A 59,533-nucleotide genomic window follows, 5' to 3' on the forward strand; every position below is an offset into this window, starting at 1 on the left:
TGCCATTAATTATAAATGCATTGTAACTACCTTTGTTCTTGTAATTTTTTTTATTGTAAAAAAAATTGTATTTATTTTATTGTTAAACAGTAAACAACATTTATGTCTTTTTGTTCTAATTTCTCTAGTGATAAATAAATAAAATCTATTGATGGAAACTTCTAGCCAAAGGTCCTATAAGAAGAAGTATGGTCAAACTCTTACAAAAAGAATCATCTTTAGAAGGAAAAACAAAGTTTTGCTTCACTTGGACCATCTTGGAAGATGAAGAAGTAGTGTAGGATTTTAGGTCATGTATTTGGCCATTTAGTGTAGGGTTTCCTTAGGCTTGTATTAAGGCCTAATTAGTGTAGGGTTTTCTTTAAGTTAGTGTACATCTAAACCAAGTGAAAAGTGTGTGTCATGTATCATGCTTCCATTGGAGATTATTTGCCTTTTATAGTGGTCAAATGACACTCTAGGATTGGAGAGGTTTTGCTTTATAAGTATCCACATGTCCTTCCACCATTGGAGAAGATTTGGACACTTGTCTCAACCCTGGAGGGCCTCCAAATTCTCGACCACACCTTATTCCTTAGGGTTAGTTTTTTTTTAGGGTTGTAAGAGACACTCTTGCGTGTATAAAGAGGTGTTTTCACTCTTGTAATCATATTGGAATTTAAGTAAGGTTATGTTATCCAAATTTGGCCACATTACTTCTCCTTGATCGAGACTAAAGCAATCGTAGAGGTTCCTCTAGTCACCTCACCTTCCTCATTGAGTTGGCCTAACCTCTTTTTGAGCATCCAAACATCACACCACCACCAACCTTTCAACTAAGGTCGTGAGCCTACCTATTGTCCACCACCATTTGCACAACCTTGGACCTTCATTCTCACTATATTTTGCACCATAACACTCAAAGGGATCGTCCTCATTTGTTTCCTTTTAATTTTAGTCCAATCTAGTTATTCAAGAGGTCGTTATCACTTACTAAGATGTGTGTAAACAAATTATTTAATACTATACACAATGTTGAACAAAAAAATATTATACAAAATGAAGCAAATAATGAAACTATTAATTATGATATAACCTTAGGTCGTTATGAGAAAAAAAAAGATAAGACTAAATACATGTAAAAAAAATGCATTAAAATTGCAAAATCGATAAAAAAAAATAATTCGCAAAAGTTAGTTTGGCTTGTATTTTTTTTTTAATTTTTATGTTCAAAGCGAATCAAATTGCATGTAAGTTTTATATTTGGTTTGAATGAAATCTTTTTAAAGAAAAACAAATAAATTACACCATAGTAAATACCCCTGTATAATTGTAACTTTGTTAAAAAAGAAACACGTTAAAAAGGTTTGTAACTACTTAAAAGGTTAATTTCAAATACATGTTAATAACATAAAAAAAAATTCAATGAAAGATAATATGATGAATATAGTCATATATAAGAAATCTTAAGTAATTACTTGATGTTTACATAGAGATAAATTGTCTAAGTTCTTATACATTTTTAATGTTGTTTTCACTTTCTTGGAAAACTTGGAAAGATGTTATTGGTGTGATCATAACTATCATAATAATTATTTAATAAATGTAGTTTGTTTAATATTGGTAGGAACTAGGCCAAATAGAAAAAATAGACAATTTCTTCTTTCACCGTGTCAAAGTTCTACCAACCCTCCATAATTTCTTATTTTATTATTCGGAATTCACTAAATCAATTTCAGAAATATTTTTTCAGAGTAAAAGTGGTGAGTGTCTGCTAAAAAAAAAGTTCCCGAAATTAATTTAATGTTTCCGAAAAATAAAATCAAAAAATAGAATACAGGAAGAAATTGTAAAAAGAATGATAGTGTTAGATTTCTATTTTCTAAAAGTGTTTCTAGTTTTAAGAAAATAGTTCACATATGTCACGACATGCCACGTACTAAACTTAAACAAAAAAAAAACAGACATGGTTGATTGATTTGGATAAATGTGTATTTTTTTTATTATTGGACTTTCTTCTTGTATTTCCAATGTTTCTTTCTACACCAAATTTTTCTGTGATATTAATATGTGTTAAATATATATATATATATATATATATATATATATATTAAATAAATTAGATAAGCAGTAATTATTGTTTATCAAACATATTCACTGCACGAAGTAATATATGTACTGAGATTTTGCATTCCCAAGCCATTTTTGAACCAAAGATGCTTTCTCTCTTTTTGAGTTTTCTTCTCTTTTTATGGGTTCAACTTCTTCTGCTTTCAAATTTTTTTTATTTTCATTCATCTCGTTTGAAACTCACTCATTTTTGTTTATATCTGTTCAAGTATACGTATTTTATTAATTTTTGTTAGTTATAATTTTCGTTCATCTTCATTTCAAATTGGTTTTTGTTTTTATTATATTTTGAAATTCAGTTCGTAATATTTACCGAATTTTGAAAGTCATAGAGTGAATAGTTTCAATTTTAATTAAATTTTGGAATCCAGTTTAGAGACACACAAGATTTTGAAATCCAATTTACAGATCATTAAATTTCAAAATCTGATTGATAAACTCAACATATATAAAAACTCATCATATTTTAAAGTCTAATTTAAAAACTCATCATATTTTAAGATTTGGTTTAGAAACTTATCGTATTTCAAAATTCAATTTTTAAATTTATAGTATTTTGAAATTCAAATTAGAAAATTCATCGAATTTCAAAATTTTATTTAAGAACTCGTTAAATTACAAAATCTTCTTTAAAAACTCATTAAATTTTAAAATTTGATTAAACTTTCTGATTAAACTTTCTTTTAAATTTTAAAAAATTTCAAAATCCCGTTAAACTTCCTCTCAGATAAGTTAATTTAACAAGTTTAATCATGATAATATTTATACTATTAATAGATATTCTTTCATTAAGAATCTAAATAGCAATCTACAAGTGAAATCTAATTTTTTTTTAACTAAAATCTAATTTTTTGACTAATATGTTTTTCATGATATCACTCCTATCATGAATAATTTGTAGAGTTTATAACATTTAAATTCAACTCATAGTGTTTCTAATATTTTTAACATTTACATAGACTTTCTTTAAAAAATAAATAAAATTAGCTTTTAATTAAAGTAATATGTTTGATTTGAGAAAATATTCTAACACCAATAAAATAAGTCAGTTCAAATAATAATAAAAAAAATCTAATATAAATAGACCAGAGAAAGCATATACAAAAAATTAAAAATATTTTTTGAAAGGTGAATTGAATAATTTTTTTAATATGATGAAATTTTTTATCTTATGTAATGATTTTCAAGATAAAAATCATGCATTTTTTTCATAAGTTTTTTTTTTATGATTATGATATAATTTTATGTCGTGATCTTCGTGTTTTAAATGACAATTATGTTTAACGTGAACTTATTTATTATTTAAAAATTAACGAACAAACAGTTTAAGTTCTTATTTCCAGCATTATTTTACTTGTTTATTTACAGTGAAATATTTTATACACTTTTTCCTTTACTAATAATATATACAGGTCAATGTCATTTTACCCTTCAATTAATTTGAAGCCAGATACTAGATTTTAACAACTGAAAAAATATCAAGCAGACCAAAATGGCAATCAAACTGTTAAGAAACGAAAGTTGCAATTTAATCTTAAAATTATAATAATGATACATTGCATTAATCTTATTTTTGGATGCTGGCAAACAACCCATAAGTAACATTATTTTTTTTACTCTGGGTAGAACACAACGTCCTCATTTACAACAAGGAAGAATGAATTTACCAAATTAAATGTCATATCCATATAACACATGCATATATACAAAAGGATGTTATGGAGAGAGATATATTATAATTCACCGATGAAATTTGGTAGCTACTTGTGTTGTTCTAGATCCTTTAGTTGTTTTTTTAAAAGTGAATGTTCATACCGCATCCTTTCAAGCCTACTCTCAACCATGTACATCTCATCTTTAAGGTGATGGATTCTTTTCTCCATCCATGCTATGTCTGAAGGATTTCTAGTCATGTCATTGTTCATAGTATTCATGAAGTCTACAGGAGTGTTCATATGTATGTGTTGAGGTCTTGCCAATAGCAAAAGTATGCTAAACTGCTGCAGAGAATAAAAGGTTATCAGTATTAGTTGACTTGGAATTATGCTGAAAGATAAATCTTTATAGACACCATACCATTAAATCTCAGATATTAGAAAATCAAAATTAAAAAAAAAAAAAAAGAACTGGTAACCAAAGCATTACAGCCCAACAAAGATGCTTCCAGAGAAAACATGAGAATTGAGGGCTTGGATGATTCTATTATATCAATGTTACTCAACAGCTAAAATACGAATTTTAGATTCTTGAAATTTAGCTGTCATGTGAAAAATATAGTCACAAACTGAAGTGACAGAATGTGATCTCAAGCATTTTGATGCTAGCAAGTGCAATTTTTTTAACACTTTAAGTTTGAAGAAAACACACAAGCACTGCTAGTCTAAGAATCCTGACAGAATTTTATTTATATAAAGAGAAAAAACATAAATGTGTCAAAGTTCATGTTTAAAGTACACACCTGAATGAAGAAAATCAGGGCGATAATAGTAACAAGAAGCAGAGAAAGATTGCTTTGACTTTTCAAGGATGATCTGAACTTTGTCATAAGCTGTATGAACAATGGAACAGATGATGGTTCAGCTAAATGCCCTTGCAAGTGAGAGCCAACATTGTGGGTAGTAGTAGTAGCATCCAAGGCATTGCATGTAGGTAGTATCTTTGTAGGGTTACTTTGTTCCTGTGATCCTTCTGAAGATTCTCCCGTCTTCACTTCTCTATCTAAATTTATTTCACCGTTTTGATCTACAACAGCAGAACCACTTTCAGAATCACGAAAGTAAACCATAACTCATAAAAAATTAGACATTTTACTGGACACAGTGTTGTATGGAACCCAGAAGGAACTTCAAATTTTTTGGAGATATAGAAATTTTAAAAACCAAACCTTGTTTTTCAAGGTTCTTCTCCTTCAACCTTTCATGTGCCTGAAATATCAAACAGTTTCAAATAAACATCCAAAAGAAAGCTTGCACAGGCAGCAAAACAAAATTTGTATGATAAAAGAAACAGCACAAACACAAGATTACCATGTTCATCCATGTCGCATAAGCATCTCGACATTCTTCAATTGTTGATTGTACAATTTTGCCTGTGATTGTATTGACATGGAATTAAAGAAATTTCAAGCTCATGATGACAAGACAAAATAGAAAACAAATAATATTAAAGAAATTAAAATTGTTTAGGGGGAGACAGATGATTTTTATTGAAAAAATTCCTATGATTCAGTTATGTTAATGTCTATAACTAGGAATAAACTAGAAGATCAAAATAAAATAAAAAAGAAGAAGAAAAATATAAGGAATTATATTATCAATATTGAATATCTTTTATTACAGACATCAGAATTCCACCCACACCTTTCCAAATAGTTTTTTTAGAAAATGCCACATTCACATATACGCGCATGATGCAGCATTCTTTGGATTCATCCTTGTCTCTATCTACACTCCACAGCCCCTAATAATTCACAAAGAAACCATGCATAAGTAAAAACTCTTAATTCAAGGGAAACATAATTAACAATGAAATTACTAAACAGAGAACTAAAAGAAGACTGCTTCATAAATAAAATAAAGTTCAATAATAACAACATCATGGAGTCCCAAAATTGGGTAATGAAATAGTAATCTTTTAACTACGTAGATTGATTTACTCAAAATTGATACAAGCAATTCATTTATAACTTGTGTAACTAATTAAGTGAAAACAATGCATGCTGAGGTACCCTGATGTCAAGAGTATATAATCCAACATTAAATACAATACCAGAGATTATACTGCAACAGTAACAGCAAACATTAATCAAACTCATTAATCAGTTAGACATCCAGAAATGGAAAACAGTCCAAATGTTTGAAGCCTAATTCCTTAAGGGACCACTATATTTAAAAATGACACAATAACAGCCCCCTGAGTACCACTATCAGTAAAATGTGCAAATGATTTTCCAAAAGCAGCCCCAAAAAAGTAGTTGTATCTAGCAATATAAAGTAGGTGGGGCCCATGCAATATAAACCGTTAATTTGTCTTCCCCTAAATTAACCTTGAGAGATAATTGGTTTATGATTGAAACATTTTGTGTTGATGATATTATTCAGTTCCTTTTTTTCTTTTTGTTCCTCTGCTGAAGAGATATTTCGTCCTTAATCTCAATAAATTTGCCCCTCTAACAAACTTTACTTTTCTTCAAACAATATAACCCAAGAAATATTTAATTAAAAATGTATAAGTCAAAAATTAAATTACTTAAAAGCCAATGTGCATTAGAGAATTATTGTTTCAAGAAAATCCGTACCTCAACACGGAAATAATCTGCATAAGGTACATCACTGACTTCTTGAGATGTCTCTATAACCAAATGACTGGATGAAATAACAAAAACATGTCAAGATAAGAACATATTATAAACACCTTAAAAACACTACATTTCAATTTCATGTACTCAATGCAGTAACTTTTAGACAAATAAATCACAAAGAACACAAGAAAATAGATAAAGGGAATAATAAAATTCACAAAGCAAAAGCAATTATTTACTCTTCCACATAACATAACAAAAGTATCAAAACTCCCAAGTCCTACACAGTTTATATCATCCGAGACTAGAAAAGTAAAAACAAAGTAAACAAGCCACCAACAAGCTTCTACTTGTATGCTGCGTTCCAAACTTAGTTCACGGTTTGAAACAGTGAAGGAATAATAAAAATGCACAAGAGAAGAAAAACCAACCATTTTTACTCTTAAACATAACATAATAAGTATCAACAATGCCAAGTCCCACCCAGTTTTTATCATCCAACATTAAAAAAATAAAAACAAAGTAAACAAGCCACCAAAAAGCTTCTACTTGTATGCTACTTACACCATTCCAAACTTATAATACTTGATTTGAAACAATTAAATTGGTTAATTAAATAAAAATACCCCTTCTCTCCAATATACCCCACCTCCCAATCACAAGTTCTTAAAAAGCAAGCAACTAGCAGGACCCAAAAATTCCATTTCTATCAACTGTGTAAACTCTGGCACCACACAGCTTTATCCAGGCTACAATGCAAATAAAACAGGACGATATGCTATTGCTACACTTCATTACGTTATCCAACCCACCCCACAACCCACAACATCCATCCCCGTAATTATCCTCTAGCTAGCTTATTTTTTGTTAGAAGCTCCCTAAAAACTTTACCTTAAAAGATTGCAGTGAGAGCGGAAGATGAATACATGTAAAACATAAATAGACTGAGATAAAAGTCATTGAAAAAACCTGTTCTTATAAATACGAAATTTCTGGACCTCATTGCAGCCACCAAATTTCGCTCCTGAAAAAGAAACCTAGTCATGTCCACTGGCACATAGGTAGGATGCCAACATTTTTAGCTAGCATTAAACATTTAGTTCCAATGTTCTTCAATTAGTCACACAGAACACTCATCTGCGTCCCATTAACTATCATTAGGTCTACTTTTCCACCATTTTATAAAAATGTGACCTTGTGGACATATTAGCTTTTCCTTCTCATAGCTTTACTTAAACATATTCAGTCAATAATAACTATGTTAATAGCTGGTTGCAAAATTTAGATTCCATCCTTAAACTTATTCCTATAAAATTGAAGAGCTCCATAACTCATGAACACGTATGTCAATGTAAATTAGTTTATATGACTTTTGGGTAATCAACAACCTATAAATACGATGGGCTACACGTATGTGAAAAGTAAGTTGGAAAAATTATACAATGTACGTCAAAATTAAAACAGCAGAAGCATACCAAGATAAATTTTTATTGGATGTTGAAATGACAGTTCACGAGCATACCCAAATTTCTCCTGAGGATGCCACGAACCACACTTAAAGTCTGAAAGCAAAACAAGTAAAAAGTAAAAAAATAAAAAGATAAAGAAACTCATCAAACAATGATGTATGGAGAAATACATCAGTTAATTCTACTCCTTGCCTAAAATAATATTAAATGACAATGAGAATGGTAAGGAATACTAGAAAATGAAAATTGTCAATTGAAATGTATAGGTTTAGAAGTTTCATGCAGGTTACCTTTATCACCACATTTTTTGTGAAAAGACTCAAGAAAATTTACAGCATCATCTGAGAAAAAGTACCTAAAGAAGTCTTCAACCTTTATCTGCAATGTGTAAAACCAAAACTTTGAGAAAATCTCTAAATTTTAAAATTAAGATTTATCAATATAACAACGGAAACCTTAAAAATGTAAAAAACAGATCTAATGATTTACAAGTAAGATTATACCGGAAACACTGCTTCTGCAACGCATGTAAATGCTTCATCAACTGCATATTAGAAAATAAGTTCAAAATCCCATCAGATTAGTTGCACGTATAAGGTGAACCAATAGCAGAGTATGCCACAAAATAAATGTGGTGGACATCTACACATGTGATGTTTCTCCTTTTCACATGCATACAATGGTTATCAAACCCTAATAGCAGCACATAGAGGCCTAAAGAATGTATAGCAAGATGACCACTATTCTGAATAAAATAAATCAAGCTAAATAATTCATATTACATATTTATAAATTCTCAAATAAAAGGATACACAAGAAAAATGTATATCTATAATTACTAAAAGAAGATAAATTCTTAAACATAGAAATCAATAACACCAAAGACACATTCTTAATAGTCCAGCTGCTTCAAGGACTGTGAAGTTTTTCAAAATAGAACATAACACAAGAAATACAGGGTAAGTGGTAAAGCAGAATACAGATTTGGGATTAGGCCCCAAAAAAAGTATAAACAAAAGCAGAAGGATGAGCAACAAAACAGAGGCAGAGGAAGGGCAAAGATTTTTCATTAGATTTTTCTTTACATTCTTTAAATTTGTTGTGCAATGATCACTTTTGCTCTCTGACACTCATCACACTCTGAGCATTTTCGCTCTCCAGCACCTGCCATGTCCTATTACCATTTTTTTTCTTTCAGCAGCCACCAGATCCTCCGAACATTCGGCAGCTGTGGTGTCATCTACCCAATTTTTCTATACGGGAGACACTATGTCCTCTAACCATGTTTGACAAACTTGAACCGTATGATACATATGTTCCACCTTGAGGGGAGTCTTAAAGATGTGATTTGAAAGGAAAAGGCATATTAAAGATTAATTGTCACTTTGACAAAGAGAAAGTCGTGTTTAGGAAATATCTACTAGATGTCATGATTTACTCTGTCAGCTTCACAACCAACTGGCTGACATATTTACTAAGTCTCTGTTAGGCATGGAAGTAATGAGAGGGTTAGATCTTTGCTTCTTTTAGTCCTGTTCTGTCATTTCCTTTCTCTTGGTTCCTAACAATCTCTCAATGGACCTTGTGTTGATGGCATTTGTAACAAGCACATCTCATATGATAAATATGCTCTAGCTTAAATGGGGAGTGTTAGACATATGATTTGACTATATTAGAAATGTTACTAGATTACACTAAATGGGGAGATAAAACACAGAATTCATTATATTTCTTCTCGGTTCCTCTCTTCTAAACATGGTACCATAAGTTTTTCAACACTCTTTAACAACATCCTAGAAGCACAAGTCAAGTGGCATGTTTGAGGGTTTACACACGCCACTAAACAAATCTAGAGTATGTAATTTACTTCCGTCCAACTCGTAATTCACATATTGATCTTGCATGCCAAATGTCAATAAAATTTTATCTAAGAATAGTTATGTAATCAAACCGTTCACACTTTCCTATATTTTGGTACTTTTGTCTACAAATATTTTAAGGTTCGAGTTTAGGTTCAAACATGCTCTAAATTTTATAAACATGGGACAAAAGAAACTTCACTTCAATGGGTTATATTGTGAGAAATTTGTCCTAAAGAAAATTATATGTTGACATAAGATTGATTCATGTTATGGGTGCATGTGTACACATGTATGTGTATATAGGAGAATAAACTGAAAACGGACTAATAAGGAAACAGAACCATTGTGCACAAATTATGTAAAACGTTGAAAAAACTGGGGTTAGAAAAAGAAACGGGAAGAGAAAAGAGATGTTTATTACAGATACAATCCAGAATAGTGAGGTTCACCATGCCTAGATTTGAAATTATACTGAAGAAGTTACAACGCCAAAGAAGTAAAGTTTGCAATATCTACCTCTTTTGTTCTTTAAAAGTTGCATAGCTTCTTTAAATAGATAATGATATGATATTGTTCGTTCAATTCAAGCCAAGTGTCCACAGGACAATAACAGAGTGGCAGTCTAAATTCTGAATCCGTTCCACAGCAAAGTAAAGGTGTTCCTTTTATCTATAACCCAGTAAAAGTGTTCCTTTTATCTATAACCCAGTAAAAGTGTTCCTTTTATCTATAACCCAAACACCTTTCCCACAATAACTATCACTATATCAGGTATCCCTTGAACAATTTGAAACAAAATTTCCCATTAGAGCAATTTCTAAATAACTTCAAACATTTGATTATTTAACATGAAATCATTATACACGCACATGCACACATAGATATACATATATATATATATATATATATATATATATATATATATATATATATATATATATATATAACATATATTACAAACTCACTTGATGGGGCATCAATATCCTCCTCGTTCCAATTCCAACTCTCACTTGGAGCATCATTATTCAATTCAAGTTCACCAACCTGTTGTTCCATCTCTGAATCCCCCCCCAATACAGGGATGTCTCCTACAATGGATGGAGACCCTGCATCTTTGCTCCTGGTTCACGTATACAAGTAAATGCTAAGTGAGTTGCACACCAAAAATAATCTAATTATATAAGCAACAGACAAAATGGTCATGGACTTACAGGTCAGTGGGGAGTGATGCATTGTCAGGTATATCAGAACTTTTGACATTTTCAACAGCTACAATTCCATTATCTTGGCTGTTGAACTCAGACATTGCCTCCTGCAATAAAATAAATAAATGAGGGTAACAGTACAAGCAATGCAATTTTGACCAACGGATTTGCATTATAAGATCTTATTATGCTCAAAAGATGCAATTTTCCAAAGAAACTGAATGCTGAAAATGATAAGTGAAACAATATTTTTCAACACATAACAGCTAGGCAATGCATTCTGTGAAAGACAGACTCATGTTCCCAGTAGGAAAACAACAATGAAAACAATAGAAAAATTTAATTATCCGTGTTACTACTCTAGTTTGGCAAATATAGGATGCAGAACAATTTTGTTCAATACAAAGTAACAAAAAGACCATAAGCTAAAGACTGATCCAGATAATGTAGAAAACCTAAGAGAGATACCTAAAATAAAATTAAAAAAACAGATATTCAACATATAAAATCCTACAAGAAACTTTCCATACAATATCCTGCTGTTGATTAATGACTGAGCATCTCCTTGGCTTCCAAACTAACTCTCAAACTAGTACCTTCTCTCTAACCCATTACCCATCACCAGATTTTACTACAGTAGAGGGGCACCATTCTTTCCTAAAATCGACCTCATTGCCAACATACAAATTTATAATGTTTATATACTAACAAGAGAACAAAAATCAATAAACAACTAGTATCAAGATAGAGTTCTGTAGCAAATACCTTCTGCTCCATGATTATGGCTCCATTGCTGTGTCGTGACCATCCATCATTAATAATCTTAAAAGCTTCATCACGTGATAGGAAGGATGCGAAGAAGTGCTGCGAAATAAATACATGGGTTAAGACATTGCAGCACAGTACAACAGAAAATACAAATAGCAAAGTCATATTAGGGACATAAATTAATTGAAATACAACTTGCATTAATGTACTCCATGTCCAACACACCTTCCTGTTTCCAGCATGAATTTCAATGGCATTGGGAAATATCCCAGCTGTCTTTGCCCTCCTTACACTAGTGACTTCAGGTAATGGGATTACTTTCTGAAAAGCATTGATATTTCCAATAAGCAGAAGAAAATGAAAAACTTGTGATAATAAAAAAAGTCATGAGATGAGATAGTTTTCCCATTAAAATTCATATTTGATTGAATCTACTAAAAATCCAACCCTTCATCCACTAGTTAGTTATTACTTAAATGTAACATAAATGGGTAGTAGAAAGTGAACAACTACCAAAATAACTTAAAGAAGAAAACTAAATTCTGCCACACAATTTAAAAGCAGAAGCCACTTAGGTGAGCATAATTAAGTGTATAACAATTTGAGGTAGTCTCAAGTGTTTTAGATATCCTTCCTATGACTAAAGAGAAAATTACAAAGATCAACACCACAAACACAAATTACGTTAGGGAAAGTAAATACATATATATCAGACTAGCAGAAAGTCGACTTAGTAGAATACGCATATACATTGAACAAGCTTGATACATATCTTATACTTATAAACATATTATAGGTAAATTGAAATTTAATTCCTCCCGTGAAGAGTTAAAAAGAATATTTAAATGCAAAGATTTGCATTAAGCACTTTACCTTTGTCTCATATCCAAATATGTTTGAGTAGAAACAAATGAAGTTGACAAAGAGATACATATGACCCTACAACAAGCAATTAACAAATCATTAGGAAAACAAATGAAAATGCTATTTGTTCAAACCGTGGATGCATTTGAACTTATTTTCAACCAAGCAAAAATAACGTAGAATTCTTCAAATTTAAAGGATAATGCATACTATTTGTGAGTTAATACCAAAAAGTTGTGAGAAAAATATTACCTGAATAAGTAAGTTTTCCTGGATGGCACAGTTAAAATCTTCAATAAGGACCTAAGGAAAATAAGAATGCAAAAGAAGTGTCTTTAATTAAGAAAATTAATTACAATAAAACAAATGGGGAATCAAATCGCAGTACGTTCTCAAGTTTGAACTCCAAAAAACTAAAAAATGACCAAATTCCTAACAACTCTCATTTCATCAATGTGGTTCATCTAAAATTGTTGTAAGAATTAGATATGCATAAATAGTGCAAGGAAAAATTATTTCTTGGTGTGATATTGGCAAAGTAAAATATGATTGATATAGACTTCAGTTTTAGGTAGCATGGAAATGGAGTATTTAAGAGTTTGATTGATAAAACATGGTAATGTGAAAGACATAGAGATTGCCAACTACTTCATTATAGGTGATGACCACTAAACCAACTACAAAGCATAAAATTATACATTAGATATCTATATGAAAGATGGAGCATCACTCACTTCCTCAGGGGGGAGATGGAACAATTGACGATACTCTTCGCTCTTCAATGCGTCCGGAGTCGCCAACTAAAAAATAGATTGATCAATAACATATCGAACTTCAAACAAGAAATATATTTCAGTTAAATGTGATAAATAATAGAAGATTCCAGAGAGCAAAGCCATCTTGTGACATCAAAAGCCAGAATTCATAGTTTCACAGAACCCCCGACACCAAATTGACCTATTTCGAACAATGGCATACTCAGGTTAAACGACAAATCAATTTTAAACAAGTGAAGTGTGTCGAAATTAGGAGATTCCAGATAGAAAATGCATCCTTTAAAATCAAAAGCCAGAATTCATAGGTCTCACCGAAGCCTCAACAATAAATTGAACTATCATTTCAAAAGCTTCACACTCCAGCTAATCGAAACTTCATTTAAGTTTCAATTAAGTGCAATATAATTTCAGGTTAATATGTCAAAAAAATAGAAGATTCCAGAGAACAAAGGCATCCTACAGCACCAAAATCCATAATTCATAGATTTTACTATCTGTTTCGATTAACTCCGCGTTCAAGCCAAACGACATTTCAATTAAGTCTCGATCAAGTCAAAAAGGACACTTCATAGCATCAATTCGAAGAATAGCAAAATGCACCAAGCACGAAATCGAAAGCCACGGTGATTAGCGAAGTACCTGAACTTCGTTATCGGAGAAGTTGTTCGCCGAGGAATTGAACGAATCGCTCCGATCACCGACGTCGGGGGAGGACAACGGCGAAGGATCCACCGACCGCGGCGGCGGTTCGCTCCTCGCGGCGGCGGCAACAACCGGGGAAGCCATCGAAGAGCTAGAGCGAAAGAGAACGGGAGAAAAGAAAAAGGGTAGATCTGAAAATTTAGAAGAAGGAGGCGGTGGTTGGGGGTTTTACACGGTTTTAAGTAACGGGGACGGTACCGCGGAAGCGTCGTTAAATTAAATTACCGTTTTGTTTTTATGATTTGATTTGAGAGTGTTGTGTTGGTTATGGTTTTGGAGAAGGGTTGAACTTTTAGTCAACGTCGGTGAACGGATAAATAAAGGGTCAATCCTCTGTGCAATGGCGATGTTGACCTGCGACACGTGACTTTTCTTCTTTTCGGAATTTGCCATCTGTCATGAGAAATAAGCTGGTTAAAAATGAAACAGTGTTTAGGAAAAAAATAGGAATATTGAATAAGCAAAATAAAAATAAGTCAGATAAAAATATAGAATAATACAGCATAGAATGTCATAATTTAATTGATAAGTAAAGTAAAAATTAGTCATAAAAGTCTACTCGCTTACTGAAATTTATTTAAAAATAAAAATTAAATCTTTTTTCAATAAAAATTGTAATTTAAAAAAATAGACTCTAAGATTAAATTAAAATAAAATTACAATTTATTTATTTTTCAAAATTATATTTTCTTATAACTTTTATGTTTTTTAAAATTTTCTTTCACTAAACATTATAAAATTTAACTATTTAATTTTATATAATTTAAATAATAAATATTTCTCATGTTAGAAATTTTATGTCCATTAAGATTAATTTATAATATATAAGTAAGTGTAAATTTTATTTTATAGGTTAAATTTAATTTTGTAAAATTAAGTTATGTTTAAAATTCACTTCTTCTTCACATAGTATTAGGGTGATAATTATCGAATTATTCTAGAGTGATCGTTATCGAATTATCCATTATAATCTGAAGGCAATTATCTATTATAAAAGTATTAAAAAATAATAAATGCATCATAAATTCATGTTAAAGTTATGAAAAACACATTAACCTTTTAGAAATTATTAATATTTATAGTTTTCATTCGTCAGATTAATTTTTTTCCATAAGTGAATCTCTTATATATATAGCTTTTTAAATTACATGAATAAAAAAAATTTGAATATGTGGGGGTTTTAGGTCTAAACCAAAAGTATTACTAAAATCCATTAAATAAGTTGTTAAATTTTAATGTAATGTTAATTGTATTTGATGATTGAAAATGAATTTCCCACAGCGTGAATGACATAAAAAGAAAATACAAGGAAGAAGTTTTAATTTTTACCCAAAACTGGAAATCCAAAAGAAAACAAAACATAATCAAAGCCACCCCAGAAACGAAACCCCACTTGAGTAAAACTTTTAATTTCAATTAATACTCTCTAACTCAACAAAAGTTAATATGCTTTAATTGAATGCATAAAAACATGCATGCAAATTGATTATTGTCATTAATTTTTAAAAATAAATGAATAGCATTAGAGTAAAATAATTTGATTTAAGAAAGTAATTATAAAACGTAAATGATAAAATAATAAAATAATTTATATGGATAAAGAAGCAACTCATTGTAAAATGTGTATATAAAAAAAATTATTCTATGTCAGCCCCCTGGTACGTAGAAGAGAGGGACAAATGTCTCAAATAAAGAGATTGAGCATTTTATAGAAATTTTCAAACCGTTGGTCATCTCATTTTTCTCAGAATCTGTATCTCTCTAAAACTCAAGCCTCTACTTTTTCTCCTCCTTCTCTCTAGAAATTTTTCATCTCTTTTCATTTTTCCTCAAACAACCACCGTTTAAGCAATCTAAGAGTCAAGATCATTTTCTTCCACCGATCAAAAATCAAGTTTAGAGTCGGTAAGTTCATCCTCTTAGAAATTTTGTTTCCTGGCACATGCAAGCCAAGTTTCTGGTTGCATGTGTTCATCAGCTTCTTCTTCTTAGATTCTGATCACTTTTTCTGGTATTTTGGGTTGGTCCATTACCGCAAATCGGCGAACTGTAAGTTCTTGAGATTTTCTGGTGTTAAGAGCAAATTTCTAAAGTGGTAGAGTTGTTCGGTCCAGTTAAGAGGTAAGGGAAGCGAGCTAATTTAATTACTTGGTTTTGATGTATGAATATGTTGTTTGATGATTATGCATGTGTATGAAATTGAATGATTTGGTATTTGGTGTTGTTGGTATGAAATATTGATTATGCGTTTATGATGATTGTGTTTCTGCTTGATTCTAATTCAGTGACCGAGTGAAATTTGAAGGAAGTGTGTTAGTAAAAATAGAGGGATTTGTGTTTGGTCTGAGTTTGATCTATATGGGAAACCTGGGTCAGTTGTTTAAAGACTTGTTAGAATCCTTAAGACACTCAGAGTTGTACCAAAAACTAGGAAATCTGATTCTCGGTCATTCAGTTCATGATTCTACATAATTGACTCTCAAATCTGTGATGAAACTCTCTTAATGATGTTAGAAAGACTTAGATATTCTTATTAATGTGTAGGGATGTATGTGATATACGTTTGGAGGATTGGAAGTTGGGAGAATGTAGTGAAATTGGTAAGGTTTGGTGTTGATCATAATTCTGCAGTTATTCTGTAGAATTATGTAGTTCGCTGAGGGTCTTTAATTGACCGTTCGGCTTTTTCTGGTGCTCGGTCTTAACTGAGTTCTGCTATTGTGGATTATCAGTTAATGACTGATCGGTCTTGTGTTAATATTCAATTGAACATAGCATTTGGTCGAGTCATGATTTTGGATTTTAACTGTGTTGGGTCTGTTATAGGCCTTAACTGTTAATGACCGCTCGGTCATGTACTGTCTTGGTAGTGCTCGGTCAGATACCAACACTCGGTCTCAGAAGTGCTCGGTCTTGTGCTAGCACTCGGTCTCTTCGTAGTACTCAGTCTTGTACTTGTATTCGATTTTAATAGTGTTCGGCTTAAGCTAATAGTGTTCGGCTTAAGCTAATAGTGTTCGGCCTAAGTCAATAGTGTTCGCCCTAAGCCATTAGTGTTCGGTTTAAGATAATAGTATTCGACATAAGCCAATAGAGTGTGGCCTAAGCTAATAGTGTTCATTCTATTTCAATAGTGTTCGGCCTAAGCCAATAGTGTTCGGCCTAAGCCAATGGCGTTCGGTCTAAGCCAATAGTGTTCGTTCTAAATCATAAGTGTTCGGTATAAGTTCAAGTGTTCGACTCCTGTTTGAGTCTTACTCTTTAAATGACCATTCGGTCATGTTCGTATGTAGGGAGAGTTTCTCCCGTTTGGCCTTGTCTATAGGTGGTGTTGATCTTTTCTATTCGGTTGTGCTCAAGGGTGGGGGTTGTTTTATTGTTTTTGTGTGATTTTTATTTAAGGATGTTATGGAAAAGGAAGTATGATAATTCTAATGTAATGTGAAGGTATGATGAGATATTTATAATATGGATATGAAAGAGAATTCCAAGGAGGAATGTCTCAGTGGTTGATTTCAATGTGATAAAAGTATGAATATGGATAGTTTAAGCTGACGTTCATCCTGACATTCTAATGGTCACCGAGTCTCAAGTAGAGAATGGTGACACAAGTGGTGAGAATAGCAGGAGGCTTGGTCGCGTATAGCTTGGGGTTCCAGCTAATGGACTAAACTCATGTTGTAGCTTGCAGTTTCCAACTACAGTGAGGGATGAAGGGCTAACCTCGTGTGGCTGCTTGGGTTTCCAGCTATGGTATTCGTGAGGTTTCCAGTTTACCTTTCCACGAGTGCAAGGACGGTCATAGCTACATAATCATACAGTCCGAACAGTCAGAGTAAAAGTGGTCGGTTAAAACATGCTTGTATGATTTTTGTATATGTATGATTGTGTTATATGTTTGTTTGAATTGTATGTTAACATATTTAATTAAATTACACTAACTTACCCTTATTTCCTGTCTTGTCATGTTGTCCGTTCGGTCGTCTTTGTCATTGCAATGATCACCCTGTGGGTGTGAGCAGAAGGTGATGAGGGTTCTCTGAAGCAGACGCTGGCAGGAGAGGATGGTTTCCGTTAGAGTAAGATCGTCGGTCTTGTGCTTATTTTTGTATTAGTGTAGGGCCGTTCGGTGTAATACCCTGCTTGTATGACCGTTCGGTTGGTTCTTATGGTTTGTTTTAGTATAAGTTTTTGTAAAGTTTTTAATTTATGGTTATTTTAGGATAACTGTAAGTTAACTTTATTTTCCCTGTAACTGTTCTAGTTTATTGTAAATGTAAAAACTCTTAAGTATAGTTTAAAGTTATATTTTTGGGATGTTACATCCTACATATAAATTTTTTTACATTATTTAATATTATTTTAAAAAGATATAAAAGTTAATATTTTCATAACTATTTTATTGTTATATTAGATGTAAAATAAATATAAAAGTGTGTCATTCTTTTATTTCTTTATTAATAAAACTGTTACAGAAAATAAGAGATACATTTTCTTAAAAAAGTCTAGTTGATAAATGATTAAATAATTTATATGTTTGTATGCAACTGCATATTATTTCTTGATCAATTTAGATTTTGACTACTTCATGTTTAATCATCATTGAATCTTCTACCTCTTTTCCTACATTTTTTTCTCTGTCTTTTTTTTTTCTATATCCCTATTCTATATCAAGCAAGAAATTAATTTTGATAGAGTATTTCTTATATATAAAATATAATAACAAATATTATTTCTAACAAAATTACACCAAAAAGGAATATATGACTTTGCCTTTTCAACATGTTTTTCACACTATGCAAACCTAACAAAAAGGAAAAATAATAATATTTATTTTTATTTTTTGGAATTTAATCTGTTGAAGTTCTGAGTTCAACACTTTCTGAATTTATTTTTAATTTTGGGAAGGGTCACAAGGGATGTGTACTTAATAAAAAGAATATAACAGGGTAACGAGCCCAGTTTCAAAAATGGGGCATTTTAGACTTTTTGGTCAGTCAACTACCTTTTGTACCATCATAATTTCTCTCTGCATCCCCTACTATAGTGGAATCAAATAATTGATATTTTAAATCCCACCAATTTCTAAACCATGTTATTTATAATGTATTAAAAAAATTGGATTATTTCGTAAAAATAATTCCTAAAATTGACCCATATATTTTAAATTATTTTATAAAGTGACTTTGCAATGAAAAATAAAAAAAAGTTTGAAATTAATTTAAAATTTAAAATTGTTTTAGAAAAAGTGATAAAGTTCACGAAGAGACATTCTAAAATGAATAAAGAAACATCAATTCTAAACTATTTATTCCAGAAATATGGGACAATATATTCCAGAATTCCTGTTCCGAAATATACTTTTTTCCTAAATTTCCTTTTCTGAATATTTTTAAATTGTACGAAATTTTAAAGATTAATTTCATCCTTTCAATATAATCAAGGTGCAAGAAGAGTTTCTGGAGGTGCATAAAGCAATAGTCCTTTTCTTTGTTTTCTCATTTGTTTGGAACGAATGCTTTTTGTGTGTGTGATAATGTTCTGGGGCTTCGACGCAATTCTGATTTACCAATAACTGTAACCTTTTCTTCCTGCACCTCCATAATTTCCACCTGCACCCCATTATTTTTAAAATGATAAAGACACCGCCCGTGACTTTCGGACTACTTATGTCGAAAATCATTGGGAACAAGTTCTTTAAAATTTCAAAATTTTCAGAATAGATTTCCTAAAGCACATTAAATTTATTATGAAACAAGTTTTATGAAATAAAATTTCAAGAACACTAATGAAAAATAGAAAATATATAATAATGTAGTAAAATTTGAAAGTCGTATTTGTTAGCCGATAGGCTCACCCAACCTTCTTCAACCAACCTTCCAGAAACTTTATTAAAGAATTTGATCTAATTATCAACTATTGTTCTTTTTGTCTCTTTGACCAAGAAGAGGCCAAAAAACAACAACAAAAGGCAAAACAAAATAAGAAAAAAAAAAAGAAAAAAGAGATTAACCTATGTTGGAAGTTTAATGTGGGATTAATTAAGTGATTAAATGAGGTTGTGGCAACACACAAGAGGTGAGAAAAGGTTCCCTTGTGGACCAAATGCCATCTAAGAAAGGAATCATGAAAGAGGGCACCTTTGAATGTCTTCCCACTTTCCCTCATTTCAATGCCTCAACCACTCACTTTTCAACTCTCCAATTTCCCAACTTTTGCAAAAGCAAGAGTGCAAACCCCACATAAAATGAATCACATGGCCCTATTCCTTTTTGGAAAATGTGGACATTCAAGTCATTAAATATTATGCTAATCATTTTCATCACTATGTGTGTGTTTGTGAGTGCCTTCATGGGATTTGAGTCCCTTGGTTTGAACAAAAACTTTCTTAATTATCTAATTCCTTCCAATGATGCTTAGCATCATTTTCAATTTTGGAATTAATGTTGCAAATATCTCTCACCAATATATATCTTGATCTTGACTAAGTATGCCATAATTATAGGTCATTGGATTCGCATGGTCCAAATCTGTCTTTCTTAGGTGCCAACTAAGGAAAGTTAGGAAAATTTGGATTTGAATTAGCCAAACTTAGCAATATTCTAGTATACATTAACTATGTTATATAAAAAAACTCTAGGTTAGAGATTGATTGTTGAACACCATAAGGGGAATATTCGAATAGAATAAATGAGTTCCTAAATGAGGGTTTTAATAGTGTGATTTGATCCATTTGTATGACTTTTTATTTATATTTCACATTAGTGAAAGTATGTGTGATTTTTTGACCGTAAGTAATTGATTTATTTTAAAAAATAGTTTTCATTAAAAAATGATAATATAATTATTTAAATTTAAAATAAAATTCAATATAAATAAACACCCACTTAAGAAACCGATAAGATACTATTTTAATTTAAAAAACAGTAACTTAAAAGATAAAATTTAAAGAAAGGATTAAATTTAAATTAACAATCACTTAAAAGAATAAAAATAGTTGAATTTTATCCTATTACCATGGTTCCATATGCATTTATATAAATTTTTTTATTTGAAATATTTATTACTATCTTTAAAATAAAAATAATTAAAGACACGTAATTGGTTATACATTCCGTTGTGGCAAGTGAAAAAATATTTTTATGGAGTTTCACCAATTTTATCAACTTCTCTGTACTTAGAAAATGATATTTTAAAATTATAGTGATTTAAAAATAGTAAAATTAAATTATTTTAATATTAAAAAACTTTATATAAAAGAAAGTTTTATAAACGAAATTTATTATTCTAAAACATACTTTAGAAATCATTTTTTAGAGTTTACACTCTTTGTTTGTCAGTAGAAGTTTACACTCTTCATTCGTTTGATTGAAGATATCTAAGATCGTAGTAAAAATAAAGCTCAATCTATTTTCTTTTACATGTATTATTTTAGTCTTTTATACAAGTCTTTGTTGATTAGTGATCATAATAATAAATCATGATCGTTCTTATGATGTTTCTGTGTAACATAACGTGATTTTAGTTATATTTATATTTTTTCTCTCTCACTAAAATACTCTCCCTATAATAATGTGTTTTTTTAGTATTTAAGAAAAATTATTGTTACTTATATAAATCTATATGTATGTAATTACATACGAAAATCGAAAATCTGTATGTAACTAATACACATATATAACATGATTATCAGTTTTGAAGAAATTTCTTTATAATATATAATTAAAAGTAACAAATAATTAAGATATAATGTTATTTATCTAAATTTAGCGCTTATAAATTTAGACATTATGTAATCAAACTATATTAGATAAAAAAATAAATCCAACCTTATACAAAATTTTCTAAAACATAACGTCTAACCCTTTTAATAATATCTAAACAAAAAAAGTTTCTAACATAGTAACAATAATGTAAAAGTTTTTATAAGCACAAAATCATTAATATTGTTCTTCATCTGATTTCTACACTACATTAGATTTCAGAATAGTTTATCATCCTTCTTCATTATGATAAAAACTGCATAAACATTTAAAATATTTATCAAAGATTAGAATCAATCATGTGTTATACAGAGAGGGTTAATAAAAAAAATATATTGAATTTAAGAACCAACTAGCTGAGATATGAAAACAAATACATCTAAAGTTGGAACTGTAACATCTCGATTATATAATAACCAATATTATATAATAAAGACGTTAACATCCAAATATAGAGAACAGTCGGAGTATGACGTGTAATTAAATGTGAAATTACAGTCATCCAGAAATAAAATAAACGGGAATTTAAACTTAACAGTTGAAAGGATTGAACACTACAAGTGTTCAATCAGGAAATTTCTAAGAAGACTACTCCGCAACATCAGCAACCTCCAGCTCTTGCTCCAAAGGAATCTCCTCAACAACATCTGCTCCCATCGCAGAGGATGATCATCGCCAACGAAAACATACCCAAACAGTACATAACAAAAACAATGCAAGGGTGAGCTAGGTACGAAAAGCATGTTAGAAGTACAACACAGTTAATTCATGTCATCATATACAGGAACAATTAAAACATACTCATAAAACCACATTTCATATCTTCATACGACTCATTTTACACTCGCATAGTTCAGTTGGCACTCCCCAACACTATACAAGGTAAATCCACACACAACTCATTTTATACTCGCATAGTTCAGCTGGCACTCCCCAACACTATGCAAGGTAAATCCACACACATGACTCATCCGGATTTGTATAACTGTCGAACTATCAGTCGTCTTTGCACTTGCATAGTTCAGCTGGTCTTTCTCCAACACTAGCAAGGTAAATCCCCCAATCTGTCTATGTCTAAATTCAAAGACTATAGACGAGGACCTCCCTCTACTCTCACCACTTACATTGTTCTCCTCTACTTGAGTATCAACAATGCTTTGAGTGTAGGGATAGACAGACCAAAATACAAAGTTCACTACAGTTATACAGAACAACAACAAAAACCCCACATAACATTTTCGTCCATCTCTCCCCGAGATGTCCAAATCATACTCCAATTCATTGTTCACATTCACAATTATATTTTCACAGTAATTTAACATATCTCATGCATTCACATACTTTCACGTAAATTTCATCACAGCATATTTTCCAAACATTATTACACATAATTCAATTCAAAAACAAAGGAACTTAAAATTCAACATATTTGTAAAATACTATTTGGACAAGCACTATTCACTGGACACTATTGGACGAACGCTCACTCAATGTTTTAAGGACGAACGCTCACTTCTATATCCAGGACGAACGCTCAAATCAATGTTTTAAGGACGAACGCTCACTTCTATATCCAGGACGAACGCTCAAATCAATGTGTTAAGGACGAACGCTCACTCAATATTTAGGACGAACGCTCACTTCGACGAACGCTCACTGGACGAACGCTCACTTCAATATTTAGGACGAACGCTCACTCGACGAACGCTCACTCGACGAACGCTCACTGGGAAGAACGCTCACAGGACGAACGCTCACAAGCACGGACGAACACTATTTGGACGAATGCTCAAAGGCACGGAAGAACACAATTTGGACGAACGCTCAAAAGCACGGACGAACACTATTTGATCACTAAGAGGACGAATACTGTTTGGACGCTCACTTAATAGGCCGAACACTATCAGATCACAAAGAATATTGTTTGAACGAACGCTCAATAAGACGAACACTATCAGATTACTTGAAAACTATTGGGACGAACGCTATACAGATTAAACACGAAGAGACCGAACGTATATAGGCAAATACTACAAAACCGAACATGAAATTACTGTTTGGACGAACGCACATACAGTCAATACTATGAGACCGAACACACATAGACAAATACAACGAAACCCAATATGTAACCACTGTTTGGACGAACGCACACAGAGTCAATATTATGAGACTGAACGTACATGTTCATACATGATAATACAAAACCGAACGTTTATTATAACTATTTCAAAAGACCGAACGCTATACTCATATTAAAGGACGAACGCTAACACTGAACATAAAACCGAACGCTCAACAAAACAAGACCGAACGCTATGACTATTAAGAGCGAACTCTACACGCATATGGAAGGACGAACGCGATACTCATATGGAAGGACGAACGCGATACTCATATGGAAGGACGAACGCTCAACAAAACAATGAACGCGAACGTTCGTAAAACCAAAACCGAACGCGCATATTATTTGACCGACCACTAATTGGTCGAGTCATTTGGAACGAACGCGCGATTCTGCAGAATTCTGCAGAATCGAACTCAGATTTCCAGAAACCCAGAAAACTCCAATTTTCATCCCCAAAATTTCCAGATTTGCATCAAATACAATATATTTCAACAATCAACCCAAAAGGTCTAACTCCCCTTACCTCTTGAAGACTTCCTTGCAAATCTTGAACCAATCTTTGCACTGTGTTCCTCCTCCCTTTGCTGTTCCAGTCCTCTGCTACAGTGTCAGCTCTCCCTTTCCAGATTTTGCAACAAGCTCTCTAACTCCTCAAGATGCAGCACCAACACTCTTCTTGAATCAGTCTTCTCAAGGCTTGCAAATCCGAGGCCTCCTTGTCCTTCAACAGCTCCGATCTTCACCCTCTCACTATTTTGCAGCAACTCTTCCAATCCGTAAGGATCCTCCCAACCCCTTGAATCTACCAACTCTTCCCTTTAAGAAATAGAACCCGTGCACTCCCCAGCTTCTCCTTTTCCTTCCCTTAGTGTTGTGCCCATTAAGAAAGTGATGATGGTTTCTCTTGGTGGTTGGAGCACTTCAAAGTGGGAAGACCCACCATCCACCAGCTGCACCATCTGCTGTTAGATAGCCGCCTCCCACTTCCAGAAACGTGCAGCCGCCCCACTTCTTACCACTCACGGACGTGCTCCCCTTCCCCCACCACTTTTTCCTTTTAAAAAGAATAAAACACACTTGGTCCTTACAGCAGACGCCCACGTGAAACTCTTCCCCCTACTTCTTATTTTAACACAATGCACGGTCCTTACAGGAACCCCAATTTCAACGTCACAGGCAACATTGATTGGAAACTAAGAAAAGGAATACAAAACTTCTGTCAAACATGAAAATCAAGACATCACACATAACACTGGGAAACCAAAACGATAGAAGTGGCTAACAGTATTTAAAATGTTGATCAAAACTAAGAATAGTTATTAAAAGAAAATTTTCAGATGATGAAACCAACCAAGAATATTGGTATTTGGCCTTGCAAATAGTTAGATGTTGTTCTTTATAGTTCAACCAACCATTCTTTCATTGTCTAACCCAAGTTGGTTTCAATTTTTACGCACCTTTTATGTTTCATCGAGATTTGTAACCCTCGAATTATTATGACAGGGACTTCAGTTCTTTACTATTTTTTAATGAATTTCTCCTTAACATGTCATTCAGTTTTCTTGCGGACAACTTTGCCGTTAGCATTTTTTACATTGTAAGACAAAAGGAAAAAATAATTAACGTGAATTATTTTTGCAAAATACAGGACGTTTGTGAATTTTTGAGAAAAAGTAGAACAACTTTATGTTGGTGACATCCTTTAACCTATGTCAACATCCGTTTAAGGAAAAACGGATGTTGGTGACATCTCCGTTGATGTATACTTTCTCATGTTGGTTGATGCTCTGGACGTTCCTCGATGTTCCTCCACACCACGGCGACGACGTTCCTTTACACCACGGCGGCAATGGAAGCTTTCAAACAAAAAAAAAAACTAGGAAGAAAAAGGAATGGAAGTGCGGGAGGTGGGGAGGTGAAACGAAAATAGGGAAAATGGAAGAGAGTTCCGTGCGTGGGTGCTGGGAAAGTAAAATTAGGGTTTCAAATTATTTAAAATGGGATAAAAGTAAAAATCTTTTTAACTTAAGGATATAATTGTATTTAAAATAATGTGGGGAGGTGAAGGAAATATAGGATGGTGGTGGAGGGAGCAACACCCCTTCTCCTCAATAGACCCCAACACACTCTACAAATCAAGATTCCAAAATAAATATTAAACCTTATAATTACTAGATATAACTCTTTCTAAAAGAAATTATGATTTATTATATGTAAGAATAGAAAACTTAAGTTTAATTAGATCTTGTATCTTTTGAGAAAGAATCTTTTATTGATATATTTAGCCAAAAAGATGTTATACCGCAAACTAAATTGCGTTGAGTTTGAACTTATTTAATGTGCTTCATTTTATTTCTTTTATTTGAGTAAAAACTTGTTTGCTTTGATATAATTGCAATTTAATTGTTTGTGATATTGGGATGATGTAAGAATATGGATAAACCCTAACTAACATTCTTTCTTTCTTTCCAAAGATTCCAAGTGTCTGAAAAATGTACTACGGTATCAGAAAAATCAACGTCACAGCACATTTCTCCAAGGTTAGGAATCTGCATCAACTGTCATACAAATTAGGTTTGGCAGACATGGATTCAAGAACAGTCAATGCAAATATTAGCTAGAATGTTATCTGCTCAAAGGAACACGTGATTATGAAATGATTCATTAAAAAGATACATCACTAATAAAATATAATCTACATAAAAAGTTAATATTATTTTAAAAAAAACAAATTTAATTTATGAGTCTTTATATTATATTTAATGTGAAGCATACACTTTACATTCATATTTTTACTTTTCATATAACATTATACACTAGAAATTTATATATATACACACACGATTTGCTTGTATAGCATTTTTATAAGTACTGAAGAGAAAAGAAAAATATTTTAGATAAATATGTTTTTACAAAGTAGCTTATAAAGAAAATTAAATTTAACAAACAATTAATCATCATTTTTATTATTTTCCTCTCTCAAATGTATTTATGACATAAATTATCCAAATTTAAACATAACATCAATGTTCAACCATGTTTTGATCAGGATTGTGTCCAAGAGAAAATACTCATAGAAAAGAATAGGAAAAAGAACAATGGTAGCAGTTAGATTTAGATTCTTGTTGTTGTGGATATATTTTGTTTTATGCGTCAATGCATGCATGACGATGATGCATGTGGATGCAACATGAATTTCTACCTTTGTAAATTGATGGTGCTGAAACAAAAAGAAAAATGTTATATTTTTAACACGTTGGATTCTTTTTATTGTTGGAAAAATTCATTATAGAATTTTTTTTATTTTTGTAGATTATATCTAATGAATGTCATTCATAATTTTTATTTTAGTAAAATTTAATAATCAGAGTGAGTTAGATGAAAAATACTCCTAATATTTTTTTCTTAAATGAAAAAAAATATTTTACGATCCACACTCCACATTTGGCGCTTAAGACCCTCTTACTTTAAACTAACGATAAAAGTATCTTACCTTATCTAAATTTTAGTTTTGTAAATACAAATATAATTTTATAAAATTAAGTTATAAACACTCTTAGTAAAAATTGTTTTAGAAGTTTGGGTTACAATTTTAAAAGTGAGAAATTTTAATAATTTTCTCTCAAATTAGACAACATAACATTTTCTAATCATGATATATATCATGACAAGGGATTATCATCCAACAATACACAAGGTTAATCCCCTTTGCGTCTAAGATCAAACAAAATTCATAGACTAGAACCTTCTACTATTTTTCATGACATAACATATTTTATTCTATTTGAGTATGAATGACAATTAGAGTGTCAAAATACTCTCGTATTGAATTCCTTACATCAATGCATAAACTAAATTATCATCGCCAAAAATTTATCCTTAAAATTCTTTTAACATTATCACCATACATGTCCATAACAATATCTCCACCTCAATCAAACACAATGATAGTCATGGACATCCTAAGAACATTCGTTTGAAACTTCGTCAAAGGCAAACAGAGGACCATATCTTGAAATATCGTGGAGTAGGCATAGAAAAAATATAACAGGTAACCCTCCTTCCCATGAAAGGCCCACTCGTTCCTCTTGCATACGACGAGTTTGAAATGTTTAACGTCCGCGACTCTACGAACCAAGTTAACTGCACTAACGAATTTCTCCAAGGACGGACTAGTACTAAAGTTGGAAACATAGTTCCCTACCTCGTGAGTAGCCTAGCCATACCTTGGAATGGGTGGTACCAGCATACAAAACCCCGTCCACTCCCCAGTAGCATCCACCTCTACAGCGACTGTCTCACCCACTTCGGCACAAACGATAACATTATTTATGTTCACTTTTGCCACTCCATCTCCTGACATTGCTCCCCGCTCGGTTGATCCTAGAATTGAAGACCTGACTGACGATGATGATGACCCTGATTGCTGTCAGCATACCCCTAACCTCACCCTCCTCGGATTCCTTAGACGAAGAGAGTATAACGATTGACATTATTACCTTAGATAGAAAGAGGAATATGACACTCAGTTGTGAAAAGAAGGTAAATAGCATGGTAAAAAAGACATTGACCCCACCCTCAACTTATAGCCGAAATAGGTGCTTAAATTGACGAATCTCAACCGTTGAAACAAACAAGATCCAAAGATCCACAATTTGTGACCTTTCGTTTCAATAGACACTTGAATCCTGAAAATTATGTGTCTCACTCTCATGAGTTATAACTTTCCTCAACTGACACATTTATTTAAGATATTGTGATAAGTTGATTACATTTATTATGCGTTTATTGCTAAATCCTTGTTTATTTTGATATCCGATTATTTTGACATTGGAGTAGTTTCGGCAAATAACTTCCTAATTTAACCTAATGGTAACAAGCAAGAAGAACTAAGAAAGGAGTTGACCTCAACTCACGCAAACAATTTTCTTTCTTTTGTGTTTTGAGTTCAATTGAACTTCTGTGCAGAGATGGCTTCGGAAACCTGTGTTGCAGGTTTTTTAAGAAACCCTGCCTAATCTCTATCGTGATCGACGAACGCGACAAGAATATAGAAGTGAAAGAGAGAGAGAGGGTTGTAACGATGGAATGGATGTCCGCGCTTCTTTCTTCCAAAGGTTCATCGCATCCATCTCTCGCTTCCCAGGCTTTGACTATTCTGCCAGTGCAGGTACTTTCGAATTCCGAAAATGTTCAACACTTTCGCATTAGTTCTGAAATTGAGAAAATTAGAATATTAGAGTCTTGTTCAGCAAAACCTGACATATTTTTATAATTGAAATTGACAATGGTGGCAGGGAGAATGACCTTCAATTCAAGGACATTGTATGTCTGTCAGGTTTTATTAGTGTTCTGTTTTACTTTGTTATTCCAATAAATTAGGGATTTAGTGATGTTTTCTTTTGGTCGTAAAACAGTTTTATATACTGTTCATTTACTGCTGATTGAATCAAATGTTTCTACGTTCAGTTGCCTTTCACGCATCAGTTTTCTCCTATCCAATCCAACCGTATGAGACCCCTGCGTCATATACCCCTTTTTCTTTTTTATGTTTTACAATAAAATAATATAACTATTATTACATTTAAATAAATAAAGTTTAGATATATATTTAATTATTATAGTTTTATGTAATGAATAGATGTAATATTAAAATAAAAATTTAATATTATAATGAAAGAGTTAAATAATTATATTATTATTATTATAATATATTAAAATATTTTTATATTTTTGGATATTAAAATGTATGATAATAGTGTACATGATTGGGTCATTTTTTTCTAGGGAAAGTCACATAACATTCTCTTAATTTCTTTTAATTTTCATGTTTGGAAGGATCAACTTTAATTTCTAAACAAAATATATATAAAAGAAATGTTTAGAAATGAATGATTGAAATCAATATTTATTGTGATTAAAAATTAAATGCTTTTGAAATATAATATTTATTATAGGTTGAGTATAATAATCGGTATAATTATTATAATGAAAAATGTAATTACTATAACAAATATAAACTATAAAACAGTGATAAATTGAATATAAACCATCGTAACAAATCTGAAGTTTACATTTATATGTAGATGCATGAACTTAAACGTGATGATATTAAGATGTTACAATTTTTCAATTACATTATATCATATTTAGAAAATATATATTCTAGAAATTATGCATTATTATATATTTGATAAATTTGTAGTTGTGAATATTGTATAGGAAAATACTCATTATTATAATTATAGAGATTAAAAAATTAATAAAAGAAATTAATTTATTTTTTAATATAAGTGTACCAAATTTAGTTTAACTTACGTTTAAATAATTTTTCAACTTAATCCCACTCAAGAAGGTAGAGGCAAATTGTTTTTTCATTTAACATTTAATATTTTTAAATATATAATGTTACCATGAGTTTATAGCCAACCGATCGGGTACGATGACGAACTGGATGGAAAGAACTGAGCGGATGACCTGCGAGAAAAGCACCACAGCTGCTCGATCCCAACAACAGTTGAATGGAATTAAAGCACAATTAATGCTACAACGGCTACTGATGAGTGATTAAGATTTGCATTAATGATCATTAAGAGTTAAATTAATTAATCAAATTCTTATAAACTCTATAAGCAGAGGATTAATTTCGAAGTAAACTCACTTTTTCATAATTGAATTATTATACACCTACAAAGAAAGATTCTAACTAGTGTCGGAGTGTATTATGTAGGTCACCCCCCACACCGATCAGTTATATAAAATAAGGAGCGGAGCGAACATACGGCGGAGACAATAACTTCACACCGGTGTCATCACCGTCCCATTTCAGCAAAAACATATAATTTTAAAGGTATTTGTGAATAATAAGATATATAATAATAATAATGAAATTAGTGTATGATATGGATTAATATGAAAATAGATAGTTAAATTAAATGGTTATTGATTATTATTATTATTATATATTATTGATATTTAATTAATTGTTATTAATGTTTTTTTACTTTGAGGATGATAAAAAAATATTTTAATAGGTAAAATTGTAAGAAGACCAAATCATCCCTAAAATGAAAAATTTAATTATTATTATTATACTTAATATTATTTAATTAATTTATGTATTATTAATATAGATTTATTTATCTAATTATTATCATATTCGATTATTATTAACTTATATTGCTAATATTATTAATATTATTAAGTTTTCATTATTATCATGTAAATATATTTATATTAGTATTTTATTTTATTATTATTATTATTATCACTTTTTAACATTAAAATTGTTAATATATTTTTATTAAGATATAAATTCATTTATATCATTATCATCTTTATTATTATTATTTTATAAATTTATATTAGACAGAGAGTTGACTTCATGTAGAGTTAGGTATCCTTTTACATAAGAAGCTAGACTCAAGTGTTTTACAAAGGTAATGCTTTATTAGAGTTTTATCAAAACTCGATTGTATGGAGTGTCAAAGTAGAAAACTTCAGGAGAAAACATTCCCAAAATCTTATTTCTATCTTTTGACGTCTTTATCGATCTCGTGCAGGGATTTTGAGTAAATTTATGTACTTTTATGATCTACATAGATAATAAGAACAAAACATACAAACATAGAAGCACATTTTTGTACATGTATTAAATTACATTAAATGTTTTAAACGTTGATAAGAGTTAAGTTATATTGCATGTTCAAAACATTTTGTCACGTGTTAACTCGTTAATAAATGCATTGTTTAGCACAATGTTCAATATATGATTATTAGACGATGTAAGACATTGGACGTTTATTTCGAAAATTCGTTTGAGTATATCGTTTAACGAGCTTTTCATGACATAAATCGCTTACATGTTTAACACCTATTGGATATAAAACTTTAAGTTTCAATGTCTTGCTAAGCCTTGATATAGAAGTTTTATTTTGTTAGATGTTGTTTGTAAAACATTGTTTGTTAGACGATATAACTTAGAAAATACTTTTTTGTCAAATATCTTTTAGCACTTTATAATTGACTCGTTATTATTTATTTATCTTGCTTGCGTTTAACAAAGATATTTTAACACACAATTCTCTTAAACGTTTTACTTACTAAACGATATTTTATTAAAAGTTGTATGTTAAACTTCAAAACTTGAGAGAAGAAGAAATTCAAACTTCAGGATATTCCTTTGCATTAGGCACAATGAACTTGTCAAGTTGCCATCATAAAGATATGAGACTACCTAATGATCATGCTAAGAACAAAAAATAGGGAAGTTCACTAAAACTTTAAATCCTATTTTTTAATAAAAAATATATTTTCTTTTATTAAAACTTAAAGTACTTTTACTTCCTCAAACATGAAGAGTTGCCAACTAAACTAACCTTATACTCAATAAACTCTTCCAAAAGATGTTTGTTCCAGAAAAATCCAAGGTCAACCTAAAATACAAATAGAAAATTGTAACCTAAGATCTGAAGCACCCCATTTCAGAACTCTTTCCACCCCGTTAGAATGGCACACCTTCAAAAGTATGCACCATTCTACTTGCCCATAAACAAAAACCACTAAATTTCACTTAAAACTCTCAATTTTATTCAAAATCTCATAAAATTAGATCTCAACAACAATCAAACATATCTAGAAGATATTAGATTATTTAGAAAATAATTAGAGAAGATTACATTATTAGATGTACAAATTATATATTCAACATCCGAGAAAAACAAATAAAATGTGTTGTAGAAGCTTTTATACGTTTACTTTGGGTGAACAGAATGACGCTGAGCATGAGTCATGTGAGAAGTGTAGATGAGGGTTCTGTGGATACTTGAGCTGAGCGACACGAGAGGCAACTGAGCGATGTCTCGCTAAGAGTAAAACAAAGGTCGTTGTCTCGTGTTCCTACTTCAAAAGTAAGTCAATTTGTCATTTGTTTGTCTTGGAGTCTTCCCAACCTTCTTGGATCCTTCGAGCGATGCTCATCTATCATTATGTTAAGAGCTCGACTATTAAGTTAAAATGTACACTAGTACAAAAACACCGTATAACGTTGGTGTTTTTCGGCCTTTCAGGTCGAATTCAAGGTTGACATCATATCGGGAGACGTTAAATTGGCGTCAAACATAGAACAATTTGACGTTCACAATAAAGCAAATTAACGTCGAATTTTGTCAATATTCGACGTTAATCATTTTTTTTTGTTTGTTTTTAATTAATTATGATCCTTTTTTACAATTCTGAAAAACAGAAACACAACAAATTCCAGTTTTTGGTATTTTATAAAGCATGAACTATGAACATGAGTGTAGTATCAACAACAAACAGCAATAACAAACAACAAACAAGTTCAATCAAACAAGAACAACAAACTGGTTCAACCAAACAACAACAACAAACAAGTTCAACAAAAAAAACAACAAACAAGTTCTTCAAAACGAAAACGAAAACTAACCTTCAAAAGGTGGGTTCTCGAAATAAAGTGTTGCTACCAGTGAGAGAGAAATCATAATGCTCCTATGAAGGACAAGAACACGAAAATAATCGGTCAAAACAAACGAAAATCATACCTAAAGTAGTTATTTAACATGCATTTGTAACAAATGAAAGAAAGATTACATGTGATGGTCGTCAAACTTCGTTTCATAAAAGGTTGAGCATATAAGAGGGTATCGTGCGTTAAGATAAAGTGAATGAATTTTCAATCTTCAGCTCAAATTTTTATTGAATTCACTAACCTTTTAACGTCTAATGTAATGTCTAACGCTGAGGCATTCGACGTTTTATATCATTTTGACGTCTAATTCTAGGTAATTCGACGTCATACGTAAATATATTTTTCCCTTCGTGCCAAGCATTTTCACAAAATTTACCCAATATAACAAATTGACGTCGAATTACAATTCTGAACGACGCTAATAATTACATTTATTTACAAAAATGTCACTAATCATTTTTAACGTTGACCATTCGGTGGTTGGACGTTGAACGCGTGACATTATATACTGCTTTTGCACTAGTGGTACCTAAAACTACAATGTTCAATCCAAACAACACAAAGTCCTTATAACGCCTTTAAACGCACATGAAACCATATATGCTCTTAGAAATAACATAAACATGATCAGGGTATGCCATTACAACTACTTATTAACAAATAATCTTATAGATGACTATAAAAAGACACACAAGCTAGATTTTGCCCATATGCAAAGGAAGAACCAATTAGAATCTAGAAAAGAGACAAAAAACTAACCCAAATTGAGAAGTTAATCAATCAAGAATGGAGAACTCGCCACAAGGATCACTTGAGCGATCTCCAATCTTCAAACAAATAGCGAGATGTTAGATAATCTAGAGAGAATAGAGGGAGCTCTAAGAAAATATTTCTAGAAAGAAAATGTGTTTTTAAATAATGAAACTCGTTTATAAAAACTTAATTTATACTTTAAATTTTTTTAGTATTAAAATAATGGTTTAATTGTTTTAGTTGTCCCTACTTTCGGTGCAGTGTGTCAAAGCGGTCAAACCTTTTAAAAAAGTTTCAATTTGGTCCATACCTGGTAAAATTTGCCTTAGTCAAGTCCTTTCCGTTAAATATGCAGGAACAAAGTTAATTGTTTCATGATGTGGCAAAAGAGTATGGTAACATGACATTGTCTTGAGATATTGGTTGTGACGTGTAATTAGGGTTCTTTCATTAAATATCCATTTCCAAACCCTAATTAATGTCTAATTAGAGAACTTAATTTTCCTAAATATAGATTTTCCCTAATCAGAGCAATTTTTCCAATTCTCTTGCTTTTCTTAGGGAGAGAGACTCGTTTTCGTCTTTCGTTTTTGATCCGTTTCGCAGTAGGAAGATGCAATTTCTTCTTTACTTTTTTATTTTCGATTCTGGCTTGGTTTTCACAGGATGGAAGAGACTTCACATTTGATTTAGGGTTTCGGTTTGGGGTTTCTTTGCTGCGTTTTAATTCAGCCTTGGGGAGAACCATTTCATCCTCTTCTTTCTGGATTCAAATTAGGTTCCTGTTTTTGGGGTTTTATGCATTTTGATTCGCGCTTTAGACGTGGGTTTTCTGAAATTGGGAATTTGAGATTCTTGATTCTGCGGGTTAAGATTTTAATTGTTCTCTAATTTTGGACGATTCTGTTTTGTTATCTGAGTTTTGTGAATTGGAATGCAGGACACAAGCAGACTTCGTGAAGCAATCCCAAACCACAAAATAGACATCTATAAACCTTAAAATATGGTTTTGCCACGTTATCATAATCTTTTGCCACTTCAGAAATAGTTAACTCTGTTTGTTCATATTTAATGAAAAAAATTTAATTGAGACCAATTTTATCAAGTGTAAACCAAATTAAAATTTTTTTAAAAAATTGAACCAACTTAACACACTATCGAAAATAGAAAAAAAAAATTAAACCTAAAATAATAGAGTTATATCATTTTAACGTACTATCAATTCTTAAAACATACTTTTTAGACCTTTACACAATTTCATTTTCATATCAAAAACTAAAAATATATAACAGAAAAAGACGAAAAAAAAATTAATGAATAAATATCGTTCTAATCTGAAGGGGGAAGAGCGTAGCCACAGGGAATGGGACCAAGGAACACTAGAGTCTCTCGATTGGTCACTATTGAGTTCAGTTTGGTTTTGTTTTTGTGAATTATTATTCACTGCAAAATCTGTTGCATTGCCAGTTCACGGAGGCCACCGTGCACGCGCATGCGTTTCATCCTGTTCAATTTCTCCGGCACCATCGTACGGTCACTGTTTGTCCATTTTCCAAGGGCTTTCCTGACATTTCATGCTGTGAAAGGAACCAGAGAGCCGTTAGCATGCTCTAAAAATATTTATGGTTCCTGTTAGTTTTTATGCCTTAAATACATTTTTAGTTTTGGCTTCTTTCTTTGTAAAGTTATTTTTTATTGCAAAGTTTTTAATAATTTTTTAGTTTTTATAAAATTTAAAGAGAGAAAAATTTATTGTAAGTTCATGTAATTTTTTATTCATATAACCATTAATATATTTTACTTGATTCATTTTGACATTCATTATTTAGAGACATCAAATACTAATATTACATCATATAAAAATAGTCGATATCATTTTAAAATAGTCAATTAATTTTTCTATCAACACATATACACTTAACGACTGCTTAGGGATAAAAAAATATTTTCAATATTTGAAGAAAATATAACAAGAAAACTTATAAGAACCAAAATCAACTTAATTTTCAGAGATTAAAAAAATAGTCAAACTAAATTTTTATATAACTTTACAGAAAGTGGAACAAAATAACGTTTTATGCATTGATTAAAAATTATCTTTTAGATTTTTTTTTTTTACTTTTTGTAAGTAGAAATTGAACACATATCATGATATGTGAACTTCCATACCATTATTAATCAACTCAGTTAAATGAAATAATTAAAATTTTAATTACTATTTTTAAATTGATAAATGGTAGATATTGTGACACCCGGGCACGGAGACGAGGGCGGGGAGTGACGCCGGTGCAAGAAGCATGGTGCAGGGGGCACAGACAAGGAGCGGCTCCTGGCAGCTTCGGGTGGAAGGGGTACATGGATGAATCGAACATACACCGGAATGAGAGGGATTTGGAGACTGTATAGGTATGGGACTATACAGTTGAAGGATAGCTTAAAGGAATTGATTTGACTACTCATATCACCAAAATGCATTTGCTTTTCGGTAGCCTGACTCATAAGAACTCCATGGCTAAGCGTGCTTAGCCTGGAGCAATTCTGGGATGGGTGACCTTCCGGGAAGTTTTCCCAGAAAGTGTGCGAGTGAGGACAAAGCACACTGGAAAGCCTGGTGGTGATCTGTGGGGGCAGTCGATGGTCCCTGCGAGTTGCCGGGACGTTACAGATATTCTATAAATGGATTATATAATTCTTTTTTCTTCATTACAAATTATATTCTTTTAGAATTTTATTTTCTTTGACCTCTTTCAAAAACTAAAGTATAATAATGGTATTGTTATGCTAGCAAAATACAATTTTGAGGAGTTAGTAAGGTGAAAATTAAACTAATTTAATCAAATTCTTGAAGTAGTTTATTTTTTTATTAGTATTTAATTTTTCTTTTATTTGACTTATCGATTAAGGAGAGATGTTATAAATGTTGAGTTTAATATATTAAATAACATACAAAGAATATGTTATTGGTATGCACACTATCACTAGGTAATAATAATTAATTATGATATCTAATTCGATTGAGCAGTGGTTTAGATATATAAAATATACTTATATGAAATTAAATTATACGCTAAAGTTTGATTCTACAATGGTTGGATAAATTTTTTAAATAATATGTTAAGTTAAAAGGATGAACATGTGGTGATAATTATATATGATATTGATAATTAATTGCATGTATGGTATGATTATTGATGATAATGACTAGATACATGCATATTACAAATATTAATTTATTGTTATTTTAAATTTTTTATATTTTATAAATCTTCCATAATGATAAATGTGTCATTGTTTGATTAACTTAAATTCCTTTTTGTGCTTACAAAATTACAAATACTCATTTTTAGTTTTTCATTTCCTTTTTTTATAACTTCTAAAATTATAAACATGATTTTGTTATTAATAAAGTTAAAATTCATTAACAACTATTAGTATTTGATGAGTTGTTAATTCATAATCATCAATTGTTCTAAAAATTATTATTAAAATCCGATACTTTAACAATAATTTTAAATTGGTTTACTTTGTGTTAATAAGTAAACTTTAACTCTAACTTAACTCTATAAAATCGATTTGTAAGGTGAAATTTACACTTATTTTTATATAATATGAAATTACCTTATTTTTAATTGATCTGAAACTCTCAATATACGTTCTCATGTCTATGTATATACATCTTGAAAGTGAGCCTATACAGTAATGATTCAATAATAACTTGATAACGAATAAAACAATAAGTTCAATAAATAACAAATATTTCTAGAAAAAAGTTCTAATTCTTAGAAATAAACTTTAAATCTAATGAAGATTAAGAAAACAAACTTACGAAAATATGATATCTCTAATTGATTAGAGATTTTCAACTATTTCTATTTGTAAAACTTAAATTAAGATATAAAATTATTTAGTTTTCACTCACCCGAAACGTTTTGAGATGTAGTTTTTAATCTTTATTATAATACGATTATCTTGGACAACATATGTAGCCAGTGTTTAGTAAAAAACAATCCATCATTCTAAATCAAACTTACAAGTATTGGAAATATAATATTGATAGTTTCATATATTTAAAATTTATAAAATAAATGATATTTACATATTTTAAAAGCGAATTTTCAAATAAAAATTAGTAATTTTATACTATAAAGGAATTACAGTATTTTGCAAGGATTAAAAGTAAAATTTATTCATTTAACATATCAAAATCAATAATTATAATTTTTAGTAATAGAATCTAAAAGAAAATTATAAATACAAAAATCCCATCACACTAAGTATAAACTAAAAGCATATTAAATTAAATATTAATTTTAATAATAAATAAATAGTTAAGTTGTAATGTAAATTAGATACTGAACTTAACCCATCTAAATAAATAAGATTGATCTGACTAAGAATTTGATACCGCTGTCTAAATTTAAAAGAATGTTCATTACTTTCGTAATAATTATCATTAAATGAAAAATAGAGCTGCTGTGAAGTGGGCCCACCTAAATTGGTATTTGAAAAAATGGGCCCCACTCACTAATCATAATCCACTTCCAGTGAAGGATATTCCACTTCATCACAACAAACAAAAGAAAAGAAACACACGCGCGTTCAAAAGAAGTTGGAATCACGCGCCATTTGAGAATTCCAAAAGCCAATCAAGGAAAACGGCTTGACGTTGATGAAAGAGAGAAAAGAAGTGTACCTTAAAGAACCAACACTGTGGGTCCCACTCTCATTTTTCTCTATCTTGACTAATATTATTTTTTAGGATTGATGAAGATCATGAATGGTTTTAATATATGTATTTTATATGTAATATTTTACTTCTATAATTATCATTATTAGTTTCTTTCATAATTATTATTGATATGAATTGATATATATATATATATATATATATATATAATATTTAAAGAATACAATTTGTCATTATATATATTATATATACATATAAACATTTTCAAACATTACAATCTACTATTATTTTTAAACAGACATAGTATTGCTAATGAACTTATTTTCCTCTTTTTAAATTAAATTATACTATTAAAATTAAATTACATTTTTATTAGAAAATAAAACACAATTATTCATACGTAATTTTTCCGCCTAATGTTCCTTGTAATATTTATTATTATCGTTACATTCGTATTAATACATATTATTTATTATAAGATGCAATGAATGAATGATACTGAAACAATAATTTTCTCAATATTCATTTTTCTATATTTATTTCATTTAGATATTACCAAGTTATTATTTAAAATTTTAATCTCACGTATTGTTAGTGTCAATTTTTCAAATATAACTTTTTTAAATATATCTGCCATAAACTATAGTTATACTTTTAAAGTAGTAACACTGAAAGTAACTTTTTTACTGATTTATAGTGGAGTAACACTGTAAATTTCTTTTATACTAAAAAAGTAAATTTTTACTGATTGATAATTGAGTAACACTGTAAAATTCTTTACACTGATTTCTATTCTTTTTCTATAACTATGTAAATACTCAACAAATAAAATAAGTAAAATCATAATAAAAGTATATAAGTATTTGCTTTTTATACTTTCAATCAACAAGAGTTCATTGTTATTATACCTTTTATAAAATAATTATTATAAAAGAATTAAAAAAACAAAAATAATAATATTAAAAAAAAGCAAAAGCTTGTACCCACAGTTCATAACTATCACCACCAACAGCTACAGCAACACTTTATAGAGTGTGAGAGAGAATTCTTTCTTCTTCACTCTCACCATTTTCCAGTTTTAGAGAGAGAGAGAGAGAAAGTTGGTGTTAGGTTTGTGGTGGAAGGAAATAGGAAGAGGGTGTGTTTGATGTGGTTGTTGTTATTGGCTTTGAAGTAGTGGGAACAAAGAGAAACAGCTCCATTATTACACAGTTTTCTCTTTCATTTCAATGCTGGGTTTGTATTTTGTCCCTTTTGCTTGGTTTTGTTTCTTCTTCTTTTCCCTTTTGTTTTATGGAACACAGATCCCTCTTTTGTCTCAAAAAGAATGCCTTGCAACTGTTGGGCTTATGTGGGTACTGTCATTTGTCAAAGAAATAGAAGAAAATGTGTGCTGTTTTTTGTTCTTATTTTTATTCTTAGTATTGTTTTCAATGTGTAAAGAATTTTGATTTTGTGGATTCATGTTTCTGTGAACGGATACCGATTTTTTTTTTTTTTAATTGCTTATGGAGTTAGTGTTTTGATGCTTCAAGTAACTCTGTAGTTTTCTGATCTGCTAGCCTCTCATTAGTGATTTCAAGTTGGGGTGGTTTTTTCCAGTACCATTTTATGATTTCTACTATGAGTAGCTTTTCCTTCTTGTTTCTAGCGCTTCACGCAATTATCATTGTTTATTGGCTTTCTATATGTTGCATTTCTTTGCTGGGTGTGCCTTTTAGCTATGATATGTAAACTAGGATTGCTTGATTCGTTCATTGTTTGGTTCTGCGTTGTTTTGGTGGCTGGCTAAAACTTGTCTTGGTTATGTTCACCGTTTTGTTTGTTGGAATTCAAGTTGAAGTAATGAAGCTACTGTTGAATGAACTTATGGTTTTCTTTGCAGGGGCTTGGTAACTGGAAGTGTTGGTGTGATGTTATGTGATATTGTGACATGGAGAGGGTTGCTGAGCCGAAGTTACTTCCACGGAACTTGCCTATCCTTGTTGAGGTATCGAAAGCACACACATCTGCTGCAAGAGAGCCGGGTCAGAGACATAATCGGCAGGAAGTTTCTGGTGCTGCTGGGATTTCACTTAGAGAAGTGAATCAATTGTCCAAAACAAGGGATGTGCATGTCCCTCTTTCACATCTGGCCTCAATTAGAGAAGTGGCCCTGTTAACCAATGCACGAATATATTTGGTACAAGAAGATATGGGATTTGATGGTCGATCCTCTGAGGAGTCCCTCACCTTTGAGCCCACCATGACATGGAAGGGAAAGGGCTCCTCGCCAGAAGCTGAGGAGTTTGTGCCTGATGGTGATACATTGAAGGAAAGCAGCTATTCATTTGAGGATGGTGGTCCAAGTTTATTTGCTGGTGCTAGTCATCCCCCTGAGCCTGTTGATACAGATCTTATGAGAACCGTTTATGTACCGATAGGTCAAAACAAATCGGAGGCTGGTTGCTTGATCAAGAGCTTGCCCACAAAGGGCCCTTTTTTGGAAGATCTCTCAATTCGTGTTCCTGCAAAGAAACCAAATCCAGCTGTTCTTACCCCTGAGCAAAGTCTGGTTGAAGAAATAAATGGCATAGGGAACTTGGCATTTCTGGGTCCTCGGGCATCACAGAATACTGAGAACTCTCTCCTACCTCCTGATGCTGAGGAAAAAGAATGTGTTTGGGACGCTTCTTTGCCTCCAAGTGGCAATGTCAGTCCACTCAGCAGTATTGATAGTACTGGTGTTGTCACTGCGATGAGCATTGTTAATAGTTGTGCTAGTACATATCGGAGTGATGCAATGACTAGTGATGGCATGCTTAGTTTAGATAGAAACTGTGATAGTACTAAAGGGAGTGTAAGGGGGGATTCACTGGAGAGTGCAAAAACTAGTGCTAGCCGGGCAAGTGATAGCAGTGGCCTCAGCGATGACAGCAACTGGAGCAACATAACTGGTAGTGCCAATAAGCCTCACAAAGGAAATGATCCTAGGTGGAAGGCTATTCTTGCCATCCGATTACGGGATGGAATTCTGGGCATGAGTCATTTTAGATTACTCAAACGTCTAGGATGTGGTGACATTGGAAGTGTATATCTTTCAGAACTGAGTGGAACTCGGTGTTATTTTGCAATGAAAGTTATGGATAAGGCATCCCTAGCAAGCAGAAAGAAGCTGACTAGAGCACAGACAGAGAGGGAGATATTGCAGTTGCTGGACCATCCATTTCTACCAACTTTGTATACTCATTTTGAGACTGACAGATTCTCGTGTTTGGTGATGGAATATTGTCCAGGCGGTGATCTGCACACTTTAAGGCAGCGGCAACCTGGGAAACATTTCTCAGAATATGCAGCACGGTATGCTTTATGTTTTACTTAGTTGCTTTTCTTTACCTGAGTTCTTTGCTGTTAATTACTTTCCGTCATGATAATTTTCTACGATAATGTTTTCCTGTTCCTTAATCCTTTTGCATTTGGAGAGTTTGAGAAAAAAACTATTTTACTTCTTTTTGATTTATTGTTTCTTAATTCATGTTATGCTAAAAAGACACTTTGAAACTAATGTTTGCAATCTTTTTTCTCGATCTTTATGAATTAGAGAAACATTTTTTTTTTAATTTCTTGTTTCTTTCTTGTCTTGACTTTGTTGAGATATAAGAATAATTTGGATTATGCAACTGCATTGGTAATGTGTTTCATGTGATTTCTTCACTAAACGAAGTACTTGGATCTCTACTGCTAGAATCCCTCCCTTGAACAGTAGCCTCTCTGCAATATTTCAAGAAAAGATAGCTGCTTTTGTTGTATGTCTTCTATGTATGGTTGTTTTGTTTAAATCTTTGTGAAGTTTTGAATCAGTTGCTTCATTTCATTCGACCATGTGAAGTGATTCATGCATCATATTCATAATCAGTGATACAATAAAGATGTAATTAAGTTGAGTGCATTTAGTTTGCATGAGTTATCTTGAAATGCATTTTCTTAATGAAATATGCTCATATGTGTCTATCCAGCATTGTTAGCTCGATCTGCTTACCACTCAGGAAACTATGTATAACAAGTATCTTGCTGAAGTGCTACTCTTACAAGAGTATTTTTTGTTTGTGTAGCATTTTTATACAAAAAATGGGTTTTCTTGCTTTAAAACTATAGACATAATATTGGGGAAATTAGCCTTACAATTTGTTGCTTTTTGTGCACACAAGTGGTGTTTCATCATCTTGTTCTTCGTAGCATGCCTTTACTGTTGAATAAATTCATTCCGGGCACACAATCACTATAAGTATTTACGGTGTCATTTTCTCTACATATAGCTTTTATGCTGCGGAGGTCTTGCTTGCTCTTGAATATCTTCACATGCTTGGAGTGGTTTACAGAGACCTTAAACCCGAAAATGTGTTGGTTCGAGATGATGGTCACATTATGCTATCAGATTTTGATCTTTCCCTCAGATGTGCCGTGTCACCTACTCTTATTAGATCATCCTATGACGGCGATCCTTCTAAACGGGCTGGTGGTGCATTTTGTGTGCAACCTGCATGCATTGAGCCATCATCAGTGTGCATCCAACCTGCATGTTTTATTCCTCGGTTGTTTCCTCAGAAAAACAAGAAGCTAAGGAAGCCAAGAGCTGATCCTGGATTGCCATCCAGCACCCTTCCAGAGCTTGTTGCGGAGCCTACTGCAGCTCGATCCATGTCCTTTGTTGGCACTCATGAGTACCTTGCCCCAGAAATTATCAAAGGAGAAGGTCATGGAAGTGCAGTTGATTGGTGGACTTTTGGAATTTTCTTGCATGAGCTGTTATATGGTAAAACCCCTTTCAAAGGGTCAGGAAACCGTGCTACACTTTTCAATGTAGTAGGCCAGCAGCTCAGGTTTCCCGAATCACCTGCAACCAGTTATGCCAGCAGGGATCTGATCCGTGGCTTGCTAGTGAAGGAGCCACAGCATCGTCTAGGGGTTAAAAGGGGTGCAACAGAGATCAAGCAGCACCCATTCTTTGAAGGCGTGAACTGGGCATTGATTAGGTGTAGCACGCCGCCAGAAGTGCCGAGACCGGTGGAAAATGAACTACCAGGGAAGGTTGGACCAGCTGATAATGCTGTTGGGCTTGGCAGCACTAGTAAGAGGATAGTTGGTACTACTACTGACAACATGAAGTCTGGGGGTAAATATCTGGACTTTGAGTTCTTTTAGTTCGGATTCCTCAATCTGCTTTTTATTGTATTCTCAATTCTTAGTCATTTCCATGGGTGCTGCCCAGCATTACCATGTTATTTCAGCTTACCTTTGGTTCCTTGTAGTAAAAGTCCATTTCAGTTGGAAATATGATACCCCAAGTTTAGATTAGGTTCTTCACCAGTTCGCCTTGTCTGATCCCTCAATTCTTATGCATAATCCATAATGTAGTGTTTCTATACAGAATTTAAATACTTCTCATGAAAATTTATAATCCTTTTCACATTTTTGGGCAAGATTTGTGATATGTTATCAGGATTCAGGTTCAACTGATGGCATTGTTGTGTGCTGTTCCTTCATTTTGTCATTTAACATACAACAAAATCATACTTTTCTTGTCAAAATATGAAAATGTTAACTACTTTACTTCATTTGATGATACTTTTCCTACAATACCTTGACATGAATGAAGTCTAACTCTTGGTTACATCATCATAACATGTACTTTTTGTTTAAAAAAAAAAAGAACATTGAAAGATTGGTAAAATTTTGTATTGTGAAAAACAACCTTCAATCTAAATGCATTGTTTTCCCCAGAGTTCCCATGTGTAGAACACAACAGATGCAAGATAAAAGTATGAAATCATTGAATGAATGTTAGAATGAAGATTGTTCTAGAATTCAGAAAAGCAAAATGAGGACCACATTTGACAAACAGGCTCTCCATTTAATGATGCAATCACTACTTTTCATGGTCTGTTTTTGGTCCCCTCTACTACATTTGTGCTGCATGTGTGATAGATTCTTTGCTTGGGGATGAAAGGGGACTTGTCAATATAATGTAGTCTTTTTATAGCCTTGTCACAATTTGCTCATGCCCCATTTTTCTCTCTATGGTCCTTTCATGAAAACATGGATGTTTCTGAAAGCTGCTACAGGGTTTATCGATGACAATGACATTACCATAACAAACCTAGACTGGAGTCAAAGTATGTTTGAATGGAAAAGAAGAAAAAAGAGATAAAAATGGATAAATTTTCATTTTTAAATTGAAAATATTATAATTTTGTATGAAGATGAAAGTATATAATATTTTTTTAAAGTTTATTGACCAGTCTTTTATCCTTCAGACCCTTCCTACCAGATGTTTTTTTTTTGTTTGCTTTTCTGAAATTTATAATCGATTTTGTTTTGATCTTCAAATTAAAGAAAATTCAGCCTCTTACTTTAAAAAAAAAAAAAACTTGTCCCTAAATATTAAACTTGAGGATTTAAAAATAAAATTTTAAAAATAACATTTTAGTCCTTTAAATTTAGTGCGTATTAAAATCATATATTTTTAAACGTGTGAAACTACAAGTTAATTCTTTTAAAATGAGGTAGCAAAAGTAAATTTATTATAAATTTTAGGGATTAAAAACAATATTCTTATTTTTTTAAGGATGTTAGTATAATAGAGAATATACACTGATTTATAATATGAGATCACAAGGCAAGAAAAATTTGAACCTATACCCACACAAATAAGTAAATAAATAAAACGTATTTTCAATTATTTTTCTTAGACTAATTGTGTTAATTCCATTAGTTCATGATGATACATCACTATTTATAATTAAAACCGTACGAGTAAACAATTAAATTGTGTACCTATTTAAAAAATTATTATTATTATTGTTGTTATTAAATGAGAGTTTATTTTTATTGAGACAAAAATAATTATTATTATTTTAATAGTAACTTGTATTAGATAATTTGAAATAATTTTCTTAAACTATCTTCGAATTAAGTTATGTGAAATTGTATTTTAGATACTAGATTTATACAATCTAAAACATATAATCTATAATATATTTTAGATTAAGTAATTTGAAGTCGTACTTAAAATTTTGAAATATATATATATATATATATATATATATATATATATATATATATATATATATATATATATATATAATCTATGATACAATTTTGAATATAAAGTTCTATAATAGAAACTCATTCGTTATCTTTCATCCTACGAGATGGCAGAATAAAAAGTATGTGATTGCAAAAAGAAAATATCCTTTCAATAAATGCCACAATTAATCCATCAACTCACAATTAATTCATGGTACGTGAATGGCTACATACAGACTCAAGAGCCTCAGTGAACAATGAAGAAAAACTTGCCATTGCCTGGAACACTCCAGGTAAACCAGTCTGAAGATTGTTGAGTGTCATAGCTCTGGTCACCTCAACAGCTTTCGAATGCCTCACCATTTCATCTTCAACACGTCTTTGGTAAGATGCTAGTTTCAGTTTCTTCTCAGCAAGAGGGTCTCTTGCATCCAAGCCTTGTCCATCAGCAGGACCAGACTCAGGAGGTGTTATGCCTACCATAGAATACGAGTTGTAAAACTTCCTTTCTATGCTTCTCAGAGATGAAGATTTCTTCTCAAGTTCCCTGGAGGCACTCTCAGTTCTCTTCTGAATCTTCAGCTCCTCAGATTGCTTCACTGATATCACATGCACAACGTTGATGAAGCTCTTGATTGCTTCTGAAGCAACTGTGTCCGGAACACGGTCGAGGGCAAGTTTCCATTCATCACAGAAAGAAAACACATGAGATGATTCACTGTTATTGTTGCTGCTGCTGCTGCTGCTGTCATTTTTTACTGGAATAAGGTTCAACTTGAGCCAGCCATGCAGAGAAAGGATGAACTCACGTTGAAACTTTATCAGGCGGCAGAAACTGGAATGCCAAGCTGACACAGCTGATTCAAGATCCCTTGTTGCCTGCTTGTGTGATTTAGATGTTGAGTGACCTTTGGATGATTGGTTCACAAGCCCACGGACTTGCTGCACAATGTTGCTTTGGATTTCATGGTACTCATGCATTGATTTCCACATATACATGATTCTGCATTTAGTATATAATTAATATCACAAACATGAGAGAACATGTTTACCAGATTATATCAGACATACATCCTAACAAACAACATAACTCTCATATGATATAAGTGAACTTTAAATCTAATTAAATTTCACAAAACAACTTATAAAATGAGATGTAAATTGACATTATCTCTAGTCAAATATAAACTTTCAACACAACTATTTTTAATTTGAAGCCATGGAAACTTTCAACACAACTATTTTTAATTTGAAGCCATGGATTTAGACTCATTATTCCTAACAGTTTTATGCTTATGCAGCCTCTATGTAACATGATTTACAGCATTTTAGCTGAGTTCTCAGCTGCCGTTGACATTTTTTATGGATTACTCAGTAACTTTTAGTTTCTCAATTTATCACTTTAGTTTCTGCACTGAAGGAAATCAAAGAAAGTCCTGACAATGTAAAACAGTGCACACTAGTCTGCTATTAAAAAAATGTGAGTAAAGTGATGATATTAACATATATGGAAGTAGTTATTTAACATTTTCTTAGTTTTAAAGAGTAATATAAAAGCCTGTAAAACTAGAGTGAAGGTTTACCTCTTTTTAAGGAAAGAAGACAACATTTTTAAATAAATATATTAAGATGTTTTCTTTGCATTAAACATGTGTAGTGATAACAAACACAAGTCACAGGAACCTATAAAAATGCCTAAACAACTTGGTTATCAAACTTTTACTGAAGTTTGGATTGTAACTACATGATATATGATCACAACCACTGTTCTTTACCAAGAATCATGCTTCCATATGCTTCCTTGAATCCTCCAATTTCATGCATATTTTGTATAATTGGCCCCTACTAATGATCTGGAAATAGTACCAGAAGGTAAGTGATTTTTGTTTGATTCTCTTTATAATCATTCTGTGGTCCATGGGATTGAAAATCGAAGTGTGAAACCAAGTTTTATGTTGAATAAAAAAATGAAAGGCCCGTTAATCCATTATCTTAAGGTTTTGGATAAAGAATGATGTCAATCTTTTATATGATTGAATTCAGATCTCATTGTTATCGTGTAAATCTATTAAAATAGTAAATTTAAGGTAAGATAGTTAATGATTTAATTATGTGTGACATGAAGATTGATTGGAACCATGTATAAGTGGTGATCAAGAATTACCTAATAAATTCTTCCTTGAAACATGTCAAACAGTTAATTAACAGTTAACAATACTAAGGGCTTTATCTTAATACAATAGTTGTTTTAACGTTTCTGACCCCTCAGTAAATAATTTTTACCAATGTATGAAGCCTAACGTCTTAAAAAGGCACAAGATTTTGGCAGGTAAAGTAGTGGGCCAAGACTGTGTTACAGATGCTGGGCAGTAGTTGGAAAATTGGTACAAACAAGAGGCACATGCACTACTTATGCAGGCCTGAAGAAGGAAGTGATGTACTATAGCAGTAAGCTATATTGCTTCAACCACCACACTATATGTTTTATATTATTTTATGAATAAATAAAAAATTTCATTATTAAATTTATTAGACCTTCAAAATCCTTAAGTAACCGTAATATAATTATTATAGGATTTGAAAAGGGCAACAGTGTTTAATTATCCTTTAATTCATGAGCACAAAAAAACAGTGAAGAAATTGTATAATGAGCAGACATACCCACGGCAGAGATCAACAAGCTGAGGAACAAGATCAGCATCCCTAAGGCCATTAATGGCAGCTGAGGTGGTGGATACAGCTTGAGATGTAACAACAATTAATGACTGCAACCTTGTTATGGAAGCCTTGGTCTTATCTAGCTTTGCTTCATCACCATCTTTGCATTCTAGACTCTGCAGAGCTGACAGTTTCTTTTCATGTTCAATCTTCACACATTCTCTTGCCTAAACATGCAGAGCAAGGAAAATACAGCAGCATGCATCAGCACACATCTTCCAAAACTCCACCATTTTGGCTAAAAGTAAATGCAACTTCACCAACCACCTCACTTCCCTTTGGTTAAAGGACACCCTAAGCTAAGACACTACACATGAATCAAAATTTTCAAACATCCAACATCTTCTACAATCTATACATTACTTTTCTATCCATTTTTAGACAGACATATTACATGTATAATTTTATAAGACAACATTTTTGCCCCTCTTTTGGACAACCAACAATTCATCACAATGTGAACTGTGAATCACATGTGGCGAAAATTTAGGCATCTACTCATTTTGAATTTAACAATTTTTATTGTGTTTTTCTTTCTCTAATATTATTCAAATTCTCGTATCAAAATATGTTCAATTTATAATATAAAAATAAGACCAATTTATAATATATAAGTGAATGTATATTTCATCTTATAAATCTATTTTATAAGATTAAATTAGATTTAGAGTCAACTTCTTAACATATTAATAAAGTTATATTTATAATATACAAGTTAATGTAAATATCATCTTACAAACTGTTTATGGAATTGAGTTACGTTTAAAATACACTACATAACAAATATTATAATTTAATTTATTTTTAGTGTAATATATTATATTTTAAAATTTTTAGTTATTTAATCTTTGTAAGTTGATTTTATGTTTATAAACAAGTATTTCATAGAATTAGTAAAAGAAACCACTTTACATGTGATGCACAACTCGTATCTTATTTTGCTTTAAATTGAATTTATTTTGGCTAAAATATATATTATAAGTTTAACATTTTTAGACACAGGGGTACTTTAGACATTTAATACGGACACAGTAAACAATGCACAATTTAGTCAAATACACTGAAGTGGCTCGTCGGAACCCATCAAGTATAATAATTATCCAAGTACCATGGGTCCCACTGTCAATCCACCAAAGTTTTATTAAATTTTTATATTAGTTTTAAATAATTTAAAAATATTTTAATTAAAAGCTATTACATTATGTTTTCTATATGAAATCAAATACTAGATATTTAAAAATGAAAAGATTTATCTAAGTTCTGTATGGTTTGCGCAACTTTTTAGCAATAAAAAAATTGTACTTGTAAGAAGACAAAAATACCCCGGAGCAAATCAGAAAATTACCTTCACTTCCTGATACAGCTTCTTCTCCCAAGCCAAAAGGCGTTCCAAAGTGGAACCCAGGCTCTTTGAACCGCCCGGTCCGTCCAACGAACCGGCGTCGAGCCGGTACTTAACCACCAACGGCGGTTTAGAGGTCCAACTCGAGCTTAACTTGCTGAGTACACTATTTGAATGGTAAAGTGTTTCTGCATTCGATGTTTTATAGAATTATGAGGAAACTAATTATATAAAAATTAAATTTTATATTTCTTTGTAGCATTAGAGAAGAAGTATCATTGACAAATTCATAATTAGAAAAAATTACTTTTAATATCTATGTTTAAGAATTATAAATAATCGTGCTTAAGAATTAACATGAGATATTTATGAAATAAAGAAAAGTTTTTATAATTAATAATAAAACTAATAATTAAATTAAATATATTTTATGAGTTTATTAAAAAATTTGACTAAAACGAATTAATTTAAAATTTTGGCGCACTTTCACAGAAGCCAAATTGAAGAACACGAAAGCCTTACTCCTCAATTGCTTAAAACTCCGATCAAGGTGCGCTCTGCTAACCTCGAGCATCTCCGATAACTGATCTCCGGCCACTGCAGCTTTCTCAAAATTCTCCCTAACCGCTTCCACTATCTCTTTCAAATCCCTATGTCTCACCGCTACCTTCGCCTCCGCCACGTCATCGCTGACCTTGTCATTCTTCGCGCCCGGAGCATAGCCTCCGGCGACATACTGTGCCTTGGACGGTGAGGTGACTCCGACGCCTCCTTCCTCATGCTCAGACGAACTCGAGGAACTGTAACGGTCCTCCCACTCGCTGCACCGAACCTCCTCGCGCTCCGTCTGAACCTGTTCATGTAAGTATTTATCTTCAGATTCCGTTTCTGATTCGGAAATCTCTGGTTCTGCCTTTTGTTCTTGTTCTTGTGAATCGATGTTTGTAGTGTTATCAATTTTGCGATTGCGTTGAGAGTTTGAACGGAACGGATTGTACATCGATTCAGATTCCGATTCCGACGTTTCGAAATTCGGCGTTGTTTGCAGTTTGTGGTTTTGGCGTTGGCGAAAGTAATCGGAGCCTGGAGGAGAAGGAGGAGGATAGAAATTCTCCCAATTCCAAACGGAAGAGGCTTGTGAAGTAGGCGTGGATTGAGCTTGGTGCGCGGTGGCGAAGAAATTCGAGTATTCGCTTCGCGGCGAGGAGAAGAGGCTCGATTCGGAGAGTATGTGAGGGAGCTTCGGCGGCGGTTTGCGGCGGCGAGTGACGGCGGGAAGAGGAGGTTGTGGCGGATGTGAAGTAGGTATGGGTTCAGGTTGTTGTTGAGCGGCTGAGAAGTTCGAAAACTCGCTTCGAGGCGACGAACAGGGGCTCGATTCGGAGAGAACGTGAGGGAGTCTCGACGGCTGTTGACGGCGGCGCGTGACGCCGGAGGTTACTATGCGAGGGAGTTTAGGGCTAGCTGAAGCGGCGGCGGAGGGAGGAGGACGTGATGACGATTGGGAAATATTGGTGGTTTTGTGAAGGAGGACGGCAGGGGTGTCTTCGGCGACTGTGAGGGGTTCGGCGGCGGCGAAAGTGTAGAGTGCAGAACCGGTGAGGCGGAGGCAGTGGCAGTAGTCGGAGTGCGCTGCCGCTAGGTGGTGGCGCGCATAGACAGCATCTTTCATTAAACGATGCCGCTCCTTGCAGCGCATCACGGTTTCCTCGTTGTCCAGCTTCGATGCTGTGCAACCCATTTTTGGCGCGTATACCGTATACTATACTCGTAATGCTACGAGTACCTACAGAAATTAGTTTATATAAAAATATATACTGTTTTGTTTTCCGAATTGGAAAACAACGGCGGTGGTGCTGGGTTTAAGGGTGGCGAAATGTGAAGGGGTTTTGGAGTGGAAGAAGAAGTAGTGGCTGGTGTAAGAGTTTTGGTGTGGTGGTCATGTCAATTTCTCTTTTTCTTGTTTTTCTACTGTGTCATACAATTTTTTTATCTGAGTGTGTGATAGCTGTGGTTGTTTTGTTTGTTTGTATGTAAAAGCCCTTTGGTTAAAGTCTAAGAACACTGGTTTTCTGTTGTTTGTGTGGGGTTTTGGTCCTAATAAAGTAAAGAGGGAATGGCTCGTTTAATCATGTTTTCGTTCGTGCGATCATTGACCATTTATCTTTTTAGTGAGATATCCAATATAAATAATTTCTGTAATGATATACCTAACATGTCATTGTTCTGGATTTAATGCTCCAGTTCTTTGATAATGTTTCAAATTTTTTAAATGAAAAATTATTTGAAAACTATATTTATTTAAGATTACCAATTAAATTCTTCAGCAGTATTAAGCAATTCATGATATTGATTGTAGTCGTGTAATATATAAACATTCATTTGTATAATTCTTGTTATAAATATTTGTAGAATGTATATTATTGATATTTTTATTTTTATTCTCATTTTGTCATTTTATTTATTTTACTTACATAATCTTTATTCATTTTAGGTATGAATTGATTTTTTTTTGTGAACAAGAGATCTTTTAACAATTATATTCACTTTTGTTTAATATATCTAACTCTTGTACATTTATAATATTTTCAATTTTTTTTATCACGTTAGATTATCTATTATATTTCTTTCCTTTTCTTTTTCTTATCTCTATTGACATATACATTTAATGATATATAATTAAAAAAGTTATACTGAATAAGGGTGCTATTTTGTTTTTGCTGTGGGGTTGGCTTCGTATAAGGATTATTGGAGAGACTGTGCGACTTGGGAATTAAGATAGAAAAGAATGTGTAAAGTGTTAACTACTTTTTTCTTTTTTAAGAAAAAATAAACTTTTTTCTCCACTTCAATAGATTGAAGCTCTAGCTCTATTGGATCTTTTTCGGACATCTTGAAAGATAAAGCGAGCGATCACATTGTTGTATTTTTTTCTTTTTACCATCAAATTATACATATTATGGGGAAAACAATAATAAAAAAATAATCAAACAAGGTTTGGAAAGTAAAGCAATATTAAGATAAAAAAACATATAAGTTCCATTAAAAGAAATTATTTTCAAAATATAAATAACTTACTAAATAAATAAAAAACTATTAAAAAATCTATATTGCCAAAACATAGATTATTGTTTTATTAAAATTTTATTTATTAATTTTATCTACAATATGATGAAATGCTTTATTAAACCATTTTCTATCTAAATTAATTGACTTTCTAATGGAAAGATGAGTCGAACTATATATGATGAAAAATAAAGAAACAGCTAAATTACAAGACAAAATATTAGTGATTAGTTGCTAACTGGGGTCCACTTTACACCTCAGGTGGACAAAGTGACATATTGCCTTTTAAAGAAAAAAAAAGAAAGAAAATTCATTAAATGCAATACATACAATACAATGTTAATAATCACCAATTGACTAAGAATAGAAAAAGATAGAAACTGCTAAAAGTTATCTGGATTGTAGGGAGAGAGCATCGGACACTTTGGATCCCTTTCGGATCCAATATCACAAATATAGTACCATCCAAATTTAATATTTAAAACCTACGTCTGTCCTTTTAACTAATTGGATAGTTTAGATTCGGATAAGTCGGTTTTGAGGAAAATATAAACAAAATAATTTAATTTATTAAAGATTAAACTCTTTTAGTTGTCTTTATTTACGTAGATTTTTTTTCAGTTCAATCTCTGTTTTTTTAAAATCTTCGATTAAGTCCTAAATAGTGTTAACTTGAATCAATTGGGACCCTGCTGTTAAATTAGGTTAACGGGGTTAAATTTTGTTGACCTGAGATGTTTACCTGACTAGCTTTTTTTAACTTGGCATTCACATAGTTCTGTATGTGGAATTTAAGAATATTTAATAATTTAAAATTAGAGATTTTTAATGTAAAATGTAATTAAGGTTTGTTGGTGGATTTTAAATTAACCCTAAATCCTAATTACATGGGGGCAAAGCTATGCCGTCAACGGTGTCGCCACCATAGTCTTGCCGCCAACCATCTTACCGCCACGGCCAACCACCATGCTCATCTCGCCAGACCACCCAAAGCCACCACCTAACCCTAATTCGTGCCACACTATCACGCCAACACCATTGTTGTTCATCTTCACGGCCGCCGCAAAGACCACTCAACAGCCGACGAAATCATAGTGAGAGACCTACATCGCTAATCCCATCTTCCTTCAGCCTTCTTCAAGAACAACAAACTCTAAATCCCTAAATCGAAACAACAAAAAGTAGGGAAAAAAACTTGGAAAAGAAAGAAAAAAGCGAAGGAGAAAGATAGAAAAAGAGAATTCTTGTTGAAAACGACAACAAGGAATCGTACTTGAGAGGATCCTCCAAGAAGAACTGCAACTGTGCAGTGCGCTGAGCAGAGGGCCACTTCAACGAGAATCTGCACGAACCCTATCGGCATCTCGCAGCACTGCCCCAATATCGAATCGTAGTCAAACCCCTGCACGGTTAAACCCTCTAGTGACCGACCCGGCAGCCTCTGCATCGTCGCACGGCAGATCGCAGTTGCCTGACCGCAATTCCCAAGGCGCGACTCCAAGGCGTATGACGAGACCGACCCCGAAACCACCGCTTTGTTGACGGATATGGAGCATGGGAGAGGGATTTGATTGTGCTTTATCTTGGAGGCAGGGGAGTCGAGGAGCGGGGCAGGGGCCAGGGGTGCGAGAGTCTTCGCGGAGGACAGTCTCCTCATAAGAGAGCTCGTCGAGGGAGGCACAAGAGGCGAACCCAAAGAAGCCGGTGAGGTAGACAGTAGAGGAGGGAGATGAAGGCTGGATTTTTATGAAATGTAACGTTTAAAAAAAATTGACACGTCAACTTTCATAAATAGGAACAACTAGAGGGTTTAACCTTTATTAAAAGCATGGATGGAAATATGGTTAGGATAGAGGAGAAAATCATTGGTCTTAGCGGCTATGTCGGGAGAGATGACTGCGTCCTCTTTAATGATCCTTCGTGCCGGTGATGGAGATGGAAACGCTAGAGAATGAAGTGCGACGACAAATAATTAAGGTTTTTTTCTAAAGGATGGAATCGAGATTATAAATGATCAATTTGAGGAAATCTTAATTCTTTTATGGATTAAATATGTTTTTTGTTCCTAAACTATCAAACAAATTTGTTTTTAGTCTCTCTTTCAAAGGTAAGATACATTTTAGTCCTTCTATTTCAAAAAAACTTTTTATCCTCCCGCTGTTAGTTTTGGAGGACTAAAATATAAGGTTTTTTTTAAGGAGGAGAACTAAAATGTATCTTACAAGAGAAATTAAAAACAAATTCGCTTGATAGTTTAGAGACTAAAAACATATTTAACCCTTCATTTATTTTATTTTTGTTCTAAAATCATTAAAATACAGAAGTATTGTCTTCCTTACCAAACACAACTTCATTAAAATAGTAAGAAAAAAATTGTATAAAATCAAATTGTGTACATTAAACAGGATTTTTTTGGTGGTGAGAAATAAAAAGTTGATATCATGCATGTAAAATAACTTCTTCAATATAAAGTCTTAGCTTTTTTTTTTCGAACAAGATTTACTCATTTTCATAATTAATATCAAATTTGTCTATTGTAATAACTTATCTAAAGAAATTACATTACAAAATTTTCCAACAAATATCCCTGGTTTATGTGAACGTATTTATCCTTCTAAGCCTCTTGAAAATTAAAACTCTTATTATTAACATTATTAATAAATAATATAACATAACACATTTTTTATATTTATTTGATATACAATATAAAAATAAAACAGTCATAAAAAATAAGTTTTTATAGTTTTTCAAAATAAAAAAAGTAAAAACAAATCAAATAAATATAAAAATTACGTGGACCAAAATATCATTATTACATGATCAATTCATGAAGACATGAATGTTTATTAATGAGACCGATACAACTTGTGAGTTATAATACTCACTCTAACTCGTAGAAGAGTTTATATATTTTCATTCTAAGATGTTCATTTTCATTCTTAAATAATTAAACTTTATACCATCTGATTATCATTTTTTCATTAGATATTGGTTGGATAAAGAAAAAAACTATATTATAAATAATAAGTATTTATATGAGATAAAATACAGTTAAGTAAGCATATTATGAATGTGCTTCATGTGTCTCTCTATGCACCAAGAATTCAAATGGGAACTATACCGTGTTTTTCATGCAATATGTGATAGTTATTGTTTGTAGTGCAACAGTAGTCACAATTTAGTTAAAAGATAGAGACTATGAAAGAAGGCCTCAAAGAATATTCAAATAATCATATGAGAGCACTTTTATAAAATATAAATAATCATATACAACAAAATTTCATATTTGAATATTTAAATTATTAAAACATTTCCCCACTTATTCTTCACCTTCCTCATTTCTTTTCATCATTAATTTTCTCATAAATATTTTTTGTAGTCTCTTTGTTTATTTTCTCATCACATGTTCCATCCTCTGATTGTATATAACCTCTTGATATCTTGAGGTCAATTTGTTTTTTTTATACTCTATCCCTACATTCATTCCTTATATTTAATTTTATACTATAAAAACTGAGAAATGTTTTGTTAACATTCAATTCAACTTTTTCGAATCCTATAATTTCTTTTTACTTATTTTTACTATTATGTTATAAATTTTTTTATGTCTCTCTCATTGGGTTGGGTGTTGACTTTCTCGAAACTTATCTCATTCAAATTTACGTAAATATATAGTATATAACCTTTTTGTAAATGGAAATGTTGTTTTTCAATATTATTATTATATTTTATGAAGTGTTAAGTAAGAGAGATTTACAGTCTCAGGTCTTTTATATATACATTGACTCGTAGATCAGATCTATCAGATCCAAATTTTCTCAATTATGTATCCAATTCTTCTCGATATTTTCACACGAACAACTTGAAAAAACGTTGAAGTACTTTTTGGAAATTAAGAAGGTGTTTATTAGGAAAAACAAAAAATAAATCTTTAAATGTGTCATCTAATCTTCCATCTATCATTCTATATACTAATATATCTGAGATTAAAGAAAAATTACTTTCAGATGCACCATTACTTCCACATCACTCATATATCCTTACACATTCCAAAACTATAAACACTGATATGACACCTTTTACCCTATCATGTCACTTATTATAGGACCACGATATATTGACAACAAAATGTTGACAACGTTTTGACAACGACAGCTGTCATCTATCTATTGGTTAAATTTGAATAAATTTTTTTAAAAGAAAAAAAATTAGAAAAACGTCTAATGCTGTAAAATGTATTTTTTCCGCAACTATCCTTGTACGTTAAGCGGTGTCTTCATTTTAGGGTTATCACTTTTACTCCTTTTCTGTCATCTTTGTGCAGATCCTTGTCGACGTTGTCCAACTTCTTCGTGGATGATTTCACAGTGTGTCGTTGTTGTCTCCATTTGAGGCTTCTCGTCGAGCTACGGTTGAGGAATCAAGATCTGAGGTTTGTGTGCAATGGATTCCTCCGTTGACAGTGGTTCTTCGAACAAGGTAAGAACTTGAATGCGTTTCGGTTTTCCTATTTTGGGTTTGGTTATTGACAAGAAGTATATTTATTTTTCTGCAGTTATTTGTTCGTCATTCAATGAAAAGCAAGTTTGTTGGTACATTGAATGAAGTATTGAGTGTGGAGCACAAGTCAATTATTTCGAATACACCATTTAGGTGGTTTTTAGAATTGAAAGAAAATGTTAAAATTAGTAGGAATGTTTTGAACAAATTATTGATTAGATGGGTTGATGAGAGTGATTGTTTTCGTTTTGGTGAAAGAGTAGTGGAATTGAAGGCCATAGATGTTTGTTTGAGCTTAGGGTTGAGTGTAGTTGGTGAGAATATTAAATTAAAGGAGAAGCAACTTAGAAAGAGTCGTTTTCGTAAGTAATTTGGTGATGGAAAGCAAGATTTGCAAATGATATATGATTTTCTTATGAAAAAATAGAAAAAAGTTGTCTTCAGCACATTTTGTAGCCTGTACATTTTGGTTGGAATTTCTGAATTCTTGATTCCTAATCGCAGCCAAACAATATTCCCTATTTTGTTTGAAATTTTTGATAGATTAAGTGATTTGGGTATTTATTGTTGGGCTCGTATAGTGTACCAATATCTAGTCAGTGGTTTATCCAAAGCTTTTATATCGTGGAAGAAAGGAGAAGGTGCCAACAGTGTTTATGTGGATGGTTGTGTTTACGTATTGCAGGTAATTGTTGTAGAAGTACTTGTTTGTTGGTAATCAATTCGGATGACTAATTATATACCGTGTGATGTATTGTAGGTTTGGTTTTATGATCGTTTCATCCCATCAAATGTTCGTGTAGAGAAATACCCAAGACTTTTGCATTGGATGAATATAAATGTGGGAAACAAGTTCATTAAACATGCTATGGACACGGGTGTTGTATGTATCTCATTCTCCAAATTAAATTTGTTTGGAGTGAATTATTTTGTTCAATGCTAATTGGGGGTAAATTTCAGATGGTTGATGATTATGGTGCATCAAGCAAAGAAATCAGTGAGTCGATCGTGAAGGCATCAGTTAATAAAATTGGAGATGATTTGAAGGATGAAAATAAGGCAAAACACAGTAGCAAACACAGAGAAGCTATTATGGCTGCTTTAGATGATAAGACACTTTAATTGAAGAACTTGAAGAAGAGTTAAGTGAATTGCAGGCTGAGTTGGTGGCAGAGATGAATAAAGATGATGGTGGGTACAAACATGATGGTTACAGTTGAAGTATTTTTTCATTTGATGGACATGAACAAAATAAATTTACACAATGAATTATAAAAAATACCATGCTTTTGTTAATCTGAGCGCGCCCTCTAATACCACTACCTAGTGAGTCAATCACAAAAAACTCAAACGTGCTAATTTTTAAGGCATAGCACCACCAATGATCGTCACTTAGATAAGGGATAAAAACCTATAAGTGCCCAAATATATGAAAAATGTTACTGATTTATCAACAAAATATCAAAACACCAAGGTACTTAGAAATAACAACTTACTCACCAAATCAGCAGACAAGATGTCTTGCAGTTCAATCAGATCAGAAGGAAAATAAGGTTCGTAATCCTTAAGTTGCCACACATGTTGATTGGCTGAACGTCTCCTATACTCATGGCACATATGGTTATGCAATGAATAAACAAAAAAAGTTAAAACACCCCACTACAAATACATGTCCCATAAATAAACAATGTCGTCTACCATAAATCTTTTACCCCAAACACAGGACTGAATACAATCCTTTTTACTACTCCAGTCAACCTTTTCTCAAAATACATGAAAATTGTTGATGCAAAAAATACCACCTACAAAATAAAACAAAGAATTTTTCCACTAACATAAAAAACCTTCTATATTCATGATGAACATCAGTATTGATTCAAATGATGTAAGTGCATAATTACCAAGTTGTCTATATATTGTCTTGGCCCTAATGACTCACATTCATGTGTGCTCAATGGTTGACCAA

General features: G+C 32.0%; 3 protein-coding genes across 7 annotated transcripts; 1 reads left to right on the forward strand and 2 right to left on the reverse strand.

Moving 5' to 3' along the window:
* Positions 1-3,643: 3,643 nt before the first annotated feature.
* Positions 3,644-14,325, reverse strand: LOC108346237 (protein VASCULAR ASSOCIATED DEATH 1, chloroplastic). 2 transcript variants are annotated; one of them, XM_017585256.2, is made up of 18 exons: positions 13,993-14,325; positions 13,312-13,377; positions 12,830-12,880; positions 12,587-12,652; positions 11,939-12,034; positions 11,711-11,809; positions 10,952-11,052; positions 10,706-10,860; positions 8,382-8,422; positions 8,169-8,256; positions 7,885-7,971; positions 7,379-7,433; positions 6,407-6,473; positions 5,469-5,568; positions 5,136-5,197; positions 4,994-5,033; positions 4,568-4,851; positions 3,644-4,106 (listed from the first exon to the last, which is right to left on the reverse strand). In XM_017585256.2, exons 1-18 carry the CDS (start codon positions 14,137-14,139, stop codon positions 3,870-3,872), a joined length of 1,842 nt encoding a protein of 613 aa, XP_017440745.1. In that variant the 5' UTR covers positions 14,140-14,325; the 3' UTR covers positions 3,644-3,869. The 2 variants fall into 2 exon arrangements, with proteins under 2 accessions (XP_017440745.1, XP_017440744.1); XM_017585255.2 differs by having other exon boundaries at positions 3,644-4,109; positions 13,993-14,323.
* Positions 14,326-39,882: 25,557 nt separating this feature from the next.
* LOC108347424 (serine/threonine-protein kinase D6PK) lies at positions 39,883-44,335 on the forward strand. Of its 4 annotated transcripts, none has more exons than XM_017586650.2 (3): positions 39,883-40,112; positions 40,762-42,215; positions 43,172-44,335. In XM_017586650.2, the coding sequence occupies exons 2-3, from the start codon at positions 40,810-40,812 to the stop codon at positions 44,055-44,057; spliced, it is 2,292 nt and encodes a 763-aa protein (XP_017442139.1). In that variant the 5' UTR covers positions 39,883-40,112; positions 40,762-40,809; the 3' UTR covers positions 44,058-44,335. The 4 variants fall into 4 exon arrangements, with proteins under 4 accessions (XP_017442139.1, XP_017442140.1, XP_017442141.1 ...); XM_017586651.2 differs by lacking the exon at positions 39,883-40,112 and adding an exon at positions 40,132-40,264; XM_017586652.2 differs by lacking the exon at positions 39,883-40,112 and adding an exon at positions 40,133-40,231.
* Positions 44,336-46,082: 1,747 nt separating this feature from the next.
* Positions 46,083-52,138, reverse strand: LOC108347423 (nitrate regulatory gene2 protein). Its single transcript, XM_017586648.2, has 4 exons — positions 50,524-52,138; positions 50,005-50,189; positions 48,603-48,826; positions 46,083-46,944 (listed from the first exon to the last, which is right to left on the reverse strand). The coding sequence occupies exons 1-4, from the start codon at positions 51,740-51,742 to the stop codon at positions 46,146-46,148; spliced, it is 2,427 nt and encodes an 808-aa protein (XP_017442137.1). The 5' UTR covers positions 51,743-52,138; the 3' UTR covers positions 46,083-46,145.
* Between the last annotated feature and the right edge of the window lie 7,395 nt (positions 52,139-59,533).

The sequence above is a fragment of the Vigna angularis genome, chromosome 9 (genome assembly GCF_016808095.1).
Source record: "Vigna angularis cultivar LongXiaoDou No.4 chromosome 9, ASM1680809v1, whole genome shotgun sequence".
Lineage (NCBI taxonomy): Eukaryota > Viridiplantae > Streptophyta > Magnoliopsida > Fabales > Fabaceae > Vigna > Vigna angularis.

Coding starts and splice junctions, on each gene's coding strand:
- LOC108346237 (XM_017585255.2), bottom strand. CDS start 14,139: ATGGCTTCCCCGGTTGTTGCCGCCGCCGCGAGGAGCGAACCGCCGCCG. Junction 8,423..10,705: donor GGATATTGATGCCCCATCAA/GTGAGTTTGTAA, acceptor TCTAATATGCAG/TTGATGAAGCATTTACATGC. Junction 6,474..7,378: donor TTTCGTATTTATAAGAACAG/GTTTTTTCAATG, acceptor TATTTCATCCAG/TCATTTGGTTATAGAGACAT.
- LOC108347424 (XM_017586650.2), top strand. CDS start 40,810: ATGGAGAGGGTTGCTGAGCCGAAGTTACTTCCACGGAACTTGCCTATC. Junction 42,216..43,171: donor TTCTCAGAATATGCAGCACG/GTATGCTTTATG, acceptor CTCTACATATAG/CTTTTATGCTGCGGAGGTCT.
- LOC108347423 (XM_017586648.2), bottom strand. CDS start 51,742: ATGGGTTGCACAGCATCGAAGCTGGACAACGAGGAAACCGTGATGCGC. Junction 48,827..50,004: donor AGCTGTATCAGGAAGTGAAG/GTAATTTTCTGA, acceptor CTGCATGTTTAG/GCAAGAGAATGTGTGAAGAT. Junction 46,945..48,602: donor CTTGTTGATCTCTGCCGTGG/GTATGTCTGCTC, acceptor TACTAAATGCAG/AATCATGTATATGTGGAAAT.